General features: G+C 41.4%; 1 pseudogene across 1 annotated transcript; it reads left to right on the forward strand.

Moving 5' to 3' along the window:
- Positions 1-11,129: 11,129 nt before the first annotated feature.
- LOC122539332 (uncharacterized) lies at positions 11,130-46,755 on the forward strand (annotated as a pseudogene). The gene is made up of 5 exons (XR_015759087.1): positions 11,130-11,196; positions 15,760-16,023; positions 21,008-21,146; positions 34,263-34,367; positions 46,626-46,755. The product of XR_015759087.1 is annotated as an uncharacterized LOC122539332 (transcript).
- Positions 46,756-61,557: the final 14,802 nt, after the last annotated feature.

Below are 61,557 nucleotides of genomic sequence, written 5' to 3' on the forward strand. Positions count from 1 at the left end.
AATGCATGCCAGAGAAATAGAAACATGGAAAAGAGAAGCAGGAATAAACCACTTGGCCTTTTGGCCACTGCTCCATCACTAAATATGATAATGGGTGATCATCTAAATTAGTTAAAAATCACTCAACACCAGGTTATAGGTTCTGCTCCATAACTAGCTGGTGAAGGAGCAATGCTCCAAAGGCTAGTGCTTCCAAATAAACCTGTTGGACTGTAACCTGGTATTGTGTGCTTTTTAACTTTGTTCCCGCAGTCCAACACAGGCTCCTCCACACCATCTAAATTAGTTCTCTATTTCCACTTTCTCCCCATACCCTTTGACCTCATTAGCCCTCAGAATTGTATCTAACTTCTTCTTGAAAACATTCAATGTTTTGGCTTCAACTACTTTCTGTGACAGAAAATTCCATCGGCTCACCGCTGTCTGGGAAGAGAAATTTGTCCTCACCTCAGCGCAAAATGGTCTACCCTGTATCCTTAAACTGTGGCCGTTATTTCTGGACTCCCCAGTTATCGGGAATATCCTTCCTATGTTTACCCAATCAAATCATAAAACACAGAACATAGAACAGTACAGCACAGTACAGGCCCTTTGGCCCTTGGTGCTGTGCCGACCTTTTATCCTACACTAAGATCAAACTAACCTACATACCCTACATTTTACTGTCATCCATGTGCCTACCCAAGAGTCACTTAAATGTCCCTAACATATCTGACTCTACTACCATTGCTGGCAGTTCATTACATGGAACCACCACTCTCTGTGTAAAGAACCTACATCTGACATCTCTCCTAAACCGTCCTCCAATCACTTTAAAATTATGCCTCCTCATGATAGCCATTTCCACCCAGAGAAAAAGTCTCTGGCTATCCATTCTATATATATGTCTCACATCATCTTGACTACCTCTATCAAGTCACCTCTTATCCTTTGTTGCTCCAATGATGAAAGTCCTAGCTCCTTTAACCTTTCTTCATAGGTCAGACCCTCCAGTCCAGGCAGCATTCTGGTAAATCTCCTCTGCATCCTCTCTAAAGCTTCCATATTCTTCCTACAATGAGGCAACCAGAACCGAACACAATATTCCAAGTGTGGTCTAACCAGAGTTTTCTCGAGCTGCAGCATAACCTCGTGTCTTTTAAATTCAATCCCCCAGCTAATGAAAGCTAATATATCATGCACCTTCTTAACTTGGGTGGCAACTTTGAGGGACCGATGGATGTGGACCCCAAGAACCCTCTGTTCCTCTACACTGCCATAAAATCCTGCCTTTAATCCTGTAATCTGGTCAAATTCCACCTTCCAAAATGAATCACTTCACACTTTTCCAGGTTGAACTCCATCTGCTACTTCTTAGCCCAGTTCTGCATCCTGTCAATGTCCCACTGGAACCTAGAACAGCCCTCCACACTATCCACAATGTCCAAACAATTGTGTCATTGGCAAACTTACACTTCGTCATTCAAGTCATTTATAAAAATCACAAAGAGCAGAAGTCCTAGAACAGGTCCTTGCAGAGTACCACTTGTCACCGAGCTCCAGGCTGAATACTTTCCATGTAGTACCACCCTCTGTCTTCTATGGGCCAGCCAATTCTGTATCCAGAGAGATAGGTTTCTCTGTATCCCATGCCTCCTTACTTTCTGAATGAGTGTACCATAGGGAACCTTATCAAACGCCTTGCTAAAATCCATATACAGCACATCCACTGCTCTACTTTCATCAAAATGCTTTGTCACATCCTCAAAGAATTCAATAAGGCTTGTGTGGCATAACCTGCCCTTCACAAAGCCATGCTGACTATCTCTAATCAAGCTAAGCTTTTCCAAATAGTCATAAATCCTGCTTCTCAGAATCCTCTCCAATAATTTGCCCACCACTGATGTAAGACTGACTGGTCTGTAATTTCCAAGATTATCCCTATTCACTTCCTTGAATAAGGGAATAACATTTGCTACCCTCCAATCATCTGGTATTAGTCCGGTGGACAGTGAGAATGAAAGATCATCACCGAAGGCGCAACAATCTCAATCCTCGCTTCCTGTAATAACCTTGGATATATCATGTCTGGCCCGGGCAACTTATCTATCCTCGTGTTTTCAAAATTTCCAGCACATCCATTTTCAGAACATCAACCTCTTGGAGTGCATCAGCCTGTTTCACAACAAGGTCCCTCTCACTAGTGAATACTGAAGTGAAGTATTCTTTAAGGACTTCCCTTACCTCCTCTGACTCCAGGCACAAGTTCTCTCCATTATTCCTGATCAGCCTTACACTCATTCTAGCCATTCTCTTGTTCCTCACATAAGTATAGAATGCCTTGGGATTTTCCTTAATCCTACCTGCCAAGGCTTTTTCATTCCCCTTCTAGCTCTCCTAAGTCCATTCTTCAGTTCCTTCCTGGCTACCTTGTAAACCTCTAGAGCCCTGTCTAATCCTTGCTTCCTCAACCTTAAGTAATCTTTCTTTTTCACTTGTCTACATGTTCCACATCTCTTGTCACCCAAAGTTCCTTCACCCTACCATTCCTTCCTTTTCTCAGTGGGACAAACCTATCCAGTACTTGCAGGTAGTGCTCCCTAAATAACCTCCACATTTCGGTCATGCATTTCCCTGAGAATATCCGTTCCAATTTATGTTCCACAGCTCCTGCCTAATAGCATTGTAATTCCCCTCCGCCAATTAAATACTTTCCCATATCGTTGCTCCTATCCCTCTCTCTGACTATAGTAAAGGTTACTATCATCAAAATGCTCTCGCACTGAGATATTTGACATCTGACCTGGTTCGTTGCCAAACACCAAATCGAATATGGCCTCCACTCTCATTGGCCTATCTACATATTGAGTCAGGAATCCTTCCTGGACACACCTGACAAAATCAGCTCCATCCAAGCTATTTGGGAAATTGAAGTCACCCATGACAATAATCCTATTTCTTCTGCATCTTTTCAAAATCTGCCTCCAAATCTGCTTCTCCATGTCTATGTTGCTATTGGGGGGTTCGGTAGAAAACTTCCAATAAAGTGTCTGCTTCTTTTTTTGTTTCTGACTTCCACCCATAATGACTCAGTAGCCAAACCATCCTTGATGACGTCCCTTTCTGTGGTTGTGATACTATCTCTGATCAGCAATGCTACTTCCCCTCATCTTTTACCTCCCTCCTTTTTCCTTTTCAAAAGGAAAATACAACAACCATTCCTGCCCCTGTGATATCCAAGAATCTGTAATGGCCACAACATCATAGTTCCAAGTATTGATTTATGCTCTAAGTTCATTACCCTTAATCCTGACACTTCTTGCATTAAAATACACAACATGTTTATTTGGAGGCACTAGTTTTAAAAGCGCTGCTTCTTCATCAGGTGATTGTGAAACAGAATCATACGATACAGAATTTATAGCAACAGGATTGCAGCGTCATTGGAATGTAATATTAAACAAATTTAGCTTGAGTCTTTCATCTGTTAGAGTGATCATATTAGTTTCGGTTCCTTCATATGTAAATCCCAGACCTTTTTTAAAGTTACATTCTCAAGATAGCTTTTAACAATAGATTCCATCTCAGCTCAGATAATGCATTGAAGGTGTAAAGTTAAAGTCTATCTGTGTCCCACTGTTCGGTAAGACTGATTCTACTTCTAAAGTGGGATTTACAGAATCTTACATGAATTTATGCAGTTTTTGAACAAAATAAAATGTTATTTTGCAAGTACAAATTCACCCCACAAACTTATATGTGTATGTGTGTGCAGGGGAGACCACAAGAATGTGTGCATGTGGGTGTTTGTGTGGGGGTGTGAGTGTCTGTGAGAGTGTGTGTATGTGTGTGAGTGTAATGGTATAGTTTGTCACAGGGTGCGTGTGTGGGGGTGTATGTGTAAGCATATGAGATAGGATGTGTGTGTGTGTGTAGTGCAATGGGGTCACCTGTGTGCGACATGAACCCATGGCCCAGGTAAGGTCGCATTACACATCAAGTCACAACCCACCATGAATGCAGCAAGCACTCATGTGACTTGGCCAAAGTTGTCTATCTCATTCGCTGCAGGCAAGGATACCCTGTGGCATGGTACATTGGTGAGACCGAGCAGATGCTGTAGCAATGGATGAATGGACATTGCACAACAATTACCAGCCAGGAGTGTTCCCTCCCAATCAGGGAACATTTCTGCAGTCTGGGACATTGGGCCTCGGACCTTCGGGTGACCATCCTCCAAGGCGGACGTCGGGACAGGCAACAATGCAAAGTGGCTGAGCAGAGGCTGATAGCCAAATTTGGTATCCATGGGGATGGCCTCAACTAGGACCTTGGGTTCATGTCACACTACAGGTGACCCTACTGCACTATACACACACACACACTCCTACAGACCCACATGGTCAGGCAGACCCTATCTCATACACAAGCTCTCTCTCCTATGTTCACACATACACCCCCACACTCACATCAACAGACACACTCTCTCACAGACCTATATCCCATTATATTCACATACGTACACACACTCTCTCACAGACACTCACCACCCCCCCCTCCCCTCTCACACACATCCACATGCATTCACTCACTCTATCTCCTCTGCACACACACACATATACATTTGGGAGTGAATTTGTACTTGCAGAATTACATTGTATTTCGCTCAAAAAACTGCATAAATCCATGTAAGATTCTGTAAATCCCACTTTAGAAATAGAATTAATCTCAACTAACATTGGGACACAGACAGACTTTAACTTCATACCTTCAATGCATTATCTGAGCTGAGATGGCATCTATTGTTAAAAGCTATCTTGAGAATGTAATATTAAAAAAGTTCTGGGATTTACTTTGAAGGAACCGAAACTAGCATGATCACTCTAACAGATGAAAGACTCAAGCTAAATTTGTTTAATATTATATTCAAATGACACTGCAATCCTGTTGCTATAAATTTTGTGTTGTACGGTTCTGCTCCACAACCACTTGATGAAGAAACAGCACTTTGAAAGCTAGTGCCTCCAAATAAACTTATTGGACTACAACCTGGTGTTGTGTGATTTTTAACTTTGTCCACACCAGTCCAACACCGGCACCTCCAAATCATGCATTAAAATAGACACACTTCAATCCATCACACATACTGCAACTTTGCCCTATCAACTGTCTATCCTTCCTCACAGGCTCTCTGCATGCTGTACATGCCTGTTCACCAGCTAGCCTATTCTCTGATTCATAGCTCCGTTTCCCATTCCACTGCCAAACTAGTTTAAACCCTCCCAAAGAGCTCTAGCAAACCTCCTGCCCAGGGATATTGTTACTCTTCCAGTTCAGATGCATTGTTGTTTGAATTTTATAGATTTTAACCAGAACACCCTCTCCAAATCTCCCTTCCCACTCTAATAAATGCAAATGAACGTAGTCCTAATACATCAAGTCTCTCTTCGTACATCAGTCCTGCTATCCCAGGAATCAGTCTGATAAACCATTATAGCACACCTTCCGTTGCCAGATAAGTACTCCAAAACTGCACTAAGTACTCCAGGTGATGTATCACCAATTCCTTATATTAATACAGCAAGATGTTCCTGCTCCTGTAAGAAGGTTAATATACGATTTGCCTTCTTCAGCACTTACATGCTTACTTTCTGCAACAGATGTACAAGGACACCCAGGGCTCATTGTACTTCCCCATTGTCACAATCGATTGCCATTCACAAAGTAATCTGCCTTCTTATTTTCGTTACTAAAGTAGATTACCTCACATTTGTCAATATTACACTTCATCTGCCAAGCATTTGCCCATTCATTCAAATGTTCCAAATCACACCAAGCATATGTGCATCTATCTCACAGTTCACCCTGCCAGCCAGTTTTATGACATCTGCAAACTTGGACATATTATATTTATTCCCCTCAAAGCTGGGGTACCAAGTACTGAACCTTGTGATAAGCCCCTAGTCAAAATTGTTGTCAAATGCTGGTCACCAGCCATATGATAGAGTGAAAGGATCCTTGGGGCATTGGGATCAATTTTGGGATGAAAAGGATATTTTCTATACGTGGGATATATCTCCTTGTAGGTAGGTAGGTTAACCACTGATATGCTGAAGGTTCTAAACTAATTTGGCTGGGGAAAAACACTGGTTTAAAATGTTAAAGTGGAGAAGCAAAATACAGAGAGAGGTCACAGAGAAAGATCACAGTAGAAGAAAGCATGGTATGAAGATAGGAGGTATTAAACTGAGGGCAGATGTGAGGCAGACAAATTATGTCTGACATGCATGTGCAAAAACACATTAAAGCATAATTATAAGATTGAAGATCTATAGATATAACTTACCCCATGGGTTACAATATAGTAAGAATACAGAGACTATTCTCAAAAAAATTGGAAGGATTGGGAATGTAATATTCTTAACTAATTTATTCAAGAAAGACAGAGAAGGAAAAATGTCAGGAATTACAGTATTAAACAAATTAGAGTACTGGAGAAGAATGATATCTTTGGTTTGAAATTGAGAAGCTATTTTGCTAGGCATTTCTATTGAGAGTCATAGAGTACAGCACAGAAACAGACCCTTCAGTCCAACTCATCCATGCCGACCAGATATCCCAACCCAATCTAGTCCCACCTGCTAGCACCCAGCCCATATCCCTCCAAACCCTTCCTACTCACATACCATCCATCTGCCTTTTAAATGTTGCAATTGTACTAGCCCCCACCACTTCCTCTGGCAGCTCATTCCACACACGCACCACACCTTCTGTATGAAAATGTTGCCCCTGAGGTCTCTTTTATACCTTTCTCCTCTCACCCTAAACTTATGCCCTCTAGCTCTGGACTCCCTGACCCCAGGAAAAAGACCTTGTATATTTACCCTATCCATGTCCCTCATGATTTTATATACCTCCATAAAGTTACCTCTCAGCCTCCGATGCTCCAGGGAAAACAGCCCCAGCCTGTTCAGCCTCTCCCTACAGCTCAAATACTCCAACCCTAACAAAATCCTTGTAAATCTTTTCTGAACCCTTTCAAGTTTCACAACATTCTTCTGACAGGAAGGAAAACAGAATTACACGCAATATTCCAACAGTGGCCTAACCAATGTCCTGTACGGCCGCAACATGACCTCCCAACTCCTGTATTCAATACTCTGACCAACAAAGGAAAGCATACCAAATGCCTTCTTCACTATCCTATCTACCTGCAACTCTACTTTCAAGGAGCTATGAACCTGTACTCCAAGGTCTCTTTGTTCAGCAACACTCCTTAAGACCTTACCATTAAGTATATAAGTCCTGCTAAAATTTGCTTTCCCAAAATGCAGCACCTCACATTCAGCTAAATTAAACTCCATCTGCCCCTCCTCAGCCCTTTGGCTCATCTGATCAAGATCCCATTGTAATCTGAGGTAACCTTCTTCGCTGTACACTACACCTCCAATTTGGGTGTTATTTGCAAACCTACTAACTATATCTCTTAAGGTCACATCTAAATCATATAAATAAATGACAAAAAGTAGTGGACCCAGGACCGATCCTTGTGGCACTCCACTGGTCACAGGCCTCTAATCTGAAAAATAACCCTCCACCACCATCCTCTGCCTTCTACCTTTGAGCCAGTTCTGTATCCAAATGGCTAGTTCTCCCTGTATTCCATGAGAACTAACCTTGCTAATCAGTCTCCCATGGGGAACCTTGTTGAACGCCTTACTGAAGTCTATATAGATCACGTCTACTGCTCTTCCCTCATCAATCCTCTTTGTTACTTCTTCAAAAAACTCAATTAAGTTTGTGAGACATGTTTTCCCACGCACAAAGCCATATTGATTATCCCTTATCAGTCCTTGCCTTTCCAAATACATGTACATCCTGTCCCTCAGGATTCCCTCCAACAACTTGCCCACACCGAGGTCAGGCTCACCGGTCTATAGTTCCCTGGCTTGTCTTTACCGCCCTTCTTAAACAGTGGCACCACGTTTGCCAACCTCCAGTCTTCCGGCACCTCACCTATGACTATCGATGATACAAATATCCCAGCAAGAGGCCCAGCAATCATTTCTCTAGCTTCCCACAGAGCTCTCGGGTACACCTGATCAGGTCCTGGGGATTTATCCACCTTTAACCATTTCAAGATATTCAGCACTTCCTCCTCTGTAATCTGGACACTTTGCAAGATGTCACCATTTATTTCCTGACAGTCTATATCTTCCATATCCTTTTCCACAGTAAATACTGATGCAAAATACTCGTTTAGTATCTCCCCCATCACCTGCAGTTCCACACAAAGGCTGCCTTGCTGATATTTGAGGGCCTTTTATTTTATTAATTTGTGTATGTAAGCACTTTTTGTCCATCCCTAAATGCTCCTGAACTGAGTTGTTGCCATTTCAAAGAGCAATTATGAGCCAACCCCTTACTGTGGGTTTCATGTCCATGCATCATGTTAATTAAAATGGTCTAATAATCGATCACTGGTCAGGGATGCTCCTTGAGATTTCAAAAAATGTGGCACTGGCAGGGTTTCAGCTCCTGGGCTCATTTGCTTCAGAATGGTCACTTCCTTCATTCATTCCTTTGCCTTTTTGTTTTCTTTCTTTTTCTTGGATCTTCTTCCTGTGGGCATTTGTGGAGAAGGTGGCATTGCAGAGGAAGGCAGACAGAGTGGGGCTCTTGGCGAGGTGACAACCTGGCCTAGCAGTGGAGCTAGGTACTTGTGGTTGTGTTAGGCCAAAAGCAACTTCTCCAGGTGTCAGGGAGGCAGTGGCTGAAGTGGTAACGGTGTGGTATGCCCAAAGCAGGGACTTCAGGCATTAACGTTAGGGGACTCCTGGTTGCAAGGTATGGATCCAGGGACCCAGCACTGGTGGCCTGTTGGTGAGGTGGATCCAGTGACAATGAGATGGTGCCTGAAGAGTGGTGACTGAAACCAAAAGAGAAAATGCTGGAAAATCTCAGCAGGTCTGGCAGCATCTGAAAGGAGAAAAAAGAGCTGACGTTTCAAGTCTAACTGACCCTTTGTCAAAGGGTCAGTTAGACTCGAAACGTCAGCTCTTTTTTCTCCTTACAGATGCTGCCAGACCTGCTGAGATTTTCCAGCATTTTCTCTTTTGGTTTCAGATTCCAGCATCCGCAGTAATTTGCTTTTATTTAGTGGTGACTGAAATATTGGTGGATCTGGCCCAAGTTGCAGTGCAAGTGTCATTGGTCAGCCATCTCAAGCTCAGGACACATGCCAGAGGCAGCAGAACAAAGATGGACACTCAGCTTTTTCTTTTTATTCTTAAACTATTCAAAATGGTGCCAGATTGTGGCAACAGTTGAAGCCTTTCACTGTATTTTACTGTATTGTTCATGGTAGAGTATGTGACAATAAATCATCATTCATCATCATACATTCAGGTATTCCTGTAGGAATCAGAAAATCTGAATTGCAAACATTTCATTAACATTGTACAAGTCCTATAATAAGCTTAAGTGAATTATTATACCTCAAAACCATAGGGTTGGGGTGAAAATAATCTGTGAGCAAAATGAGCATTTCAGTCTTTGTTCGGAGTGTGTGATACTATTTAATACTGGACACTCTCCCTCTATCATTGTAGTCTCTTGCTCAATGTCAAACAGGTTTTCAGTCTGGATAAAACATGAGATGTTCTTCCCCTTCATCTATTTTGAAGAACGCAATTTCTAAACCCACCTTCTCTAAAGAAATCAAAGATATTAAAACTGACGAGTGAGACATATTCATTCGATTTATCTTTTATACTTTAAAAGTGAGTTCCATCGTGACCAGCATACTCATTTCCACATAATCCTGTTTTGCTTTTCTCGGGAGGCATTGGTTTGTAAAACGCATTTTTGACTTACAGCTGGGATCTATCTGATAGTATTTGGCTCAAGTTCCTAAAAGCAGCATTAGCTTTAGGGTTCCATTGGACCGGGTCTGGATCCTTTGCTTTTGTCATGGTGTTTAGGTGGGGCGGGTGGAGTGAGGACTGATGGTTTGGGCAACAAATCTGTCAGAAGCTCCTTGGATGCTGCCTGAACTGCTTGCTCTTCCAGCACCACTAATCCAGTGACAAATTGGAGCCTAACAAGCTCTGACTTTCTTTTATTGCACAGCCCAGCCTTTCACAGCTATCTCTTTGTTCACCATTCTACACAAACCCCAATTATGTGGTCTCGGGCAACTAAATGTTTCACAATCTGGGTTTGCTGAGAACTGAAATATTCTAGTCTCTCTAATGCTCTGTCAGCCTCTGCTTTATTTAAGTGTCAACCACAGTATCGTTATCAATGTCATTCAAATGTACTGCTACATATCAGGTATGATGATTCAAAACCAACTCCATGCAGCTAACTGGTTGAGCTCTTTGAGTGGCACTAAAGCCATTTACTATTTTGCATTCACTATTAAACAGATCCATCAGTAATCCTTGGTCAAATCAAAGGTGATAAAAAAATTTACATTTTCCAATCTCTCGGGCAATTCAGTCACTTATGACATTCTTGGCAAACATTGATTTTGATACCACATTCAGTTTCACAGTCATTGCAGAATTGTCAATTCCTGGTGAATTTCAGAATGAAGACGTTAAGGCTGCTTCATTCATTATGATTCTTCAGAACTAACCTGTAGAATTTGTAGAAATTCTTTGCTGCAAATATTCAAATAAATCAATATTTTATAGACAAACATTCCTATCAATTTTCATTGTACTTCGCATAAGGCATTATAGACATTGCAGTCTAAGAGACACAAATCCAAGTATTTTAGGGATGTGGTTTTAATATGATTGAAATTTATTGGAACTAAATGAAGGTTTTGAACATTCATGTTACATATCAGCCTCTTCACTGCAGATTAAATCCATCCCAACTGTAGAATGATAAGATTCTAAGGTATTTTGAAACAACGTGTGAAATCTTTGATGTGAAATTGAAGTTCATATTTGGAGGGGAGTCAGCACCTCAGGTCACAAGTCGCGAGAAGGTACGAGTTTGGAGGAATATTCTTTCCTTCTAGGGAATTACACAAGCAAATAGTTTGAGAGTGTAACGGCCACATAACTACAAAGACAGCTTCAGAGTAGCTTCAGAAATATCAAACCTTCATTCAGTGAAGATCAAATTCAATCACCATGGTAGCATTGACTGTGACAAAAGGATTGCTCATGGCTTTTGTGCTGGCATTCTGTGAATCGCAGAGTGAGTTTATTTGTAATGTATTACTTTGTTTAGAGTAAAGCCATTTAATTGAAGAGAAAGTGCTAATTACTTAATCAGAAAATTCAATGCACAGTATATTAATATGAATGAATATATGGTCGGAAATGAATTGTGATAATTTGTGCTGTCGCATTATAGAAAATTCAAAGTTGTTGTATCATGAGAGTCATTTTCTTGGTCTGTAAAAGATCCTTATTCAGTAACAGTGTCAAACAGGCATGATAGGATTTGTGTGGCACTTCTCTAAAAGTCTTACTATTAACATTTAGTAACTTGTTTCTGTTCACTCACTGTAATGACATTCCCAGAAAATCAGCTTCAATTTGATGCACAATGATATCCCAATAAAAGGAAAACAGAAAAACTTGGAATTGAATCTGCTTGTCATAACGAAGCTCCATTTTTAGGTCTGCAAGACAAGTTGGATAAGTAGCTGCATTTGCAAGTTTGATTGGTTTAATCTTCTGTGATCTTCTGACCAAAACTTTAACTGTCTCACCAATCCAAAACTGTTTCATTATACAACATTGTATTTGACTGCCTCAAATCTGCATAAAATTTTGAGGAGACCCAGTAGATCAAAATGAGTCACTTGCCATAACAATGGACCTCATCTGTGCTGTCTGTTAATTCAATGTATCACCCCTCAGCCTTGTTCCCTTTTGTGTTTTGAGATGTTTCTAAAAACTGGATAAACACTAGACAAGTGTAGGCGAGCACTTTCTTTCTCTTTTATGAAAACATTGCTACCTTATGGCAGTTATTTACAAGAAATATTACAAAAATCTCCCATTGGACAGACTAATTTCAATGAGAATGCAGATTGAAGATTGGACTATAACATTTTCCCTATATTCTTCAGCCAAAAAAAAAAAGAATATAGCCCAGAGCTGCGAGATTGTGAACAAGAAATCACCCTGTTGTTGAAATGCATTCTGCTGTAACTTTATTAAATTGGAAATCCCTCCTAGTTTATCTTCTTTATTTAATCTGTACCTGTGCTGAGATATAGAAAATCTAACATATCATAATGAGATTCCTGATCACTAATGCCTCTCTTTTGTAGACAATACCACATCTCAAATAGCCACATTGGAAGAAACCAATGTTCTCTCAATGATGCAGTCTTTATTCACAAACACCAAATCCAGAACATCTCATACCATCGTGCGCAATGTCAGTTTCAGCCATTCAGAGACAGCAACAAGATTTTTTCAATAAAACTTTGCAAGGTACATACTGCTATGAGATAAAACAACTGAACAAGTCTTTTACTCTTCAGAAAAGCATTGTCTAGAATTTATAACTTCCTCCTGTTTCTTTCTTATGTCTCCATATATCTTCTCAACCTCATCTTGTTTGTGCTTTGCATCTCTTCATTGCATAGTCATTGAGCATATAGATGTGTTCAGATGGGGGTGATAACTGGGATTCATTTGTTTACCTGGAGGATTTATAATGGACGTCTTTGCATAATAAACAAAAATGTAAAAAGTACGTTCCAATCCTAACTTTCACTGCCATCTAGTCTAAAACATAAACTGTCATTTTCTCAAGCTATTCTAATGCTGAGGCATTAAATAAAGCAAAGGCAACTTGCCGGCAAAAAGTTAAGGCTCATGCTTCAGAACTAGCCAAGCTGTTCCAGTCCAGCCACAACACTAGCATCTACATGACAATTGCCCAGATATGTTGAGCTCACAAGAAAGAAGGACAAGGTCTGAGTTGGCCATCTACTATCCCATCAGTGTACTTGAGGTCAACAGTAAAGTGATCAATAGTAATCAACAGTGGTAACAAGTGGTACTTGATCAACAATAAACTGCTCACTGATATCCAATTGTGGGTTCCATTAAATCCAGTCCAATCCTGATTCCATTACAGCCTTGTTTCAAACATGGAAAAAAGAGCTGAACTCCACAGGTGAGTTAACAATGTCTGCACTTGACGTGAAGGCAGTGTTTGGCTGAATATGGCATCAAGGAGCCCTAGCAAAAATTGAGTCAATGGGAATTAGCAGGAAATCTGTCTACTGTTTGGAGGCTATTGGGCACAATGGAAGATGGTGGTAATTTTTGGATGGCAATTATCTCAACTCCAGGACATCACTTCAGGAGTACTTTAGGGTAGAGTCTGCGTCCCAACCATCTTCAGCTGTTTCTTCAATGCCCTTCCTCTGTCATATGATCCACAGTGGGGATGTTTTGCTCATAATTTTACAATATTCAGCACCATTTGTAACTCCTCAGTGACTGAAGCATTCCATGACTAATTGCAGCAAGACTTGGACAATATCAAGATTTGGACCGACAAGTGGCAAGTGTCTTCCATAACACAGAAGTGCCAGACTCTGACTATCTCCAACAAGTGAAATCTAATAATTACATCTTGACATTCAATGACATTATGATGAATCCCCCACTATTCATTTCTGGGGGGGGCTACCGTTGACTAGCCATTTAAATACTGTGCCTGCATGAGCAGGTAGAGGTTTGGAATCCTTTGATGAGTAGCTTGCCTCCTGTCTGCCTAAAGCTTGTCCACCATCTTCAAAGCACAAGTGACGAGTGTGATGGAATATTCTCCATTTACTTAGAAGGATGCAACTCCAACAATACACAACAAGCTTGAAACCATCCAGGACAAAACAGCCTGCTTGATTGGTCCCCATCCACCACTTTTAACATTGTCTGAGAGGTTGGTGGAGGCAGGTCGTATGCTCGCAAAATTTGAGAAGCATCCAGATGAGCAGTTAAAATGCCAGGGCACAGTTGACTATGGATTAATTGCAGGTAAATGGGATTAGTGTAGTTTGGATTTTGCTAGTTAGCATAGACATGGTGAGCTAAAAGGCTTGTTTCTGTACTGTATGACTCTATGAGATACTGGTCCAGTTGGCGATACCTATATCCTGTAAAAGAATACATATTTTAAAAAATGCAAATCTATAGATTCTATAATCATCCAACAGTGTGGAGAACAAGACTGGATGTAATACTCTCATGATTCTGTACCAGAGGTTTGTAAAGGCTCAATATTATTTCCTTCCTTTTGTACTCAATACTGTATCTTTTTCCTAAACAGTTTAATAAATGTCTACTACCTTCAAAGTTCCAAGTCACATGATCTCCAGGCTTCTTTGGCCCTGCAGTCTTTTGAACTATGGTATTAGATCTGTATAGCCTCTCCCCATGTCTTCTTGCAAAATGTAGTACTTCATTACCTCTCTGTATTAAATTCCTACTGTTAGCATCCAATGGCAATAATTTAGCATGATCTCAGGCACACTGTGAGCATACCTTTAGAAATTTGTTAATAACATCAATGGTAAAACTCTAAAACTGTAACTCTGAGCTCCAATGTTTACAATTCTAAATTAAAATGCAGATAGTCCTGTTCCTTTGTCTTGTATTCTGAAAGAAAAGCATTTCAAGATTTTTTTCCAATTGATCCTCCTCAATGGTCAGTCTTGGGACCCTTTCTGGATATATGTTAATAATGTAGACACTGAGGTTCAAAAGACAATTTCAAAATTTCTGCATGATGGCAAAACATAGAAGCATTATGAAATGTGCAAGGGTAGTGTGGAACTTCAAAATGATATTGACAGGTTGGTGGAGGGCAGATAGCTGACAGATTAACTTCAGCACTGGGAAGTTTGAGATAATATGTTTTCATTAAATTAATACTGGCAGAACCAAATAAAGGGTATTCTAAAGTGGGTGCAAGTGCACGTGGGTGTATCTGTGTATAAGTCATTAAAGGTGGCGGGATAGTGGAGAAAGCAGTGAATAAATAAATAATATAGTATCTTGGGCTTTATCAACAGGAGAATAGATTAGAAAAACAAGAAGATTAAGCTAAATTTTAATATAATGTTAGTTTGGCCTCAGCTGGAATATAATACCCTCACCTGGAGCTTTGGGCACCACACTTTAGGAAAGAAGTGAAAATGTCAGAGAGAGTGCAGAAAATGTTTACAAGGATGACACTTCAGTTATGAAGATAGATTGGAGAAGCAGGAAGTACGTTTTCTTGGAAAAGTGAAGGTTGGGAGGAGATTTGAGAGAGGCATTCAAAATCAAGAGGGGTCTGGACAGAGCAGAGAAGGAAAAATGGTTCCTGCTCAGGAAAGGATCAAGGATCACATGACACTGATCTGAAGTAATTGGCAAATAAAGCAAAAGAAACATGAAAAGAAAGCATTTACACAAAATGAATAATTAAGGTCTGGAATGCATCTCCTGTGAGCGGTGGAGGCAGATTCAATTGAAGATTTCAGGCAGGATATTAGATGGTTATTTGAAAAGGGAAGAATATGCAGGGTTTCAATGAGATGCTACTAAGTAAGATGCTTACTCAGAGAGCCAGTGGAGACATGATGGGCTGGATAGCCTCTTTCTGCCTGTGATTCTGTGAAGCATCATTTCTGCAAGAGTTTCTTGCACTTCATATACATGATGTGTGAATGCTTTTAGAAAGCTCTTGAAATTTTCAGAAGGTAGCTTCAATTGTCAGCTAAGTTTCCCTCTGTTCTGTCAGCTATTACCCAGGGTCCACTTCACACGTACCTGCTATCACAGTCAAACGTTTCTGGAACTCTGAATTTATCTAAAGGCATTGGCACAGTAATGGACGAAGTTAACAAGGAGGTGAGCAATCCGAGTGAAATTCTTGCATCAGCTGAACTCTTGGCTTACCAACTGGTGACCACTGCTCCAACACTTGCCAAATTTGTGGAAGATACAGATGGAATATTGCCAACACCAACATCTGCTTTTTATGGTACCAGGTTGGATAACACATGTACGTAGTTATTACCTATGACTAACAGATGTAAAGTATTCAGATAATCTGTATAATATAGATGCTAGTGTAGAAGGGAAGCTACTAAACACAGTTTATTTGAAATTTTAAACTTCACTGACAGTTATACACTTATTCTCCACTAAAATTAATTTGCTGAATGTAAACAACCTGTTGCAATACTGGAAATCTGAAACCAACACAGAGAAAGCTAGAAAATGTCAGCAGTTCTGGCAGCATCTGTGGAGAAAGAAACACAGTCAATATTTTGAGTCCAATATGATTCTTCTTCAGAACTGAGTTGTACCAAACTCAAAATGTTAAATTTTAACTTTGTTCGGCTCTCCACAGATGCTGCGAAACCAGTTGAGTTTCTCCAGCATTTAATCTTGGAGATGTTGTTTAAGAAAAGATGAAATAATGAATTAAAATGAAAAATAATACAAAATTCTTTCCTACATTACTGATGTGCATTTCTGAGAGAAGTAACAAGAAATAGCTGTGGCATTTTCTGTTACAATCATTATTTCCACACTTGAAAATGATTTTAATTCATCGGCACCTGCTCATTCAAAAGCATACATGATGCATCTGTATTTGCTGATCGACTTACTCATAGCCTCATCTCGATCTTCGCTGTCCTCATCCTCAGTAAAACTATTCATCGCTCACTATGTAAATCCCCCTAGAATAGTCTTAATCTCTGTTCCCCTAACATGGAATGCAGAATTAAATGGATAAAGTTCTGGTTAATCCACAACTATATCTTTTTTTTCTGGTTTTATCACATTTTAGGAAGAATGTGAGTGTACTTGAAAAGACATAGAGAAAATGATTGTTCCCTTTGGAGCAAAGGAAATTGAGAGAATGTTATGCTTCAGTTATACAGGGCACTGGTGAGATCATATCTGGAGTACTGTGCATGGTATTGGTCTCCATATTTAAAGAAGGATGTAAGTGTATTAGGAGCACTTCAGAGAACATTTACTAGACTAATATCTGGTAAAGGCAGATTGTCTTCAGAGGCAAGGTTGGACCAGCTAAGCTTGGATTCCACTAGGGTTTAGAGGAGTAAGAAGGATGGTGCAGGTCAATCAATAATTTCAAATGGAAATTGCTTGTGCATCTGAGAGACTTAGACTTACAATTCTGCTGAGATTGAGGAAGGGTTTTTGTCACATAGCACTTGTATCCTTACCTTTTGACCAGGAGGCCTGAGTTCAAGTCCCACCATTGGAAAAGATTCTCAGTATTTAGAAGCGAATGGACTTATTAGCAATAGACAACATGATTTTCTGTGTGGAGGGGGTGACTAACTTGATCAAGGTGTTTGAGGGGGTGACAAAGCTGATTGATGAGGGAAAAGCGGTTGATGTGTCTACATGGATTTCAGTCAAGCCTTTGACAAGTTCCCTTATAACAGACTGATCCAAAAGGTGAAGTCACAAAGTATCAGGATTGAACTGGCAAAAGAGATATAGAACTGGCTTAATCATAGGAGGCAGTTGGTTGCAGTGGAAAGATGCTTGGAATGGAGATTTCTGACTAGTGGTGTCTCACAGGGATCAATGCTAGGATCTCGGCTGTTCATGGTTTACAGAAATGATTTAAGTGAAAAAAGTGGCTGACTTAATTAGTTAGTTTGCAGGTGATACAAAGATTGGTGGAGTTGGAAATAGTGAGGAAGACGGTCAGAGGATACAGGATGAAAACAATGACTGCAGATGCTGGAAACCAGATTCTGGATTAGAGTGGTGCTGGAAAAGCACAGCAGTTCAGGCCATATCCGAGAAGCAAGAAAATTGATATTTCAGGAAAAACCCTTCATCAGGAATAGAGGCAGAGTACCTGCAGGGTGGAGAGATAAATGAGAGGAGGGTGGGGGTGGGAAGAAAGTAGTATAGAGTACAATAGATGAATGGGGGTTGGGATGGAGGTGATAGGTCAGAGAGGAGGGTGGGGGAGGGTAGCAAAGAGTACAATGGGTGAATGGCGGTGGGGATGAAGGTGATAGGTCAGAGAGGAGGGTGGAGCAAATAGGGGAAAAGGAAGTTAGGCAGGGAGGACGAGTCATGGGGACAGTGCTGAGCTGGAAGTTTGGAACTGGGGTGAGGTGGGGGAAGGGGAAATGAGGAAACTGGTAAAGTCCACATTGATGCCCTCGGGTTGAAGTGTTCCGAGGTGGAAGATGAGGTGTTCTTCCTCCAGGCGTCAGGTGGTGAGGGAGCGGTGGTGAAGGAGGCCCAGGACCTCCATGTCCTCGGCTGAGTGGGAGGAGAACTTGAAATGTTGGGCCACAGGGCGGTGTGGTTGATTGGTGCGGGTGTCCCAGAGATGTTCCCTATGTCAGAGGATACAGCAGGATATAGATCAGTTGGAAGCATGGGTAGAAAAATGGCAGATGAAGTTTAATCTGGACAAATGTGAACTAATGTATTTTGGAATGTCAGGTATAGGTGGAAATTTTACAGTGAATGGAAGATTCCTTAAGAGTATTGATATGCAGAGGGAGCCGGGTGTGCAGGTCCATAGCTCACTGAATGTCGCAGCGCAAGTAGGTAAGAAAGTAAAAAAGACGTATGGCATGCTTCCCTTTAGAAGGGGCATTGAGTATAAGAATAGACAAATTATGTTGCAGCTTTATAAAACTTTAGTTAGACCAAACTTGGAATATTGCTCACAGTTCTGGTCACCCCGCCACCAGAAAGATGTGAATTCTTTGGAAAGGGTACAAAAAAAAGGTTTACCAGGATATGGCCTGGTACAGAAGATTTTAGTTATGAAGAAAAGTTGGATAGACTGAGTTTGTTTTCACTGGAATGCAGGAGTTTGAGAGGTGACCTGATAGAAATTTATAAGATAGTGAATGACATGTTTAAAGTGGAATGTATGAAGCTTTTGCCCAGGATAGAGGGATCAATTAATAGTGTACACAGATTCAAGGTATGGGGTGGGGGCAAGTTTAAAAGAGGTGTGCAAGGCAAGTTTTTCACACAAAGTGGGTGAGCGTCTGATAAGCACTGCCAGATGCAGTGGTGGAAGCAGACACAACAGCAACATTCAAGAAGCACATAGAAATGCATGAATAGGAAGGGAAACAGAGGGATACAGATCATGTAAGTGAAGACAGGTTTAGTACGGAAGAGCAAAATGAGTCAGCACAGGATTGGAGGGCCCGATCCTGTGCTGTATTGTTCTTTGTTCTACTCCGGGGTGTATCATAACTCAACTGAGACTAGGGATTGGGAATGGGTCTGAATTAATTGCTTTATAGGGAGCTGCATTAATTCAATGGGAAATGGCTTTCTTTGCTGTAATCTCTATGAGGTAATTAACTGACCATATGACAGCAATTTTATGGGGCTTTTTTTGTATTTTGCTGGTAGTATACAGGCATCATAGGATTCCTGCCAGGTCAATGTGATTGTAAATTATTTATGTTAATATTTACTATTTCTGAATGTAACAAGCTATTTGTTGCAGAATTCAAGGGTTATATTCTCCTTTCAGTGAAAACGAAATTACATTTTGAATGAACTCTCCCACAATATTTAATAGAATTACAATTAGAAATAATAAAACTCCTATTTTAAATTTAAATTTAAATAAGCTCTTGAAGTCCCCTATCTTTCAGATAACTGTTCAAATAGCATGACCAAGAATGAATCATGCCATACAAGTACAGAATTCTGATTAACTCAACCCCAGGAAGGAAAAACCTGATGTACCACAAAGACAGCTGTGTAATCAAGTCAGATGTTCCACAACCCCTGCAGGGAACACATTCACTTTGAATTAGCTTGACCTAAATAAATGTGAAATTCTGGCATTAAACCAAGAGCTTGTTTCATTATGGTGCACTAATAACTTAACATAAGGCCAAATGATCATTTAATGCATGAGATGACTTTTCCTTTTGAGGATTAAAAGCCAGAAAATAATTTGACTTACAACATTTCTAATATTATGCATAATTCCTGATCCTCAGATTAACCCGCACCAGTCATCTCTTTAAAGGACTGAGCAGCCTATGGTCCTTTGAAACTAGTCACTTTCAATGCATTGTACAGATTACACAGCACACTATAAGGAATTATCCACTAATTGAAACAAAGTAATGGAGCACTGCTGTCAGAGCTGCATCCTCTGATTGACATTTTAAGGCCCTATCTGCCATCTTTGATGAATGAAATGAAGGGCTTATGCCCAAAATGTCGATTCTCCTGCTCCTCGGATACTGCCTGACCAGCTGTGCTTTTCCAGCACCACACTCTTCAACTCTGACCTCCAGCATCTGCAGTCCTCACTTTCTCCTTTTTAATGTAAAAAGATCCCAAGGTCTGTTCAGAAAATGGAAGGGGAAAAGTATTAATTAGTTATGAGATGCCTTGGATGCCCAGATAACATGAAAGATGTGCATGTGCATTTTTTCCAAGTTAATTCTTACTTCTTATAAAGAGAAGCATTGAGTCACTTCTACATAGGGAGACCATAAATTTAACTTTGAAATATCTAATACAAAGCTAACTTAAGAATGACAATTCATATCTCAGTTCTGGTAAAAACACTCTAAGGCACTTTTTGGGGGCATCATCCTCCCAATGCTGGAAGCACATCACACAAAATAAACTTAATATTGGTGATCAAAAGATTAATTAATGCAACAGGTTTTAGGAAACAACCCCAGAGTGAGAAAATAGAGACACAGAGAGGTTCAGAGAGAAAACTACAGTCTTTATGCCCTAAATAACTGTAGGCCTGGTTTCCATTAATGGGGTAATGAAAATTAGGGATGCACAAGTAATCAGAAATGGTGAAACATTGATATCTTAGAGATCTATTCAACAAATTGTTCCCTCTCCAAACTCCATTCAAGATTGGTAGGAAACCAAATAATTTGAAGACAGCAATTTGAATTTCATGTCAATAAAAACACACAAACATCAACTCAAAACTTCAATTACCTTATTATTTGTCTCTTCAGGTACTAATCCACCAGATGTCTCTATTTTCGGTGTAAAGGCATGGAAATTTGGTTTGATTTCAGCTGTTATCCCAATATTTTTGGTTGTAGAGGGTCTGGCTCTTGCCATTTACTGCACCAAGTGCAAAAAGAGACGCAGGTAAGGCCTTAGTTCATTCACTGCTGGTCTCTCATGATCAGTTCATTGAACAAGTCATTTCAAAGGTGCCTGTTGTGTTGCATGACTCCCATAAGTTGGAAATAACCACTCAGTATTACACAAATATGTAAGATGATGTCCAATGTCCTGTGAAATGTTGCATTGTTGATTTTAGTATTTTCAAAGTAGTACAGAGTTCAGTGAGATTGCATTCTGGATATACATGTATACATAATTATAAGAATATACTTCCCAACTCTCTGTGTATAATAGTATAATAGTCACATGGCAAGTTCTTTTTTGGGATGTATCGTGCTTCTGTTGAAAAGATAAATGAACATATAGTCCACCTCATCTTTGATTAAATACACTTCTATTAAAAGTTTTGTCATATTAGATTTTGTTACCAATTGACTTGGTTCTCAATAGAAAGAAATTGTGAAAATTAGGATGTTTGGAAAAAGGGCAAATTAGGCAAACATCAGATAACATGTTTAAAAATGAATGCAGAGATGGGTTTTATGCAGGCAAGCAATTAAGCAGTTGAGTAAGTGGAGTAAGGATGAAGAGTGAGGATAACAGGGAATGTTAATGTATAGCAGCATTTTTCAGGGCTGAGTTTTATGTAGGTACTAGGCAACCCCATTTTGCCAGGTGGCAAGACCAAGAGCTTCATCTTGTTGGTATGAGGCAGACCATCTCTATTAAGGATGCCAGTCCAATTACAGAGCTAGTAGTTCAACATAGCCACCACTAATGGTGGCCACTGTTTGGACTGACTGAGTAGGATCAGAGTGCACTAATGGATACTAAGGGCAGCATAGTGGCTCAGTGGTTAGCATTGCTGTCTCACACCAGCATGCACCCAGGTTTGATTCCATCTTGAGTGACTGTGTGGAGTTTGCATTTTTTCCCAGTCTAGATTAGAGTGGTGGTGGAAAAGTGCAGCAGGTCAGGCAGCATCCGAGGAGCAGAAAAATCGACATTTCAGGCAAAAGCCCTCATTAGGAATTTCTGATGAAGAGCTTTTGCCCGAAACATCAATTTTCCTACTTCTTGGACGCTGTCTGACCGCTGTGCTTTTCCAGCACTACTCTAATCTAGACTCTGATCTCCAGCATCTGTGGTTCTATTTCACCTATTTTCTCCCAGTGTCTGCACAGGTTTCCTCTGTGTGTTCTGGTTTCCTCTGTGTGTTCTGGTTTCCTCCCACCGTCCAAAGATGTGCAGGTTAGTTGGCTTGGTCATGCCAAATTGCCCCATAGTGTGGAGGCTCGATGGATTAACTATGGGAAATGCAGTATTATGGGATTAAACTGGGTCTGGCTGGGATGCTCTTCTGAGAGTCGGTGTGGATGCAATGAGCCAAATGGCCTGCTCCCACACTGTTGGGGTTCTATAATTCTTAAAGCCAAGTAAGTAACTATGTCGCCTGCCTCCTGACCATCCCCAAAGACTGGTACAATGCAAACAGATGAGTGGAATCTTATAGGGGTCTGATCAAAATGTGCTATGGTGTGATTTATAGAAGAATAGCAAGAAAGGTCCATTGAGACCTATTTCAAAGTCAGGAGCACCACTGCATCTTTTGTGCATCTGCTGAGTAAAGAGCTCAGTTTCTCACTAGGCATTGGTGAGTTGACAATTACGGATGATTATTGCTTGTTAAACGTCTTAGTAACATCAAAACTTGCTTCATTAATATCCAGCTATTAATATCTATATTACCAAATGTGTCAAACAAGTTAGCTGTTGAGAAATCTCAATTTTGAAGTCAGAGTGTAGCAAACTAATGGCCTCCATGTTGTTCAGCACCTAGTAGCATCTCAGGGCATGATTCAGGGGCAAATATTCCTTATTCATAGATGTTGGCATCTGACATTTCTCAACCTATCATGAACTCCATGCCACCTTCTCACTTTCAGGAGTCTTGTGACACTCACTCAAATACCCATTCATCCTACTTTTTCACGTATCTACCCACATTCCCACATCACTCACTCACCCCTACACTGAGCATTTAAGCTTACCATATTGTAGCTGCTGTTAGAAGGCTTGTGTCTTACACACTGATCCTCTTTGCAGGTCTCGGCTTGGTTTTCTGAGCTAAGGCAGCTCTTCAGGATGCTGCATCAGAATAAGACCCTTTTAAACATAACCAAGGAAACTAGGTTTTCGGATTCATAGTGTTGGATATCATAATTCTGATGGAGGAGAAAGTGATGACTGCAGATGCTGGAGATCAGTGGCGAAAAGTGTGGCACTGGAAATGTACAGCAGGTCAGGCAGCATCCAAGGTGCAGGTGAATCGATATTTCGGGCATAAACCCTTCATCAAAAAATTCCTAACGTGCAGTGCTTTTCCAGTGCCACAGTTTTTGACCCATCATAGTTCTGATGCCAGTTGGAACACTTGGGCTCAAGGTTTTTTAGTCATGCCCTTTCATCAGAACTGGTTGGACCCAGGAAAATATCAAAAGCTTGAGGCTTATGCCACTCTCCTTTCACCATCCAGAATGGATATGTTAAATGGGATATGTTACTTAAGGTGAGGACAGTGATTAGGAAAGGCAAAGAGTGAATGGATGAACTGTAACAATTTTTATTCATGTTTAGCACAAAAATAAAATGGGAAAGGTGGCTCAACCATAGCTGACAAGTGAAGTTCGTGATAATTAGATCCAGGGAAGGACGTACACATTGGATTAAAAAAGCAGCAGACCCCAGGATTGGGAACAACTTAGATTTCAGTAAAGGAGACCAGAGGATTGACTAAGAAGGGAAAATAGAGTACCAGAAGAAGATTTCAGGGAACATACATACTGATTGTAAAAGCTTCTACGCAGTTGTAAAGAGATAAAGGGTGAGTTAAAACTAATGTAGGGCTCTTACAGACAGAAGTAGGGAGAGTTATAATGGGGACAAAGAGATGGCAGACTGATTAAATACATTTTTTGGTTCTATCTTCACAGAGGAGAAAGTCAAGACTGCAGATGCTGGAGATCAGAGCTGAAAAGTGCATCAGGCCAGGCAGCATCCAAGGAGCAGGAGAATCGACGTTTCGGGCATGAGCCCGAAGAAGGGCTGAAGAAGGGCTCATGCCCGAAACGTCGATTCTCCTGCTCCTTGGATGCTGCCTGGCCTGATGCACTTTTCCAGCAACACATTTTCAGCTTTATCTTCACAAACGCAGACACAAATAATGTTATAAAAATGTTGGGGAATGCAGGTTCTAATGAGAAACTGAAGAAATCAGCATTAGAAGGGAAATAGTATGAGTGAAAATGTTGACATTAAAGGCCAACAGTTTACATCTCAGAATAGTTAAGGAACTAACACTAGAAATAGTGAATATATTGGTAGTCATTTTTCAAATATCTACAGACTCTAAAACAGTTCCAATGGATTAGAAAGCGCCTAATGTAACCCCACTATTGATAAAAGGATATAAAGAGAAAATAGAGAACTGTAGACTAGTTAGCCTGATGTCAGTATTGAGGAAAACAGAAAGAGACCTTTATAAAAGAATTAGAACATAGAACAATACAGCACAGAACAGGCCCTTCGGCCCACGATGTTGTGCCGAACATTTGTCCTAGCTTAAGCACCCATCCATGTACCTATCCAATTGCCGCTTAAAGGTCACCAAAGACTCTGACTCTACCACTCCCACAGGCAGCGCATTCCATGCCCCCACCACTCCCTGGGTAAAGAACCCACCCCTGACATCTCCCCTATACCTTCCACCCTTCATCTTAAATTTATGTCCCCTTGTAACACTCTGTTGTACCCGGGGAAAAAGGTTCTGACTGTCTACTCTATCTATTCTTCTGATCATCTTATAAACCTCTATCAAGTCACCCCGCATCCTTCGCCGTTCCAATGAGAAAAGGCCTAGCACTCTCAACCTATCCTCGTACGACCTATTCTCCATTCCAGGCAACATCCTGGTAAATCTTCTCTGCACCCTCTCCAAAGCTTCCACATCTTTCCTAAAGTGAGGCGACCAGAACTGCACACAGTACTCCAAATGTGGCCTTACCAAAGTCCTGTACAGTTGCAACATCACTTCACGACTCTTGAATTCAGTCCCTCTGCTAATGAACACTAATACACCATAGGTCTTCTTACAAGCTCTATCCACCTGAGTGGCAACTTTCAAAGAGCTATGAACATAGACCCCAAGATCCCTCTGTTCCTCCACCACACTAAGAACCCTACAGTTAACCCTGTATTCCGCATTCTTATTTGTCTTTCCAAAATGGACAACCTCACACTTGGCAGGGTTGAACTCCATCTGCCACTCCTCAGCCCAGCTCTGCATCATATCCAAGTCCCTTTGAGGCCGACAACAGCCCTCCTCACTATCCACAACTCCACCAATCTTCGTATCATCTGCAAATTTACTGACCCACCCTTCGACTCCCTCATCCAAGTCATTAATAAAAATTACGAACAGCAGAGGACCCAGAACTGATCCCTGCGGAACTCCACTTGTAACTGGGCTCCAGGCTGAATATTTATCATCTACCACCACTCTCTGACTTCGACCGGTTAGCCAGTTTTCTATCCACTTGGCCAAATTTCCCTCTATCCCATGCCTCCTGACTTTCCGCATAAGCCTACCATGGGGAACCTTATCAAATGCCTTACTAAAATCCATGTATACTACATCCACTGCTCTACCCTCATCCACATGCTTGGTCACCTTCTCAAAGAATTCAATCAGACTTGTAAGGCAAGACCGACCCTTCACAAATCCGTGCTGGCTGTCCCTAATCAAGTAGTGCCTTTCCAGATACTCATAAATCCTATCCCTCAGTACCCTTTCCATTACTTTACCTACCACTGAAGTAAGACTAACTGGCCTGTAATTCCCGGGGTTATCCCTATTCCCTTTTTTGAACAGGGGCACAACATTCGCCACTCTCCAGTCCCCTGGTACCACCCCCGTTGACAGTGAAGATGAAAAGATCATTGTCAACGGTACTGCAATTTCCTCTCTTGTTTCCCACATAATCCTAGGATATATCCCATCAGGCCCGGGGGACTTGTCTATCCTCAAGTTGTTCAAAATGTCCAACACATCTTCTTCCTTCCTAACATGTATCTCCTCTAGCTTACCAGTCCGTTTCACACTCACCTCTTCAACAATACGGTTCCTCTCATTCGTAAATACAGAAGAAAAGTACTCATTCAAGACCTCTCCTATTTCTTCCGACTCAATACACAGTCTCCCACTACTGTCCTTGATTGGACCTACCCTCGTTCTCGTCATTCTCATGTTTCTCACATACGCATAAAATGCCTTTGGGTTATCCTTGATCCTATCCGCCAAAAATTTTTCATGCCCTCTCTTGGCTCTCCTAATCCCTTACTTCAGGTCCCTTCTGGCTATCCTGTATCCCTCCACTGCTCTGTCTGAACCCGGTTTCCTCAACCTTATGTAAGCCTCCTTCTTCCTCTTTACAAGACATTCAACCTTCCTCGTCAACCAAGGTTCCCTCACACGACCATCTCTTTCCTGCCTGACAGGTACATATATATCAAGGACACGTCGTATCTGTTCCTTGAAAAAGTTCCACATTTCAATGACATCCTTCCCTGACAGCCTATGCTCCCAACTTATGCTCCTCAGATCCTGTCTTGCAGCATCGTATTTACCCTTCCCCCAATTGTAAAACCTACCCTGTTGCACGCACCTATCTCTCTCCATAACCAAGGTGAAAGTCACAGTATTGTGGTCACCATCACCAAAATGCTCACCAACTAACAAGCCCATCACTTGTCCTGGTTCGTTACCGAGTACCAAATCCAATATGGCCTCCCCTCTTGTGGGACAATCTACATACTGAGTTAGAAAAGCTTCCTGGACACACTGCACAAACACCGCCCCGTCCAATCTGCTTGATCTAAAGAACTTCCAATCAATATTTGGGAAGTTGAAATCGCCCATGACTACTACCCTGTGACTTCTGCACCTTTCCAAAATCTGTTTCCCAATCTGTTTCTCCACATCTCTGCTGCTATTGGGGGGCCTATAGTAAACACCCAACAAGGTGACTGCTCCTTTCCTATTTCTGACTTCAGCCCATACTACCTCCAAAGACAGACCCCCCTCGAACTGCCTTTCTGCAGCCATTATACCATTTCTAATTAGCAATGCCACACCCCCTCCTTTTTTACCACCCTCCCTAATCTTACTGAAACATCTGTAACCAGGAATCTCCAACAACCATTCCTGTCCCTCTTCTATCCATGTTTCCGTGATGGCCACAACATTGTAGTCCCAAGTACCAATCCATGCCTTAAGTTCACCCACCTTATTTCTGATACTCCTTGTGTTGAAGTATACACACTTGAACCCATCTCTGTGTCCGCAAGTATTCCCTGTCAGTACTATCTTCTCCACAGCCTTCCTACATTCTTGGACATCCTGAAAAACAGCTAACCTACTTGCTGGACTACAAGTCCAATCCCATCCCCCTGCCAAATTAGTTTAAACCCCCCCGAAGAGTGCTAGCAAACCTACCCCCCAGGATATTGGTGCCCTTCTAGTTCAGGTGCAACCCGTCCTGCTTGTACAGGTTCCACCTTCCCTAGAATGCAGTCCAATTGTCCAAATACCTGAAGCCCTCCCTCCTACACCATCCTTGCAGCCACGTGTTCAACTGCACTCTCTCCCTATTCCTTGCCTCACTGTCACGTGGCACCGGCAACAACCCAGAGATGACGACTCTGTCCGTCCTAGCTTTCAGCTTCCAGCCTAACTCCCTGAGCTCTTGAATGACCTCCCCACCTCTCTTCCTACCTATGTCGTTGGTGCCAACGTGCACCACGACTTCTGGCTGCACACCCTCCCCCTTAAGGATTCTGAAGACACGGTCCGAGACGTCTCAGACCCTGGCACCCGGGAGGCAACAAACCATCTGAGAGTCTCGCCCATGCCCACAGAATCGCCTGTCCGTCCTCTAACTGGAGAGTCTCCTATAACTAGCGCTCTCCTCCTCTCCCCCTTTCCCTTCTGAGTCTCAGAGCCAGACCTCACGCCACAGACCCGGTCACTGCAGCTTACCCCTGCTAGGCTGTCCCCCCCACCAGTATCCAAAGCGGTATACCTATTGTTTAGGGGAATGACTACAGGGGATCTCTGCACTGCCTGCTTCCTCCCCTTCCCACCTCTAACTGTTACCCAGCTACCTCTGTTCTCTGGCGTAACTATGTCCCTGTAGCTTCTATCTATCACCTTCTCAGCCTCTCGAATAATCCTCAGTTCATCCAACTCCAGTTCCAGTTCCCTAACTCGTTCTGTGAGGCGCAGGATCTGACTGCATTTCCTGCAGATGAAGTCGGCAGGAGTATCGGTGGTCACCCCTACCTCAAACATCCTGCAGAAGGAACATTCCACTGCTTGTGCTGCCATTACTCTACACTTCGTCTCCAAAGCAAGAACACTGAGTAGCTTACCTGTGAACTTTAAAGTTAGATTAGAGGAGGAGGATGGGAGGGAGGCCTGGGGTTTAGAATACACCCACTCAAATATCAATCACTTACCTTCCCGACCAGTTCTGCGCTCCAACCTCACTTCCGCCCAGCTCGCGCCGCTCTCTGCTGAGAAAAGCTTTAGGAGCAGAAACTTGAAAAACAGTGAGAGGATCAAACAGACACTGCATGGATTTGTAACAGGAAAATCATGCTTGATAAATTGACATGAATTTTTCGAGGATATAACTAGAATAGATAAGGGACTTTCAAAGGCTTTTGATAAGATCCCACATAAGGGACTAGCATGTAAAATTAAAATGCATGGGATTGGGAGCAATGTACTGTCATGAATTGAGAACTTTGGCAGACAGAAATCAAAGAGCAGAAATAAGTAGGTTCTTTTCTGTGGACTATTGCAGAGATCAGTGCTTAGACCCTCGCTATTCATAACATATATTAATGACTTAGATGATGGAACTAAATGAAATATCTTCAGGTTTGCCATGACACACAGTCAGGTGGTAGAGTGAACTGCGAGTTGGATGCACAGATGCTTCAGTGTAATTTTGATGCATTGAGTGAGTGCGCAAATACACGGCTGGAGAAGTATGTCGAAAATTGGGAGGTTCTCCACTTTAATAGCAAAATCAGGAAGGCAGATAATTATATGAAGAAGGCAAATAGGATGTTGGCCTTCATAATTAGATGATTCAGATACAGGAATAGGGATGTATTGCTGCAATTTTACAAGGTCTTGGTGAGATCATTCCTGGAGTAATGTGTGCAATTTTAGTCTCCTTATCTGAGGAAAGATATTCTGCCGATGGAGGGAATGCACCAAAAAGTTTACCAGACTGATTCCTGGGAATGACAGGACTGACTAATAAAGAAAGACTGGATTGTTTGAAACTATATCCATTGTAGTTTAGAAGAATGAGGGGAAGGGAGCGTGATCGCGTAGGAATCTATACATTACTCACAGGACTAGACAGGATAATGCTGAAACAATGTCTCAATTGCAGGAGTGTCCAGAACCAGGGATTATAGTCTCAGGATATGGGCTGGACCATTTAGGACTAAGATGAGGCAAAGTTTTTAACCCAGAGAACATAGAACATTTGGCCCTTAATGTTGCACCAACCTGTGGAACCAATCTGAAGCCCATCTAACTTACACTATTCTATTTTCATCCATATGACCATTTAAATACCTGTAAAGTTGGCGAGGAGAAAGTGACGTCTGCAAATGCTGGAGATCAGAGTCAAGAGTGTGTTGCTGGAAAAGTATAGCAGGTCAGGCAGCATCTGAGGAGCAGGAGAATTCTGTTGAAGGGCTCCAGCCCAAAATGTCGTTTCTCCTGCTCCCTGGATGCTGCCTGACCTGCTGTGTTTTTCCAGGAACACACACTCGACTCTGTAAAGTTGGCGAGTCTACTACTGTTGCAGGCAGTGCATTCCATGCTCCTACTATTCTCTGAGTAAAGAAACTACCTCTGACATCTGTCCTATATCTATCATCACTCAATTTAAAGCTATGCCCCGTCATGCTAGCCATCAACATCCAAGGAAAAGGCTCTCACTATCCACCCTATCTAAGCCTCTGATAATTTGTATGTCTCAATTAAGTCACCTTTTTCTCTCTAATGAAAACTGCCTCAAGTCCCTCAGCCTTTCCTCATAAGACCTTCCATCATACCAGGCAACATCCTAGTAAATCTCTTAACCTTCTCCAAAGCTTCCACATTCTTCCTATAATGCAGTGACCAGAACTGTATGCAATACTCCAAGTGCAGCCACACCAGAGTTTTGTACAGCTGCAGCAAAACCTCCTGGCTCCAAAACTCAATCCCTCTACCAATAAAAGCTAACACACCATATACCTTCTTAACAACCCTATCAATCTGGATGGCAACTTTCAGGGATCTATGTACATGGACACTGAGATCTCTCTGCTTATCTACACTACCAAGAATCTTACCATTAGCCCAGTACTCTTTATTCCTGTTGCTCCTTCCAAAGTTAATCACCTCACACTTTTCCACATTAAACTGCATTTGCCACCTCTCAGCCCAGCTCTGCATCTTATCTATACCTCTGTAACCTGCAACATCCTTCAGCACTATCCACAACTCCACCAACTTTAGTGTCATCCGCAAATTTACTAACCCATCCTTCTTCACCCACATCCAGGTCATTTATAAAAATAACAAACAGCAGTGGCCCCAAAATAGATCCTTGCGGTACACCACTAGTAACTGAACTCCAGGATGAACATTCCCTTTGTCTTCTTTCAGCTAGCCATTTTCCGATCCAAACAGTTAAATCACCCTCAATGGTGATGCTGTGGAATTCATTGTCATAGAAAACAGCTGGAGACGAAACATTAAATATTTTCAAGAAGGAGCTAAAAGTAGTTCTTAGGACTAAAATGATCAAAAGGAATGGGAAGACACGGGAATAGGGTAAGAAGCTAGATGATCAGTCGTTATCATATTGAATGCCAGATCAGACCTAAAGGCTGAAGGATTTACTCCTGCTTTCACATTTTTTATTTTAAAAGAAAGAAGCACTAATGACTCACCAACACACCCAAAATGACAAAGATACAAGCAAGAAATTTCAAGTCCTGTATGACTGTTCTTCAAAACAGTAAAGAGACTGGTTAATTATAACCCTGGGTTTTGAGTGGTGGCCACAGAAGAAAACAGAACCCCTATCATGCATCAGGCCAGGAGAAGAGGTGAGAGGAAAGGGGTGTAGTCACGATCATCATAGTTCAGACCTTCTGTGTTTTGTTGAGAAATAAATGCAATATCATTATAATTAAGGTCAAAACAGTTGAAAATACTTTTACATTGTATTTAAGTACAGCTTGCAAAAAAGCTACTAAAGTTTCCATGAATTACAGAGATCTTATGAACACTTTCACTGGAACTTCAAATACACTGTTCTTAACTGAGAAACTTCTCTTTTTGACTAATTGCTTAATCAAACAAGTCTGTGCCAATGCAATAGATAAATTATCTTAAGGTGCTCTTCCACTTTTTAACAAAATAAATAAAAATCAATCTTATAACTGATATTTATTAAAAGATTTTAATACAATTTATTCCTAAACTTTTATTAAAAGATACAAAATAAACATGTAAAATATTACATTTTCAACTTTGTCATATAACGTTCTAACTTTAGACAACAATGTAAAGTGCACAACACTGGCTCAATCCACTCTTGAACATCTTTCTCAATTCCAGGCATAAATTGTAAGCAGAATGTTCATATTTTTGGCTGTACCATTCAGTTTTGAAAAGCAGGATACAAAATGAATTACAGAGAGTGAACAATTATAATGGTGAACAGCAGAGGTGCATAACATTGCAACTTGATGTAATGCTCTTATTAATATTTTGAGATTAATAACGTGCAGCAAACAAATCAAAATGATTTTAATAGAAAAATATTTTCATAACTTGTATTTCTTACAAATTCTTGCTTCTCTTTTTTCAGGGAACCATGGTACTCAGAACATATTATAATTCCATGCACACAAGCTCTCTGGCTCTTTGGCAACTAACCCATTTAGGTGCATTTAATTTGATAATGATTATCAGGAGCCTTTTTAGCTGTCAAGTGCATGAAGAAGGGTGGTGTTAGACCTAAAGTCATATTATCTAATACTAATTTAGGCATGTTTTAGCACTAGATAATGATCAAGGCTGGTGGCAATGTCGAACATTTTCAAGAACACTAACACAAATTGTACTGACCCTCTCTCTCTGACAGATGTCAACTAACACAGAGATCAGGGAGTCAATTTAAGATGTTCTTTCACTAAACCACAAGATATGTGCATTTTTCTTAAACTTTTATTTTTAATATTGTGATTCATCTTAAATAGATAACTTACTTATTTGATATTAGTGGGGACATTTTCTCAAAAAGATGGATATACAGAAAAGGTCTTCCATGTTGTCAAGGCTATGGACCAAATGATCAAAAATGGGATGAGAATAGGTTGGTGTTTGGTTTTGACCAGCATAGACTTGATGGGCTGAAGGGCCTTTTTTTGCTCTATAGACATCTATGACTATGACTTCCATGTGTGTTCCTAGTAGTTAGCCTTCATTTAGTCTTCAAAGTTTGTGAGAAGATTTGTAGCTCCGGTGCTCGTTGTTGTGGTTCTGTTCACCGAGTTGGAAGTTTTTGTTGCAAACGTTTCGTCCCCTGGCTAGGCGACATCATCAGTGCTTGGGAGCCTTCTGCGAAGCGCTTCTTTGATGTTTCCTCCGGTGTTTATAGTGGTCTGTCCCTGCCGCTTCCGGTTGTCAGTTTCAGCTGTCCGCTGTAGTGGTTGGTATATTGGGTCCAGGTCGATGTGTTTGTTGATGGATTTTGTGGATGAATGCCATGCCTCTAGGAATTCCCTGGCTGTTCTCTGTCTGGCTTGCCCTATGACAGTAGTGTTGTCCCAGTCATTTAGTCTCTTTCTCATTGCTCCAATTAAAGTTGAAGTAGACTTATAATCAAGTTTCTGGTTTAAATAGGTTAAAGGATAGTCCATTACAAGTTAGTTTCATTTAATTCATTCCTGGGATCTGGGCTATGCTGACCAGCATTTATTGTCTGTTCCTAATTCCCTGGAGAAGGTGAACTCTTGAATTGCTGCAGTTCTTATTTCTGGCGCTTCCTTAGGAAACAAAAAAAAAGATTTAAGATGAAATTATTGAAATTGATATTGAAACTTGTGCAGAGAAAACAATAAAGTACCTGTATGAGGAAAGTTCTAACAACTCCCATTGGGACCATTGGTTGGGTTTCTTGTTGCTGAAGAGGAGAATTTAAAGTTGGCTGGTACAATGACTTCTGTAGTTGAGTAGTCAATATTTTTTTGTACAAGCAAGCTCCACAGGACAGTGGATTTTGAGAAGCAAGAGAGGATTCTCCCTTTCTAGTTCTGTCAAGATAGTGCTTATGATTTCCCAATTACAGTACTTTATAGCCAATCACTTGCTGTTTCAACATGCCTCTCTCTCTTTCCACTTGCGTTCAATGCCTGAAGGATTTTTTTTCCCCAGCTAGTTCAAGACTGAATCTCTCTTTATCTTTTTGAATCATCCTCAGCTTCAAAGCTAAGGTGGCTGGACTGAAGGATCTGTTTCCATGCTCTGTGATTCTATGCTGTTACCAAGTGACTGTGGCAAAAGTGCATCATGTTCTATATGGAACATTGGCCTTCTAGAGACAGCACCTCTCCTATTTGTGGTCTTTAGTTTTCTTTTCTGGTCAATGCCCAATTTACAATTTTGTAACGAGTCATCAAGGAACTTTATTATCTCTTGGCTGGGAGTCATTACATGACTACCATGTCTCACTGATGTTTTGTAGAATGTGCAGTTGTAGAGTCAGGTGATGTGTAGCAGCTATGTTTTAATTTCTTTTGGCCAGTTACAGTTAGGTTCACTTTTTTTAACAAAATGCTGTAACATTTAGTAACTTTTCCCCTAAAGAATGACCAGATCATAACCATACAATTATGACATGTATATTTGTGCGTGAAGTTTTAGATAACTTCTTAATATTTAATCTAAATGGTAAATAGCTATAGTATTCACCTGTTTCTCTAACTTAATAGGAAAGCAATGCCAGTGAAAAGCTATGATGACAGTGAAGCTGCTGAAACAATTAATGCTGAATCCAATGAGAATACAGTGACAATGAACAACACAACACTCGCACAGTAAGTTGACCAGCAGTAAATGGCATAATGAGCCAAAAAAGGAAAAAGAATAACTTAAATTGTTCAACACAATAAAATCTATTTAGTTTTAATTGGTTATGCAGTTATTCGGGTCATTTTCCTCTGTTTTCTAAGTCTAAAATATTTGTTACATGTTGCAACCCACTTGGAGACCAAGAACATTGAAGAAGAGAAGGGCTTTAATTTTATTTCTTAGGATGGTAGTTAGGCAAAGGAGGGACAACCCCTGGCTTGCAATCTCAACCTTGCAAGCCAGGGTGTGTTCCTAGTAGTTAGCAATCTGAATTAATAAAACTCATTTAGCCTCTTTCTCATTGTGGAGCTTGCACATTCTCCCCATGTGTGCGTGGGTTTCCTCCGGGTGCTTCGGTTTCCTCCCACAGTCCAAAAATGTGCAGGTTAGGGAATTGGCCATGCTAAATTGCCGTAGTGTTAGGTGAAGGGGTAAATGTAGGGGAATGGGTCTGGGTGGGTTGCTCTTCGGAGGGTCAGTGAGGAGTTGTTGGGTTGAATCTGCAAACTCCACACAGACAGTTGCCTGAAGCAGGAATTGAACTAGGTCTCTGACACCGTGAGGCAGCAGTGCTGACCACCGTGCCACCCTCTCGACAAATTCAGCACTTTGACAGTTTTAACAATTATCAACAGACAAACGTATGAAATAGGCCCATGAGTCTGCTCTGCCATTTAATAAGATCATGAATGATCAATTCCTGCTTCAAATTCTATTTTCCTTTACCCCAATAACCTTTGATTCCCTTAACAACAAAAATCTATTTACCTCAGCTGTAAAACTATTTAATAACTCTATTTCCACTACATTCTAATGCAGGGAGTTCCAAAGTTGAATGACACACGGAGAGAAAGTCCAAAAATATTCAATTCCTCTCATGATAAAGGAAAGCACCACATTAGCCTTCTTGCTATACCTACATACTTTTTATGGCTCATGCTCCAGAGCACCTTTGATTTTCTCAGTTGTTCTCCATTTAAGTAACACTTTTTAAAAATTTCTTCCTGCCAAAGTGATCAACCTCAAATTTTATCACATTATGCTCAGTTTGCCAGATGTTTGTCCACTAACTCAATCTATCTATATCCATCTGCAACTTCCTTACATCTTCTTCACATTGTGGGCGGCACGGTGGCACAGTGGTTAGCACTGCTGCCTCACAGCGCCAGAGACCCGGGTTCAATTCCCGCCTCAGGCGACTGACTGTGTGGAGTTTGCACGTTCTCCCCGTGTCAGCGTGGGTTTCCTCCGGGTGCTCCGGTTTCCTCCCACAGTCACAAAGATGTGCAGGTCAGGTGAATTGGCCATGCTAAATTGCCTGTAGTGTTAGGTTAGGGGTATGGGTGGGTTGCGCTTCGGCGGGGCGGTGTGGACTTGTTGGGCCGAAGGGCCTGTTTCCACACTGTAAGTAATATAATCTAATCTAATCTAATTGCCGCCATGGATTCATTATCCTCATCGAAGTCATTGATGTAAATTATAAAAAGTTGAAAGCCCAGCACAGACGCCTCCAAGACTCCACTCATCATATTCTGCAAATCAGAACGAGACTAATTTATTCTTACTCTCCATTTTTTCCATCCAGGTAATCTTCTATGCATGGTAATGCATTGTGCAGTACACTATGAGCTTTAATTTTCCACAATAGTCTTTGACTTTGCACCTTACCAAATTCTGGAAATTGAAGTACAGTCTGTCTATCAGCTCCCCTTTATACATATCACTGATTACTCAGTAAAAGAACAGCAATAAATTGGTTAAACATGAAACCAAGCTCACTCTTCCTGATTAATTTGGGTTTATTTACATGTGCAGTTGTGACCTCTTTAATGATCGACTCAAAGATCTTCCTAATAACAGATGTCAGGCAAACTGACTGAATGTTTCCTGCTTTCTGTCTTCCTCCCTTCTTGATTACAAGAGTTACTTTCCCATCTGATAGAACCTTTCTGGAATCTAAGAACATTTGGCAAAGTAATATAATTTCATCGACTGTCTTATAATTAATCTCTTTTATGATGCTAGGTTTAGCCCACAGCTTCATCATTTTGCTTAATTGAGCTTCGCTTCTGATTCACAAAACGTCCTCTTTCCCTCCTGTTCTGATTCACAGCTATTACTGGAATGCTTTTAGTATCCTGTATCATAAAGAGAGAAACAAAATATTGGTTCATTCTATCTGTCATTTCCATATTATCTACTCCTAACTTCATATTCTCATTCTCGAGAGGACCAACATTCACTTTATTTATTCATTTTAAACACTTGGACAATCCCTTGCTATCCATGTTAACATTTGTAGCTATGTTCCCTTCATACTCTATTTGTATTCGCCCTGATTAACCTATTAGTCATTTTCTACTGTTCTTTATGTTTTGACTAATCTTCCAACCTGCCACTCATCTTTGTGTTGTTACATAGCTTTCCATCAGTTTTATGCTTTCTTTCAGTTCTTTGGTTAGCTACAGACTGTGACCCCATTTTTGTATTTTTTTCTTTAAAATAGGAATAAAATCAGAGGGTTAGATAGAATGGACAGTGAGAGCCCTTTTCCTCAGATGGTGGTGGCTAGCATGAGGGGACATAGCTTTAAACTGAGGGGTGACAGATGTCAGAGGTGATTTCTTTACTCAGAGAGCAGTCAGGGTGTAGAACGCACTGCCTGCAACAGTAGACTCGCCAACTTTAAGGGCATTTAAATGGTCATTAGATAGAATTATGGATGAAAATGGAATAGTGTAAGTTAGATGGGCTTCAGATTGTTTTCACAGGTCAGCACAACATCAAGGGCCGAAGGGCCTGTACTGTGCTGTAATGTTTTTTGTTCTATGTTCTATAAACTTTCTCTAAGTATTCTGTAATATGCCTTTAACTGTGTGGTGTCTCTACTATGTATCTCCTAGCCTAGAACCCTAGTTCACTTCGGCAAGCTCAGCTTTAATGCCCATTGACATTGCTATTTAAGCATAAAACTAATCTCAGACTCAGTTTCGTTCCTTTCAATCTGGATGAAAAATTCAATCATTCCTACTTAGGAATGCTTTTATTCTGAGGTACTGAAATAATTTTGTTACATTGCACAATACCAAGACTTAAGCTCTCTTGTTTGATTCTAGAATGTTCTATCCAAAGAAAATATCACAAAAGCATTCTTCACACTCCTCTACTACTGCTAACCTGATTTTTCTAGTTTACATGTAAAATAATGTAATTTATGATTTTGCTATCCCTTCATCACAAGCAATTTTTTTTCTTGTATACTTTATCTCACATTACTGTTGCTTTTAGCAGCCTGCAGACCTTTCCCATTAATGTCATATTTACTAAGCTCCATCCTAATTTATTCTACATCCTGACATTTGAAAGCAAAGTTATCTCTAACTATTGCATCAATACCATCCTTGATCAACATTGCTACCTCTGCACTTTACTTAGCTTCCTGTGTTTTTCTTTAATTTCAGATATTATTCAAAATTCAGGACCCAAAACTTGTCATGCTGGGGCCTTGTCTCCACAATGGCTATCAGATCACATGAATGTACTTTAGAGTGTGTTCCAAATTAATTTACTCTGTTATAGCTGCATTCGGATATGGAACCTTTCATTTTGTAGTTTTGTTATCCTTGTAACATCTAGTCTTAATAGTTGGTGTATTCCTATTATTTTTATGTCTGTTCCTTCCTGCAATTCTCTGAACATCATTTTCCACATCCTGATTTTCTTCTCTTACACTGTCTCTACTCTTTGATAGACCACATCTTTCCAGATTTGATCACTTGCCTCCACTATTTACATCAAACCATTCTCTAATTCCTCAGTTATGCCATTTGCAAGAACACTGGCCCCAGCATAGTTCAAATGCAGACTGTCCCAAAAGTGCAGCCCACTCTTTCTCTGGTGCCAGAGGCACACAACTGCACCTCACTGCTCCTATACAATCTTTGAGCCATGTATTCATCTCTCTAATTTTTAAGTACGAATGTCAATTTGTACATGACTCACATAATAATCCAGGGATGATCAGAACTTTTGAAGTTCTGCATTTTAATTTAGTGCCTAGCTTTTTAAACTCTCAATGCAGAACCTCTTTCTTATACAGATAGTTTTCCTATAACACTATAGTTGCATTCCACCGAAACCTTGCTGAATAGAGAAAAGCTTAATATAAATAATGGGCCTATGGGAGAAGTGGGGTGAGGGGCAGACCAGCAAAACATATCACTCACAATCACTCCAATCACCCAAAAGCGGAACACAAAGTATAGCACAGCCTGAATGAAGGTATAAATCATCTTCATTAACAAAACAAAAATAAATTTAACACATTAAAAAAAAAGAAAGCTTCCCTCTGTACAGTACCTCTCATAGAAAGCTGCTTGGTCGGCAACTGACATTGCACATGTGCAGAATGGCATGGAGACTTCAGTGCTGACATCGGCACACACGCAGAACAAAGTGTGCGAATCGATCCCCTGTGGAATCGTGCTATTGCAAACGGAGGTACACATTCTTGAAAGTATCGTTCCCTAATTCTTCAGTGACATTATAGCCAAATTGCGATGCCAAAACACATGTTATCCCAGAACTACCTGTATCTACCTTTGGACAACTGAATCCTTCGCCTCCCACTGCAAATTCTTGTTTTGCCCTGTGCAGATGTCCTGAAGCCTGGCACTGGGCTAGCAACACAGCTTTTTGGACTCAAACCCTTTGAGAGAAAAGTGTCAACTACCCTCAGTAGCTTATCCTGTACTCCTATTACATTCCTTGTTGCTTACCTCATTTGAATTAGAACATAGAACGTAGAACATATAGCACAGTTCAGGCCCTTTGGCCCATGTTGTTGGGCCGGGCATTTATCTTAATCTAACATCAACCAAACCTACACACCGCTCGATTTACTGCCGTCCATGTGCTTGTCCAGCAGTTGCTTAAACATCCCTAATGTCTCCGACTCTACTATCACTGCTGACAGAGCATTCCATGCACCCACCACTCTCTGCATGAAGAACCTACCTCTGACATCTTCCCTGTACCTTCTTCTAATCACCTTAAAATTATGACCCCTTGTGGCAGCCATTTCTGCCCTAGGGAAAAGTTTTGGATATCTACTCTATCTATGCCTGTTATTATCTTGTACACCTCTATCACCTCTCTTCCTTCTTCTCTCCAGTGTGAAAAGTCCTAGCTCACTCAACCTCTCTTCATAAGACAAGCCCTCCAATCCAAGCAGCATCCTGGTAAATCGTGAGTGCACCCTCTCTAAAACATCTACATCCTTCCTATAATGAGGTGACCAGAACTGAACACGATATTCCAAGTGTGATCTAACGAGGGTTTTATAGAGCTGCAGCACAACCTCACAGCTCTTAAATTCAATCCCCCTGTTAATGAAAGCTAAAACACCAAACATCTTCTTAACAACCCTAACAATTTGAGTGGCAACTTTGAAGGATTTATGTACGTGGACTCCAAGATCCCACTGTTCCTCCACACTGCCAAGAATCCTGTCTTTAACCCTTGTATTCAGCATTCAAATTTTACCTTCTAAAATGAATCACTTCTCATTTATCCAGGTTAAATTCCATCTGCCACTTCTCAGCCCAGCTCTGCATCCTGTCAATGTCTTGTTGTAGCCTGCAACAACATTATCGGGTTGGGATATCTGGTCGGCATGGACGGGTTGGACCGAAGAGTCTGTTTCCATGCTGTACATCTCTATGACCTTTGTGTCATCGGCAAATTTACTAACCCACCCTTCCACTTCTTCATCCAAGTCATTTCCAAAAACTACAAAGGGCAGAGGCTCACGAACAGATCTCTGCAGGACACCACTGGTCACCCGACCTCCAGGAGGAATACTTTCCATCCACTACCGCTCACTGTCTTCTTTCGGCCAGCCAATTCTGTATCCAGACAGCCAAATTTCCCTGTATCTCATACCTCCTAATTTTCTGAATGAGCCTACTGTGGGGAACCTTATCAAATGCCTTCCTGAAATCAATATACACCACATTCACTGCTCGACCTTCATCAACTTGTCTCGTCACATCCTTAAAGAACTCAATAAGACTTGTGAGGCATGACCTGCCCCTCACAAAGCCATGCTGACTATCTTTAATCAAACTATGTTTTTCCAAATAGTCATAAATTCTATCTCTCAGAATCCTTTCCAGTACTTTGCTTTCCACAAACATAAGACTGATTGGCCTGTAATTCCTTGGGATTTTCCTATTCCCTTTCTTGAACAGAGGAACAACACTCACCTCCCTCCAATCATCAGGTACTACTCCTGTGGAGAGTGAGGATGCAAAGATCATTGCCAGAGGCATGGCAATTTCATTCCTCTTTTCCTGTAGTAACCTTCAATATATCTGGTCTGGCCCTGAGAACTTATCTATCTTGTCGCTTCTCAGAATGTCCATCACATCCACTTCCTTAATATCAATCTGTTCAAGCCTATTAACCTGGTACACCGTGTATCGCTATCAACAAGGTCCCTCTCTCTAGTGAATACTGAAGCAAAAAGTTCATTTAGGGCCTCCCCTACTTCTTTAGACTTCAGGCACAAGTTCCTCCACTATCCCTGATCGGCCCTGCCCTGTCAGCCCTACTTTGGTCATTCTCTTATTCCTCACATAAGTGGAGGCTGCCTTGGGATTTCCCCAATCCTTCCCACCAAAGCTTTTTCATGCCCCTTCCTAGCTCTCCTCAGTTTTTTCCTAGCTACCCTGTAATCTTTAAAGCTGTGCTGGATCCTTGCTTCCTCAATCTTAAGTAAACTTCCTTCTTCCACTTAATGAGAAGCTCCTCTTCTCTTGTCATCCAAGGCTCCTTCACCTTACCATTCCTTGTCTGTCTAAGTGCGACGAAGTTATCCAACATTCGCGACAAGTGCTCCTTAAACAGCCTCCACATTTCTGTTGTGCATTTCCCCTCGAACAATTGTTCCCAATTTATACCCCACAGCTCCTGTCTAATAGCAGTGTAATTTCCCCTCCCCCAATTAAAGACCTTTCCATACTGTCTGTTCCTATCCCCCTCCATGGCTATGGTAAAGGTGAGGCAGTTACGGTCACTGTCACCAAAATGCTCTCTCACCAAGGGATCTGATGCCTGGCCTGGCTCGTTGCCTAGCACCAAATTCAATATGGCCATCCTCCCCAGTCAGCCTATCTACATTTTGAGCCAGGAATCATTCCTGGACACACCTGACAAAATCGGTTCCATCCAGACCATCTGCACCAAGGAGTTTCCAATCAATATTGGGTAAGTTGAAGTCACCCATAACAACAACTCTGTTACATCTGCACCTTTCCAAGATCTACTGTCCAATCTGTTCTTCCATCTCTCTGCTGCTATTGGGGGGTTGAAAGAAACACCCAAAAGTGACTGTTCTTTTCCTGTTACTGACTCAGTAGACAAACACACCACAACAACCTCCTTTTCTGCTGCTGTGATGCACTCTCTAATTAAGAATGTTACTCCCCCTCCTGTTTTACACCCTCCCATTCTTTTTAAAAGATCTAAACTCTGGAACATCCAGCAACCAATCCTTCCCCTGTGAAATCCATTTCTCTATTATGGCAACAACATCGCAGTTCCAAGTACTGATCCTTGCTCTAAGTTCATTACTCTTATTCCTGACCCTCCTTGCATTGAAACAGATACACTTTAACCCATCTCTTTGCCCTATCAACTGTGTATCCTTCCTGACAGACTCTCTTCATTCGATTTCTGCTCGTTCAACAACTACCCTCTCCTCTAATCTGTAGCTCTGGTTCCTATCCCCTTGCCAAACTAGTTTAAATCCTCTTGAAGTGCTGTAGCAAATCTCCCACCCAGGATATTGGTGCCTCTCCAGTTTAAGTGCAACTTGTCCTTCATGTACAAGTCTCACCTTCACCCCAATGATCTATGTATCTGAAGCGCTCACTCCTGCACCAGCCCTGTAGCCATGTATTCAGCTGCACTCACTCCCCCTTCCTCGCCTCACTAGAGCATAGCACTGATAATAATCTTGAGATTACTATTCTGCTCTTCCTGCTTTTTAGTTTCCAACTTAATTCCCTGAAATCACTTTGCTTTCTGTACCAATGTACCAGTGCCAGTTTGCATATTCACCCTGCAGCCATTGCTCTTATCTGAGCAGGATGATACAACCTCAAACCTTTTGAATAATTGTGGAGGCTGACACTTTTGAACTCTTGCCCTCTGCCCCTTCTTTCCTGCTTCATTCAAAGTCACACCCTCCTGTCCCTGACCACAAACCATGTCAGAAGACCCTAACCTGAGAGGAATGACTGCCTCCTGATACAAAGAATCCAGGTGACCACCCCTCCCTGATGTGTCACAGAGGCTGTAGTTCAGCCTCCAGCTATAAACACAGGTTTGATAGTTTATGCACAATCCTCTCTACTATGAACATTTCTAACAATATCAGGGAAGTTAGTGGTATGGGGCTTACAAATTTAGCCTCTCTCCCTCTCCAAAAATGGATATTAGACTCAAACATCACCATATTTTTCAAAGACCATATGCAAAAGGAAAGCCAAGCTCTCCAAAGGACAACTTTGCTATCTGAAAGAAAGGCATTGAGAATAGAGATGTTCTGAGCTGGTCTGGTCTATGCACTGCAAGTTCCAAGCAACAGGGTTGCCAAAATGGGAGTTGAGTGAATTGATGAACTGCATAATACAATCCCAATAATGTAATACCTAGAGGGAGATGGTGGCATGACAGCATTGTCACTGGACTAGTCATTCATAGGTCAAGGTTTGAGATATGCTGTGGTTCTGTTCGCCGAGCTGGAAATTTTTGTTGCAAACGTTTCGTCCCCCGTCTAGGTGACATCCTCAGTGCTTGAGAGCCTCCTGTGAAGCGCTTCTGTGGTGTTTCCTCCGGCATTTATAGTGGCCTGTCCCTGCCGCTTCCTTTTGTCAGTTTCAGCTGTCCGCTGTAGTGGCCGGTATATTGGGTCCAGGTCGATGTGTTTGTTGATGGAGTTTGTGAATGAGTGCCATGCTTCTAGGAATTCCCTGGCTGTTCTTTGTTTCACTTGCCCTATAATGGTAGTGTTGTCCCAGTCAAATTCATGTTGCTTGTCGTCTACGTGTGTGGCAACTAGGGATAGCTGGTCGTGTCGTTTCGTGGCTAGTTGATGTTCGTGGATTCGGATCGTTAGCTGTCTTCCTGTTTGTCCTATATAGTGTTTTGTGCAGTCCTTGCATGGGATTTTGTACACAACATTAGTTTTGCTCATGCTGGGTATCGGGTCCTTCGTTCTGGTGAGTTGTTGTCCGAGTGTGGCTGTTGGTTTGTGTGCTGTTATAAGTCCTAGTGGTCGCAGTAGTCTGGCTGTCATTTCCGAGATGTTCTTGATGTATGGTAGTGTGGCTAGTCCTTTGGGTTGCGGCATGTCCTCGTTCCGTTGTCTTTCCCTTAGGCATCTGTTGATGAAATTGCGAGGATATCCGTTTTTGGCGAATATCTTGTATAGGTGTTCCTCTTCCTCTTTTTGCAGTTCTGGTGTACTGCAGTGTGTTGTAGCCCTCTTGAATAGTGTCTTGATGCAACTTCATTTGTGTGTATTGGGGTGGTTGCTTTCATAGTTCAGGACTTGGTCTGTGTGTGTGGCTTTCCTGTGTACCTTAGTGGTGAATTCTCCGTTTGGTGTTCTCTGTACCCTCATGTCTCGGAATGGGAGTTGGTTGTCCTTTTCTTCCTCTCTCGTGAATCGGATTCCTGTGAGTGTGGAGTTGATGATCCGGTGTGTTTTCTCTATTTCCGTGTTTTTAATGATTACAAAGGTGTCATCAACATATCTGACCCAGAGTTTGGGTTGAATTTGTGGTAAGACTGTTTGTTCTAACCTTTGCATTACTGCTTCTGCTATGAGTCCCGAGATCGGTGAGCCCATGGGTGTTCCGTTGATTTGTTCGTATATCTGGTTGTTAAATGTGAAGTGTGTTGTGAGGCACAAGTCCAGTAGTTTAAGTAAGCCATCTTTGTTGATGGGTTCAACGTCCTGTTGTCTGTTATGTCTGTTCAGCAGGTTGGCTATTGTTTCTCTGGCTAGGGTTTGTCAATAGAGGTGAACAGTGCCGTTACGTCGAATGAGACCATGGTTTCTTCCTTGTCTATGTGTATATTTCTGATGATGTCCAAGAATTCCTGTGTTGATTGTATAGAGTGTCTGGATCCGCTGATCAGGTGCTTCAGTTTCTGCTGTAGTTCTTTAGCCAGTTTGTGTGATGGTGTCCCTGGTAGTGATACTATGGGTCTGAGTGGGATGTCTGGTTTGTGCACTTTAGGTAGTCCATAGAATCTGGGGGTGTTGTTGCTTTCAGGTTTCATTCTTTGTAGGTCAGATCTGGTTATCTGTCCGTTTTTTTGTAGGTTCCTCAGTGTGTTGTTTATCCTATTGGTGAGCTGTGGGGTCGGGTAGGTGTTGGTATCTGCAACAGAACGAGGACATGCCGCAAACCCACACTACCATACATCAAGAACATCTCGGAAATGACAGCCAGACTACTGCGACCACTAGGACTTATAACAGCACACAAACCAACAGCCACACTCAGACAACAACTCACCAGAACGAAGGACCCGATACCCAGCATGAGCAAAACTAATGTTGTGTACAAGGACTGCACAAAACACTATATAGGACAAACAGGAAGACAGCTAACGATCCGAATCCACGAACATCAACTAGCCACGAAACGACACGACCAGCTATCCCTAGTTGCCACACACATAGACGACAAGCAACATGAATTTGACTGGTACAACACTACCATTATAGGGCAAGTGAAACAAAGAACAGCCAGGGAATTCCTAGAAGCATGGCACTCATCCACAAACTCCATCAACAAACACATCGACCTGGACCCAATATACCGGCCACTACAGCGGACAGCTGAAACTGACAACCGGAAGCGGCAGGGACAGGCCACTATAAATGCCGGAGGAAACACCACAGAAGCGCTTCACAGGAGGCTCCCAAGCACTGAGGATGTCACCTAGACGGGGGACGAAACGTTTGCAACAAAAATTTCCAGCTCGGCGAACAGAACCACAGCAACGAGCACCCGAGCTACAAATCTTCTCACAAACTTTGAGGTTTGAGATATGGATTCAAATCTCACAATATCAGTTGGTGGAACTGAAATTCAGTGAATAAAACTGGATTATAAACCTCATCACCAGTAATGATGACCCATTTGATTGACTGATTCCTTTAGTAAAGGAAATTTGCCTTCTTTACCTGGTTGACTGACATGTAACTCCAGACTCACAGCAATATGGCTGATTCTGAACTGCCCTCTGAAATAGTCCAGCAAGCCATTTGATTCAAAAATGCTTGCCTTGCTAGCAACACCCATGAAAGAAAAAAATAGACCAATTAATCATTTTTTGGCATTGTTAATAGGGAGTAAAGACTCAGCAACTATGGCAGGGTTAAAGGTAAGAGGGGGAAATGGGTGAATGGGGGGCTGCTGCAGTTAGAATAACAGGATTAGGAAATAAATAATTTAGTGGGATATATTGAATTGCGTGTTGTGTTATATGTGATAATATCGATAGTTTACAGTGAATTAGAGTTGTTTAGATCATAAGAATTTTGATGAGGATTGGATCAGAAAAACTGAGGTATTTACAGTGTCAGATTAAGAGCTATAATACTGACAGGTTAACTTCATTTTATTTGCAGAAATGAACATAAAAATTGAAAATGTGTGAGCTACAAATTTGATAACAATAGTAAAGTTCCTTAGACGGAGTATACCCGTTCACTCCTGTCAGAAGTTCAAGTAATTTTTAACTTGCAGGAGAGGCAGGTTAAAGGACAAATACTCATTGGACCAGTACATACAGATGAAGCCCAGATTCAGTACTTAAAATCTATCCTTGGACTTATATTTCCTTTATACATTATACATGTCCACAATTATATTAACAGCTTATCTAAATATCTAGCTTTAATTATTCTCTCCCACATAGTAACACACAAGTGCAGTATACTTTTTTTAAATTTACCTGCAAAGGAGCTAGTTCAATATTAAATTCTGGTGTTTATATTAACATTACAATGATTATCAGCATCATTTCTTATGACTTAAATTCAACTTTATTGTTATTTGTGCTTATTTTAATAAACACTCTGCATATGCATTACATCAATTACTGTGCAATTCAATTAGTTTTTATTAACATTTCAGAGCAAAAGGTCCCTTGGAGATATCCGAGACTGAAAGCTTTTCGGAAGTGGCAAAGAAAGCAATTGATGAGGATTCCCAAGATCTATCTGATCTGGACACAAACTTTGAAGGCTAAATTTTCACATCCTAAATTTCAGCTTTGTAGAACTTAATTTTCTGTTCTCAATTGCATTATGCTCTACTACAAACATGAACTAGTTTTAAACTACAACAATCTGGTGTTTGTTGCTAAGCACAGGATTTTACATTGATGCAATAAAAATTTCCTTTCAGAACTTTAAGATCTATCTATTTTACAAACCTTTAAGAACACAAAAGGACACTGAATATTCATGGGGTGCCTCAGCTTCACTTGTACAGTAGTATGTCATGGTTTTAACGAGTGCCCGTGGTTGATTTTAGTCTGGAAAGGTGTATGATTTTGTGTGTGGGTGAGGAGGGTAAGAATGTCAGCAGGGTAGGAAATCTGTTCTACCTTGCCTTTCACATGTAATTTTAGTCTATTGAGTTGTTTGTGGGTAAATCTCTTAGGAGAGGAGAGGTGAGCTGCCTTATCATTTGGTAACATGAAACAACATTTCAACACAGTTTAAAATTTAACATTGCTTCTGTGGGTTAATTGAAATTTGACGCTATTGAAAGTATGACAAGAATGAGGTGGTTAACTAAAGCTCAAACATGATGCTGTAATGGATACTCAGTGATACATGGTTTCTTCGCTGCAACTGGGAAGGTAACTTTCATAGTACTTTTACTAAATGTTTACTTGCTATATTTGAGGTTTTCTGAGACAGGGAAGGGTGGGTAGTACGTTTCTAAGTTGGTTGAAGTGGGGAGGGGTCAGGGAGAGCAAAAAGTGAAGCTCTGATAAAATTGAGGACAGAAGACATTAAATAACAGATGTCCACGATGCAAAATGCCAAAGAGAGCAGTATTGGGCACAATAACAAGACAAAGATTCTGTCTAGACAATTATATAACACTCATCTGAATACAACTGTCAGGGATAAAAAAAAAAGAAATGAACTACAAAATTAAAGTAACAATATACTGAAGAAGATGCAAACAAGTTCATGACCAATAATTGTTGAACTCAATATTGGGTCCAGAAGGTTGTAAGTGCCAAGTGAAAAGTTGAGGTTCACTTCCTCAAATGTGAATTCAGGGCCTCTAGTTCAGTGACAGACAGCTGCTGGTAACAAAGCAGAAAGAACGAGCTAGTGGCTATAGCAAATGGAGGCTGTGGCACGACCAAAAGCAATAGTCTTCCCAATATTTAGTTGGTGCAAAGGTCTTCCCATCCAAGCCTGGATGTTAGGCTTGCTGGCAATTTAGAGGCAGTGGAAAAGTTGAGAGAGATTGTTGTGAGGTTGAGGAGAATTTTTCCAGCATACATGTAGAGATTTATATTGGATATACTGATGATGTCACCAACAAGCAAAATGGCGATAAGAATCAGAGAGCACTGGGGAAGCAAAGATCAATCTTGAAAGATAACAATATTGAGAAAACAATAATGATCAGCAATAGCCAGAATTAAAAATTTGAAAAGAAAACCATCATTAATAAATTGGATATTGAGTTGTGCCTTCTTTTTCAAAATAACATAACCAGAATCAGCTGGAGACTGGACTATTCTCAGCTCCACCTGTAATCGAGAGAACAGTAAAGCTACAGATAGTATTCATACCTTATAAAATCACTTGGATGCTAATCTTGATTAGATTACTTACAGTGTGGAAACAGGCCCTTTAGCCCAACAAGTCCACACCGACCCGCCGAAGCGCAACCCACCCAGACCGATTCCCCTGCATTTTCCCCTTCGCCTAACACTACGGGCAATTTAGCATGGCTAATTCACCTAACCTGCACATTTTTGGACTGTGGGAGGAAACCGGAGCACCCAGAGGAAACCCACACAGACACAGAGAGAATGTGCAAACTCCACACAGTCAGTCACCTGAGGCGGGAATTGAACCCGAGTCTCTGGCGCTGTGAGGCAGCAGTGCTAACCACTGTGCCACAGTGCTGCCCATCTTGACACAGCTTATTACATTCCACAAATTTGATTTCTATTATATTAAAACACATTTGATAATAACAGATCAACCAAAAAATTCTCTTTCACTCAGTTAGTTTACTACCAGACCAGAAGTATGCTTGAATATTCCTGCGCTAGAAGAAAACTAGACTCAATTTAAGTTTACTTTTGCAATATAAACTAATTTGTTTATTAAGTTGTGTATTTTAAAGCAAGGTTGTGGGTTAGAATGAATCAACAGTTCCTGTAATAAAGCACAAACACGGGCACTTGCTACTGCTACAGTGGATATAGTGCAGTCCTCAAATTCATCCGAGCAGAATGCATAATGGACCAGACTCTATTGCAATCCTGCCGGTACAAGCTGGAAGATATTAGTATAATTCGTTAAATCTTAACACATTTTGACTAAATGTTATTTTCATTCTGTTTCCTGGAGAGTTTCTCTCCATGAGGTCTTGTGGGTTTTCTTGCACTGTTGATCCAAACCTGACTCAATAGCTACTTGCACTCTCCATAGTGTCCCTGTCATCCAATGCAAGTGGAATTCTCCCACTCTCCATAGCCTGAAATACTCTCCAGTGCTGGAATATCACATTATATAAAGTCACAGAATTTTACTGCACAGAAAATGACCCATTAGCTCATTGAGTCTACACTGACAAAAAAAAACACCAAGCTATTCTAATCCCACTTTCTAGCAACTTGGTCCAAAGTCTTGTATGCCTAAATACTTAAATGTAATTGAGGATTCCTTCTTCTTATCACCCTTACATGATGTGGAGGTGGCAATGTTGGACTGGGGTGAATAAAGTTAAACATCACACAACACCAGGTTATAGTCCAACAGGGTTATTTAGAAGTACAAGCTTTCAAACTAGTACAAGCTAGTTATCTACTTCCAAACATCACCCTTACAGGCAGTGGATTTCATATTCTCATCACTCTCTGAAAAAAGATGTTCCTCACATCCTCTTTGAACTTCCTGCCCCTTTACTGTATTGATCCCTCCACCAAAGGGATAAGTTTCTTCCTGTCTACCCTATCTTTGCCACTCATAATTTTATACATCTCAAACATTTCCCTCTTCAGTGTCCTCTGCTCCAAGGAAAATAGCCACAGTCTAACAATCACCAGCAATGAACACAAATCAACCAAATAGAACCTGCATTTGCTCTTGGAACACAAATAAACTACTTGTCTGTTAACAACCAATAATTTTAAGTGAATTAATGACCACTGCACCCAGCTCTCCTCAACTGGAACAGGACATCAATTAAGCTGCATCTTGTTTGTTGTGCCCAATGCTACGCCACTCAAACACTCAGAAGGTGATGTTCCTCCTGATTAATGTCTTCCTTCTCCTCCTCCTACTTAGAAAATTGCTGCCACTCTACCTCAGCATCCATCACATCCCATTTGATGGGACAAAGTGATAAAAGGCAAGACAAGGCAAGAATACTGTGAGCATCCAGATAGGTGTTAAATCAAGTGGGCTTTAAGAAAGCAAATGAGCAGCCATAAGATGCAGCTGGTCCAATCCATCAGCTGGGTGCTGGTCCCTGCACAAAGTGTCCTTACGTCCACTTATAATGAGAGGTGTCAGTGTGCTCCAAAGTGTGGCATTAAAGTGCAGAAGTGTACTGTTAATAAATTAGTAATGTACCATTATGAAAAACAGAGGCAGGCATATGTTTGATGACAGTTTCGGTGGATGTAGGATGCATGCACCCACTGCCTTTGTATGGTGCCCTGATTTATTAGTGCTGGAGTTCCAAGATGGTGGTCCACAGGAGTAAGCAATGAACTGGAATCACCAGGTATCTGTATGACTTTCACATAAGAAATTCTTGGCATTCAGCATCTATCAGGCATTATTAATCAAAGGGTAGATGATGGCCTTGCGGTATTGTTGCTCGAAGATTAATTCAAAAGCTTTGCTAATGTTCATGGGGATCCAGATTTAGAGTGATAGAGTCATAGAGATGTACAGCATGGAAACAGACCCTTCGGTCCAACCTGTCCATGCCTACCAGATATCCCAAACCAATCTAGTCCCACCTGCCAGCACCCGGCCCATATCCCTCCAAACCCTTCCTATTCATATACCCATCCAAATGCCTCTTAAATATTGCAATTGTACAAGACTCCACCACATTCTCCGGCAGCTCATTCCATACATGTACCACCCTCCGCGTGAAAAAGTTTCCCCTTAGGTCTCTTTTATATCTTTCCCCTCTCACACTAAACCTATGCCCTCTAGATCTGGACTCCCTGATCCCAAGGAAAAGACTTTGTCTATTTATCCCATCCATGCCCCTCATAATTTTGTAAACCTCTATAAGATCACCCCTCAGCCTCCGACGGGTGGCTCGAGGGAAAACAGCCCCAGCCTGTTCAGCCTCTCCCTATAGCTCAAATCCTCCAACCCTGACAACATCCTTGTAAATCTTTTCTGAACCCTTTCAAGTTTCACAACATCTTTCTGATAGCAAGGAGACCAGAATTGCACGCAATATTCCAACAGTGGTTCTAACCAATGTCCTGTTCAGCCGCAACATGACCTCCCAACTCCTGTACTCAATACTATGACCAATAAAGGAAAGCATACCAAACGCCTTCTTCACTATCCTATCTATCTGCGACTCCACTTTCAAGGAACTATGAACCTGCACTCCAAGGTCTCTTTGTTCAGCAACACTCCCTAGGACCTTACCATTACGTGTATAAGTCCTGCTAAGATTTGCTTTCCCAAAATGCTGCACCTCGCATTTATCTGAATTAAACTCCATCTGCCAATTCTCAGCCCATTGGCCCATCTGATACAGATCTTGTTGTAATCTGAGGTAACCCTCTTTGTTGTCCACTACACCTCCAATTTTGGTGTCATCTGCAAACTTACTAACTGTACCTCATATGCTCGCATCCAAGTTATTTATGTAAATGACAAAAAGTAGAGGACCCAGCACCGATCCTTGTGGCACTCCACTGGTCACAGGCCTCCAGTCTGAAAAGCAACCCTCCACCACCACTCTCTGTCTTCTACCTTTGAGCCAGTTCTGTGTCCAAATGGTTAGTTCTCCCTGTATTCCGTGAGATCTACCGTTGCGAATCAGTCTCCCATGGGGAACCTTCTCGAACGCCTTACTGAAGTCCATATAGATCACATCTACTGCTCTGCCCTCACCAATCTTCTTTGTTACTTCTTCAAAAAACTCAATCAAGTTTATGAGACATGATTTCTCATGCACAAAGCCATGTTGACTATCCCTAATCAGTCCTTGCCTTTCCATATACATGTACATTCTGTCCCTCAGGATTCCCTCCAACAACTTGCCCACCACTGAGGTCAGGCTCACCGGTCCATAGTTCCCTGGCTTGTCTTTACCGTCCTTCTTAAACAGTGGCACCACGTTTGCCAACCTCCAGTCTTCCGGCACCTCATCTGTGACTATCGATGATACAAATATCTCAGCAAGAGGCCCAGCAATCACTTCTCTAGCTTCCCACAGAGATCTCGGGTACAACTGATCAGGTCCTGGGGATTTATCCACCTTTAACCATTTCAAGACATCCAGCACTTCCTCTTCTGTAATTTGCACAGGAGGAATTAAGAATCTACTGATGACCATGACACCATTGTTGATTGTCAGAAAAACAACATCTGATTCACAAATGTCCTTTCAGGGAAGGAAATCTCTCACCCCCACCAAGGCCTATACATGACTCCAGACTCACAATAATGTGATTGACTACTATGTGTCCTACCAAGTTGTATCAATTGTTAAGAAGTGGGCGGCACGGTGGCACAGTGGTTAGCACTGCTGCCTCACAGCGCCAGAGACCCGGGTTCAATTCCCGCCTCAGGTGACGGACTGTGTGGAATTTGCACGTTCTCCCCGTGTCTGCGTGGGTTTCCTCCGGGTGCTCCGGTTTCCTCCCACAGTCCAAAGATGTGCAGGTCAGGTGAATTGGCCATGCTAAATTGCACGTAGTGTTAGGTAAGGGGTAGATGTAGGGGTATGGGTGCATTGCGCTTCGGCGGGTCGGTGTGGACTTGTTGGGCCGAAGCGCCTGTTTCCACACTGTAATGTGATCTGTGATCTAATGTGATCTAATGTGATCTAAAAAGTCTCACAAAAATGAAACCAGGTGGATCACCTGGCATTGGCCCAGATACTGGAAAAGACAAAGGCAGAAACAGCCCTGTCAGACCTGTAAAGTCCTTCTTACTAACATCTGGAAGCTAGTGCCAAACCTGGGAGGGCTGTCTCACAGGCTAATGAAACAACAGCTAGACATCATCACACTCACTGAATCATACCTGACAGTCAATATGCAGTCACCACCATTATCATCCCTGGGTATGTACTGTCTCAACAGCAGGCAGACCCAGAAGAGGTGGCAGTACAGCAGTATACAGTCAGGAGGGGGTTGCCATGGAATCCTCAGCATTGACTCCAGACTCAGTGATGTCTTATGAGCAAGGAAACCTCCTGCTGATTAGCACATACCAACCTCTCAGCTGACGATTAATACATCTCCCTGTTGAACAACACTTGGAGGAAGCACTGAGGATGGCAAGGGCACAAAATGTACTCTGGTTGGGGGATTTTAATGGCCACCATCGAGAGTGGCTTGGCAGCAAGCTGATCGAGCTGGTCAGTTCCTAAAGGCATAGCTGGATCTGCAGCAGGTGGTGAGGGAGCTAATGAGAGGGAAAAACACACTTGACCTCATCCTTACCAGTCTGTTGGCTGCATATGCATCTGTTCATAAAGAGTGACTACTGCACAGTCCTTGTGGAGACAAAGTCCTGCCTTCACATTGAGAATAGCTTCCATTGTGTTGTGCAGCACTACCACCATGTTAAATGGATCTGATGTTGAACAGATCTAGCAACTCAAATCTGAGGCAACGTGGGCCGTCAACAACAGCAGAATTGTATTCCAGCACAATTCGTGACCAGGCTTATCTCCTAATAAACCATTACCATTAAGCCAGGAGATTAACCTTGGCTTAATGGAGTGTGCACATATTTATGCGTATGTGAGAAATATGAGAATGACGAGAACGAGGGTAGGTCCGACCAAGGATAGTAGTGGGAGACTGTGTATTGAGTCGGAAGAGATAGGAGAGGTCTTGAATGAGTACTTTTCTTCAGTATTTACAAATGAGAGGGACTGTATTATTGAAGAGGAGAGTATGAAACAGACTGATAAGCTAGAGGAGATACTTGTTAGGAAGGAAGATGTGTTGGGCATTTTGAAAAACTTGAGGATAGACAAGTCCTCCGGCCCTGACGGGATATATCCTAGGACTATGTGGGAAGCAAGAAAGGAAATTGCAGAGCCGCTGGCAATGATCTTTTTGTCTTCACTGTCAAAGGGAGTGGTACCAGGGGACTGGAGAGTGACGAATGTTGTGCCCCTGTTCAAAAAAGGGAATAGGGATAACCCCGGGAATTACGGGCTAGACTACTCTTACTTCAGTGTTAGGCAAAGTAATGGAAAGGGTACTGAGGGATAGGATTTATGAGTATCTGGAAAGACACTGCTTGATTAGGGACAGCCAGTACGGATTTGTGAGGGGTAGGTCTTGCCTTACAAGTCTTATTGAATTCTTTGAGGAGGTGACCAAGCATGTGGATGAGGGTAGAGCAGTGGATGTAGTATACATGGATTTTAGTAAGGCATTTGATAAGGTTCCCCATGGTAGGCTTATGCGGAAAGTCAGGAGGCATGGGATAGAGGGAAATTTGGCCAGTTGGATAGAGAACTGGCTAACCAGACGAAGTCAGAGAGTGGTGGTAGATGGTAAATATTCAGCCTGGAGCCCAGTTACAAGTGGAGTTCCGCAGGGATCAGTTCTGGGTCCTCTGCTGTTTGTAATGTTTGTTAATGACTTGGAAGAGGGAGTCGAAGGGTGGGTCAGTAAATTTGCAGACAATACGAAGATTGGTGGAGTCGTGGATAGTGAGGAGGGCTGTTGTCAGCTGCAAAGGGACTTAGATATGATGCAGAGCTGGGCTGAGGAATGGCAAATGGAGTTCAACCCTGCCAAGTGTGAGATTGTCCATTTTTGAAGGATAAATAAGAATGCAGAATACACGGTTAACGGTAGGGTTCTTAGTAAGGTGGAGGAACAGAGGGATCTTGGCGTCTATGTTCATAGCTCTTTGAAAGTTGCCACTCAGGTGGATAGAGCTTGTAAGAAGGCCTATGGTGTATTAGTGTTCATTAGCAGAGGGATTGAATTCAAGAGTCGTGAGGTGATGTTGCAGCTGTACAGGACCTTGGTAAGGCCACATTTGGAGTACTGTGTGCAGTTCTGGTCGCCTCATTTTAGGAAAGATGTGGAAGCTTTGGAGAGGGTGCAGAGGAGGTTTACCAGGATGTTGCTGGAATGGAGAATAGGTCGTACGAGGATAGGTTGAGAGTGCTTGGCCTTTTCTCATTGGAACGGCGAAGGATGAGGGGTGACTTGATAGAGGTTTATAAGATGATCAGGGGAATAGATAGAGTAGACAGTCAGAGACTTTTTCCCCGGGTACAACAGAATGTTACAAGGGGACATAAATTTAAGTTGAAGGGTAGAAGGTATAGGGGGGATGTCAGGGGTAGGTTCTTTACCCAGAGAGTGGTGGGGGCATGGAATGCGCTGCCTGTGGGAGTGGCAGAGTCAGAATCATTGGTGACTTTTAAGCGGCAATTGAATAGGTACATGGATAGGTGCTTAAGCTAGGACAAATGTTCGGCACAACATCGTGGGCCGAAGGGCCTGTTCTGTGCTGTATTGTCCTATTTTCTATGTTCTATGTTGTATGCAGGAGGGCATGCCAGGAGCAGGCACGAGGCATACTGAAAAAAAGAGGTGTCAATCTGGTGAAGATACTAAACAGGACTACTTGCATGTCCACCAGCATAAGCAACAATTTATAGACAGAGCTAAACACTCCCACAACTAATATTTCAGATGTAAGCTCTATGACATCAGTCATGAATGATGTTGAAGAATTAAACAACTCACTCCACAAATATCCCCATCACCATTGAAATGCTAAGTGAATGATCCATCTTGGCCTCCTTCCATGGTCCCTAGCATTACAGATACTAGTCATCAGCCAATTTGATTGACTCCATGTAATATCAAGAAACAATTGGAGACAATGGAGACTACAAATGTTTGGGCCCTGATGATATTCTAGCAATAGTACTGAAGACTTGTACTCCAGAACTGGCTGGTTCCTTCGTTAAGCTGTTCCAATACAGTTACAACACTGGCATTGACCTGACAATGTAGAAAATTGCCCCGATATGTCCTGTACATATAAAGGAGGACAAGTCCAACCCAGCTAATTACTGTCCCATCAGTCTACTTGCAATTATCAGTAAACTGATGGAAGGTATCTTTAAAATGCTATCAATTCGATACATTCAGCAATAATTTGCTCACTAATTCTCAATTTATGTTCTACTCGGGTCACTCAGCTCCTGACCTCATTATAGCCTTGGTTCAAACAAGGACAAAAGAGCTGAGTTCTAGAGGTGAGATGAGAGCGACAGCCCTTAACATCAAGTCTGCATTTGATTGAGTGTGGCATCAAGTAGCCCTTGCAAAACTGGAATCAATGAGTATCAGGGGACAAACTCTGTTGTGGTTTGGAGTCAGACCAGGCACCTATGAAGATGATTGTGGTTGTGGGACGTCAGTCATCTCAACATCAGGATATATCTGCAGGGGTTTCTCAGTGTGGAGTCCATCTTCAATTGTCCTCAGCTGCTTCAATGACCTTTGCTCTATCCTAAGATCAGAAGTGTGGATTCGCCTTGTAGCTGATAATATCTTGTAGATGATAGACAGGCTTTGGGGAGTCATGAGGTGAGTTACTAGTCACAATATTCATGGATCTGACCTGTTCTTGTAACAACTGTGTCTATGTGGAAAGGCCATTTGAATTTCAGGTCAATGGTAACTCCTAAGATGTTGATAGTGTGGGGTTCGGTGATGGTAACACCACTGAATATCAAAGGGCACTCAGGAGTACTCTACACAACTTCATAACAATAAACTAATCAAACTTTGATAAGTACCAAAGGTGTAAAGAAAGATACCACATTTTCTATACATTCATTCTTATTGTGAAATGAGTCCCATAAATGGAAATGGATTCCATTCTGACTGTAAAAACACAAAACAAAATTAAGTGGAGACTTCCAGGCTTGCCCAGAACAATTGAAAAGATGTAAGATAGAAGTTAATTGGAAGCATGGTCCCAAAATTCAAACCTTCAGGACAATCAACCTTCCTTGATAGTGATGATTGGAAACATCTTTTACACTCATTAGCATTCAATGGATATTATTTAACACCTCAACCTGCTGAATTACATTCACAATCACAATCCTATTAAGAAAATCAAGAAAGCTGCGTTTTCGAAAACCTCACCTTGTCTATTCTGTTTTATGATACATGCACATGGCTGGGTAGATTGCTTCTGGGAGCTCTGGTGAATGAATACCTCTTGAGTAAACCACATCCAGCATGTTTAACTAAGGTGTTTCTTTGCTTGCATAGTTTCAGTGTCAAGGATGCACTGCCCAGTCCACCTAGCTCATGAGAAGTCTCACTCATATCTGGCCTTGAAAGGCCTCCTTGCTGTCTACTGCTAACTGTCCAATCCACCCAGTCTGTCCTAGTGTGGTTGCCACACCTGCTGATGCCAAGAAACTTGAGGAGGCCAGGACTGAGGTGTTAAACACAAAGAGAGGCTCAACTGAAAGGTTATAGATAACAGTCTGAGGTCTGTCAAGAAATTAAACTTTGAAAGGGCTGGTTGTTTTGGTTGTGAAATAGTCAACTGTGTTATAGCACATGTCGGGAGGTGGTCACATCATGACTTAGAAGCACACAGGTAGAGAGGGAATGTGTCACCACCAGGCAGTATTAGAAACATAAGCAAGCATTGCAGCAGTTTGCTGAAATATTGTGCTTGCTAATCAGTCTTGCATTCTAGATATTTTCTCGTCAACCTCTTTGGAACTGTTATTACACAGGTGAAGGTGAAACTTGCAGTCAGAGTCAAGCTGGTAGCACTACAGATGGCTCAGCTGCACAGAAGGGGAAGAAGAAGAAGTAGTCTTACAGGAATCCATAATCAGGGGATCAGACAGGCATTTCTGCAGCTTTCAATGAGACTCCAGGCCAGTATGTTGCTTTCCTGGTGATGAGGTAAATGTTGTTACAGAGCAGCTACAGCATATTTTTTCTGGGAAAGAGTGATCACTTAGAAGTTGTGCTTATTAAAGATCCAACATGCTCTAATATAAGTCACGAGTTTATGTGCACAGCCCTATATAATGCCTTCCCACTTCAGATATACCTGGAGGTTGAGTGATCCCTGAATAGAAAGTAAAAAAAACTCAACTCTTCCAAATTTATTTACAGCCAGGTAACCAGCCACTATTCACATAAATGGGAGTCTGGTTCAAACTGAAATGCTTTTACTTATTTTTCCTTTCTGGCTTTTTTATTCATTTTTTATCCAACCTTCCAGTTGCTCTCTATTTTTCATTTATTTGGTTTCATTCACTCCATTTCCAGATCTGTTTATTTTTCTATTAAACTTTGCTGCTTAAGGAGATGGATGGTTGCTCTAATTGTTCAAGAGACCGCATTATCAAAAGCAAAATACTGCTGGAAAACTGAACCAAACACAAAGAATGCTAGAGTAAACCAACTGATCTGGCAGCATCTGCAGCAAGGGAAAAGAACTGATGTTTGAAGTCCAGAAAATGATAGTGTCATCGAGGTCTATAGCACAGAAAAAGACTCATTTGGCCCACTAAGTCTGTACAAGTCAAAAACAAACTCCTAACTATTTTAATCCTGTTTTCTGGCACTTGACCCATAACCCTTGTATATAGCTTGGCATCAGAAGTGCACATCTAAAAAATTCTTAAATGTTATAAGGGTAGTGAGTTCCAAATTCCCACCATCCTCTGGATGAAAAACATTTCCTCTCATCTCGTCTAAAACTCTGCCCCCAGCCATTGATTCCTCCACCACAGGGAAAAGTTCCTTCCTGTCTTACCCTACCTATACTCGTCATAACTTTCCATATCTTAAACATATCTCCTCGCAGTCTCTTCTGTGCCAAGGAAATCAACCCTAGTGTTTTCAAACTCACCTGATACGGAAACTCTCCAGCCCAGACAGCATCTTGGTAAATCTCCTGCACACCCTCTCCAGTGCTATCACATTCCTCCTACAATGTGGATTGCACAACTTGCACACAATACTTGAGCCATAACCTAACCAATGTGTTTATACTATTCGAGCATAAAGTCCCTGCTTTTAAAGTCTATGCCTTGTCTTAAAAAGGACAAATATCCCAAATGCCTTCTTAACCACCTCTTCTATCAGTCCTGCTTTCTTAAGGGTTTGATGGAGTCCACGATGATGCGACCTAAAGGGACCAGTTGAGTCCTGTATGACTTATTCAGCGCCAACTACTCTTTAAATGTGCTTGCCTCATTATTAATCCACACTTCCATAATTTGCAATGTAAATGGTTTAGTGCTGCAAGGTGAGAAAAAGTCAACTCAAGGAGCATAAAACATTCAGTTGTTTCTTCTGATTAAAATATCTATTTCAGTCTGATGAATGGGAGGAATTTTATCTTGTTAGGTTTTATATATTTGCTTAAAATTTATGGTAAACTAGACTTAAGAGGGTTGTGGCTTCAGGTGCCTTGGCCCTCAGTATGCTGGATCTCCCTTCCTAAACGTTTTTACTTCTTGATTTCTCCTCACATTAAAGATGCTCTTTAAACCTTTCTCTTTTGGCAGAGTTCCTGTGAAAAACCTTGAGGCAGTTTATTATAATTGAGGGTGCTGTATCATTTTAAGTAGTTGGTTTAAATTAGGCTGCATATTTCAGATTAATTTGAACTAGGAGTCGATGAGGTCAGGAGATAAATCCTGAGGTGTTGCAACTGTTGCATTGCTGAATGCAATTTAATTATAGCAGACAACATTGCCAAAATGGACATAAAATCGGAGCAGAACTGGTTCTGCACAAACCTGATCAGAGCAGGAAAACAAGAAAGATTAGCACATACACATAAGTATCTCTCATGGTATCAGGACCATCACAATATGTTTTGCTACCAATTTAATGTTATCTGTTAGAATGTACGAGAAATGGCAACCAACTTACACACAGCAAAATCTCTTAAAACACAATAGGATAATATGAAAATATGTTTTTACAATATAATATAAATATTAGCCATGAGACAAGAATAACTCAGAAGGTTAACAATAAGTTTCTTAAAAGTATTGCTGAAGGCTCTTTTGCCTGTGAGGACAGATGGAACCTTAGTTTAGCACCTCTTCTGAAAGTTGACACCTCTAAGATGGTAGCATACGTCCAGCTATTATGTTGCCAGCTGATGTTGTAAATGGACAAGACTGATCCCAAGCTGAAATCTGACTTGGTAAGATCATATTTTATGTTTTGCAATGTTTCATTTAAAACAAAAATGGGGAAATTGAGGTTTAAAACAGTAGTTCAATATGTAAAAGAAATGAAGATTAAAAAAAACTATTTACAGGTAACAAATTTTAAATTTTCAAGACGTATGATAAAATACAATTCCATTAATCTCCCAAAATGTTCTTTATAGTACTCAGATGAGAGAGAATTCTCTTCTACTTGACATCGATAGACTGAATTTAGCTGTGGTTTTAATTCCCCACCTTGAGAATCTGATATCCTATTCATAAAGCCTTCACACTGAAGATAGACTTTTTCAGCTTCAAATAGCCCCTTCAGGATTTTTAGAAAACACTTCTGGTTTGGAATGTTTATAGATTTATCAAGCTGTGCAGGATAGAAAGCCTTTCAGCTCAACACACCAACAAACACCAAATTACACTAATCTTACTTACCTCTAATTGGCCCATTGTCTACTATACTCTAGCATTTTAAGTGCTCACCCATAGGCTTCTTAAAAGTTGTGAGAGGACCTACCTCTGCCACCTTCTCAACTACTCACTGGAATGTCATTAGTCACAGATCTCCAATCTGAAAAATACCCTTATACCACTACGCTGTCATATATGACTAAGCCAGTTCTATATCCATCATATCAGTTCATCACAGATCCTTTGTGACTTCACATTTTGTTTCAAATTGCAATAAGGGGTCTTGTCAAAGGCTTCCATATAGACAATATCTACCACCATACTCTCATCAATCATCTTTGTCACTTCCTCAAAAAATACAAGCAACGTTATGAGACAGAACTTACCTCACACAAAGCCATGCTGCCTACTACTAATAAATATTAAGATGTTTTTCCAAATATTAGCAAATCTTATCCGTAAGAATCTTCTCCAATAATTGCTCACCAGCCTATAATTTTCTGGATTAGTCTTGTTGCCCTTCTTATATAAAGGAACAACAATGGCTATTTTTCAGTCCCCTGGGACCTGTTCTGTGACTAAAACGGGTACAACGATTTCGTGCAAGGTCCCAGCAATTTCCTCACCTGCCTCTCTCAGTGTTCTGTGATAGATCCCATTAGGTCCAGGGGTCATAAAATCATTGAATCCATACAGTGTAGAAGCAGGCCATTCAGCCCACCAAATCCACACCAAACCTCCAGAGAGCATCCTACCCAGACTCTCTACACCCTATCCCTGTTACCTGAATTTCCCATGGCTAATTTACCTAGTTTCCACATCCTTGGACACTATGCACAATTTAGCATAGTCAATCCACCTAACCTGCGTATCTTGCAGGAGGAGAATCCAGAGGAAACCCATGCAGACACGGGGACAGTATCCAAATTCTACATATAGTGGGTGAAATGGAACCCTGAAC

This window comes from Chiloscyllium plagiosum, unplaced genomic scaffold, assembly GCF_037043375.1.
Source record: "Chiloscyllium plagiosum isolate Xiang-an unplaced genomic scaffold, Cpla_swu_hap1 HiC_scaffold_2, whole genome shotgun sequence".
NCBI lineage: Eukaryota > Metazoa > Chordata > Chondrichthyes > Orectolobiformes > Hemiscylliidae > Chiloscyllium > Chiloscyllium plagiosum.